The 72089-nt window shown below is 40.8% G+C and overlaps 1 protein-coding gene across 1 annotated transcript; it reads right to left on the bottom strand.

Moving 5' to 3' along the window:
- Positions 1-12455: 12455 nt before the first annotated feature.
- Positions 12456-71624, bottom strand: LOC131530214 (uncharacterized). The gene is made up of 8 exons (XM_058760368.1): positions 71603-71624; positions 66823-67146; positions 65421-65423; positions 16529-16858; positions 15416-15745; positions 15025-15087; positions 14808-14842; positions 12456-14048 (listed from the first exon to the last, which is right to left on the bottom strand). Exons 1-8 carry the CDS (start codon positions 71622-71624, stop codon positions 13791-13793), a joined length of 1365 nt encoding a protein of 454 aa, XP_058616351.1. The 3' UTR covers positions 12456-13790.
- Positions 71625-72089: the final 465 nt, after the last annotated feature.

The following is a 72089-nucleotide window of genomic DNA, read 5'->3' as shown; positions in this document are numbered from 1 at the left end:
GATACGGCCCACATCTGGCACATGTGGAATGATGATCTGGCCCACATGTAGCGTGGAATGATGGCACTTGGGCGGACCGCTCCTGTTTGCCAGATCTGGGCCACAAGCAAGCCATAGCAATGCCACATGTCAGCCAAGAGCAAAGAAATAAACCTGAGCCACAAAATCTTCATATATTATTTATAGAGTCCTCTCAGCTTGTCTAAGCTTGTTAACAAGCAAAATCACTGAAGGAAAGAAGAGAACAGAAAAAAGAGACAAACAGAAACTCAAGAACTACAACTGACTTCAGCCACAGCCTTACATGAAATCAACTGAAGATAAAATATATTAAATCTCTGAAGATCTCTACAGACAACTACACAAACATCATCACCAGCTTCACGCATTACTAACCAGACTGACTTTATTTATGTTAAAGGTCTACAGAAGTTCTTATTGAGAATTAACAGAGGTTTAAATCTAACGTTTGTTTCATTTGAAGTCACCATAATGGTGACTGGTGTTTCCATTAATTGGGCTCTTATTACAATTATTAACTCTTACCAGTGAAGCTGGTGATGCTGTTTGTGTAGTTGTCTGTAGAGATCTTCAGATCATCATTCCACATGTGCCAGATGTGGGCCGTATCTGGGCTGAAAATATGATGCTATCTGGGTGTATTGTTGTAATGGGCCATCAGCAGAAAAAGAGAAGGAAAAAAAAAAAAAACAGCCAACGGATGTAGAGTAGGATATGGATTGGTTTGCAAAAGGGAAGAGAAAGGCCATAGAAGTTGCACAGACCCAGGCAGGTCTTTCAAATCTAAATGCAGAAAATATGACGAAGCATATCTTGCTCTTGGCTTCACTGTTAATGTCGTTACACTACTGTATTTTAATGTTGGTCATTATGGTGGTACCTGGAGAGCCACATGTTTTCTGAGGTGGTACTTGGCATAAAAGTTTGATCGAAGGCGACCAATTTTATGCTTGTTGAACAGCTCAAGAAATCACCTGATTCCAGTAATCTCAAGACATGTTCGCCAGGGATCAACCATTTTGAGTGACGAATGGAGACCCTACAAGAGAGCTCTAACCACACTTGGCTACACTCACTACACTGTGAATCATAGCAGGTGGTTTGTTGACCCAGTTCATGGAGGCCACACCCAGAATATAGAACGAGCATGGTCAACATATAAAAACCAGGTCTGGAGGTTGAGAGGCAATAGGACAGAAAAGCTGTTAAAGGAACACTTGGAATGCATTGAGTGGACATACTGGCTTGGACACAACCACCGTGATGGTCCTCTAGGACGTTTGTTAAAAGATATTAAAAGACAATACAGAGTTTAATATTTTGGAGTATGCTCATGAATAAATTGCTAGTACCTGTGTGAGTGAGCATTTGTGTGCTAGATATTACTGTGGCTCAGTTTCTTATCTGTTTCATCACTGTGTGAAATTTAATTTTAGAATGTTATATTTTTCACAGTGCTTTATTCTTGCACACCCAGTTGTGCATTTTTGCATTGTGCAGTGTTTTCTGTACTCTATTTAAATGTTTCAGTGCTTATAATAAAAATGTTAGACCCAATCACTGTAGTTATTTTATGTTGTATATAGTTCTTGCAGTGTGGCATATTGGTGAGGGTCAACATGTTTTTCACTTTAAAATAATGGTCCAGATCACTAGTAGTTCCTGCGGACTGACAAGGTAACGCCGAGTCATTAGTGAGGGGTTAACATGTTTTCACTTTAAAATAATGGTCCAGATCACTAGTAGTTCATGCGGACTGACAAGGTAACGCCGAGTCATTAGTGAGGGGTTAACATGTTTTCACTTTAAAATAATGGTCCAGATCACTAGTAGTTCCTGCGGACTGACAAGGTAACGCCGAGTCATTAGTGAGGGGTTAACATGTTTTCACTTTAAAATAATGGTCCAGATCACTAGTAGTTCCTGCGGACTGACAAGGTAACGCTCGAGTCATTAGTGAGGGGTTAACATGTTGTTCACAAGTAATTTACAATAAACTTATTTAACATATTTTATATCTGACACATAGCCTACTGTACAGCCGTACATTTCTGTGAAGCACTAGTGATATTCTACCAGACATTGTAATCTGGAAGATGTGATTTTGTGCTTAACAATATAAATGCAGTCAATGTCTTCATTAAGGATGCAAATTGTTTTGACAAGAGAACATCGTTATTTGATGTTAATTTGTGTTTGATCAATAATTAATTGAACTGAATGGAGCTCATAATAGTGAACTTGTCACGGTGCACACAGCAGGGAGGGATGAGGAACACGGAGACGAGGGTAAACTTCCAAATAATAGTCTTTAATCAGGACAGGGCAAGACGAGGCAAGGTTGACACAGACAGGAACACCGGGGAATAACGAGTAGACCAGACAAACACTAACTGAACAGACAGGACCTTATATACACACACACACACACAAGACAATCACACACACCTGAACAGAATAAACTAATAATCACACTTAACAAGGACAGGAACATGACCAAATATGGAAACAAGAGGCGGAACACATGACAGACACAACAGAGGGCGTGACAGTACTCCCCCTCCCGGAGCGCCCCGCCTAACAGTTCCAACAGGGAGGAGGGTGGGCAGGCACTCTGGAGGCCCCTCAGGACAGACATGGACAGGAACACAGGACGGGACCTCCAGAGCGTAACAGAGAGGCCATGGCAGGGCTGGGAGCTCAGGCGGCCATGGCAGATGGTCTTCGTGGCCGTGGCCTCGGTCCCTCGGCCCGGCCACTCCACACAGAGCTCTACTACCCCCAAAATTTCCTAGGGAATCCAGGGGGTATCAGGAGCCCTCCAGGGCGTAACAGACAGGACACGACACTGGCCAGACTCACATACAGGACCGGATAGCCCTCCAGGCGTAACAGACAGGGACAGGACAGGGACAGGACAGGCCAGACACACAGACAGGACAGCCCACAGGAACAGCTCGGAAGCTGAGGCTTCTTCTGGGCATGACAGGGAGTCAGGGGCCCTGTCAAGGTCCTCAGCAACCGCCTCCGCTTCCACGACAGGGAGGCAGGCGGCTGGAATGGCCTCCATGGCCACAACAAGAAAAGCCGCCTGCCCCAAACGAGTCTCCGCGGACAAGACAAGGCAAGTTTAAAATGTTCCTGTGGGCAAGACAAGACAACACCGGCACTCCTGGCCGGAACGTGTGGACTTTCTCCACGGGGACCCGTTACTGGACTGGAGTCAGCGGCATCCGCGGGCTTGAGTCAGCGGCATCCGCGGGCTTGAGTCAGCGGCATCCGGCGGGCTTGAGTCAGCGGCATCCGCGGGCTTGAGTCAGCGGCATCCGCGGGCTTGAGTCAGCGGCATCCGCGGGCTTGAGTCAGCGGCATCCGCGGGCTTGAGTCAGCGGCATCCGGCGGGCTTGAGTCAGCGGCGGCGGCGGGCATTGAGTCAGCGGCATCCGGCGGGCTTGAGTCAGCGGCATCCGGCGGGCTTGAGTCAGCGGCATCCGGCGGGCTTGAGTCAGCGGCATCCGGCGGGCTTGAGTCAGCGGCATCCGGCGGGCTTGAGTCAGCGGCATCCGGCGGGCTTGAGTCAGCGGCATCCGGCGGGCTTGAGTCAGCGGCATCCGGCGGGCTTGAGTCAGCGGCATCCGCGGGCTTGAGTCAGCGGCATCCGGCGGGCTTGAGTCAGCGGCATCCGCGGGCTTGAGTCAGCGGCATCCGGCGGGCTTGAGTCAGCGGCATCCGCGGGCTTGAGTCAGCGGCATCCGGCGGGCTTGAGTCAGCGGCATCCGGCGGGCTTGAGTCAGCGGCATCCGCGGGCTTGAGTCAGCGGCATCCGCGGGCTTGAGTCAGCGGCATCCGCGGGCTTGAGTCAGCGGCATCCGGCGGGCTTGAGTCAGCGGCATCCGGCGGGCTTGAGTCAGCGGCATCCGCGGGCTTGAGTCAGCGGCATCCGGCGGGCTTGAGTCAGCGGCATCCGGCGGGCTTGAGTCAGCGGCATCCGCGGGCTTGAGTCAGCGGCATCCGCGGGCTTGAGTCAGCGGCATCCGCGGGCTTGAGTCAGCGGCATCCGGCGGGCTTGAGTCAGCGGCATCCGCGGGCTTGAGTCAGCGGCATCCGCGGGCTTGAGTCAGCGGCATCCGCGGGCTTGAGTCAGCGGCATCCGCGGGCTTGAGTCAGCGGCATCCGCGGGCTTGAGTCAGCGGCATCCGCGGGCTTGAGTCAGCGGCATCCGGCGGGCTTGAGTCAGCGGCATCCGCGGGCTTGAGTCAGCGGCATCCGCGGGCTTGAGTCAGCGGCATCCGCGGGCTTGAGTCAGCGGCATCCGGCGGGCTTGAGTCAGCGGCATCCGCGGGCTTGAGTCAGCGGCATCCGCGGGCTTGAGTCAGCGGCATCCGCGGGCTTGAGTCAGCGGCATCCGCGGGCTTGAGTCAGCGGCATCCGCGGGCTTGAGTCAGCGGCATCCGCGGGCTTGAGTCAGCGGCATCCGCGGGCTTGAGTCAGCGGCATCCGGCGGGCTTGAGTCAGCGGCATCCGCGGGCTTGAGTCAGCGGCATCCGCGGGCTTGAGTCAGCGGCATCCGCGGGCTTGAGTCAGCGGCATCCGGCGGGCTTGAGTCAGCGGCATCCGCGGGCTTGAGTCAGCGGCATCCGCGGGCTTGAGTCAGCGGCATCCGCGGGCTTGAGTCAGCGGCATCCGCGGGCTTGAGTCAGCGGCATCCGCGGGCTTGAGTCAGCGGCATCCGCGGGCTTGAGTCAGCGGCATCCGCGGGCTTGAGTCAGCGGCATCCGGCGGGCTTGAGTCAGCGGCATCCGCGGGCTTGAGTCAGCGGCATCCGCGGGCTTGAGTCAGCGGCATCCGCGGGCTTGAGTCAGCGGCATCCGCGGGCTTGAGTCAGCGGCATCCGCGGGCTTGAGTCAGCGGCATCCGGCGGGCTTGAGTCAGCGGCATCCGCGGGCTTGAGTCAGCGGCATCCGCGGGCTTGAGTCAGCGGCATCCGGCGGGCTTGAGTCAGCGGCATCCGCGGGCTTGAGTCAGCGGCATCCGCGGGCTTGAGTCAGCGGCATCCGCGGGCTTGAGTCAGCGGCATCCGCGGGCTTGAGTCAGCGGCATCCGCGGGCTTGAGTCAGCGGCATCCGCGGGCTTGAGTCAGCGGCATCCGGCGGGCTTGAGTCAGCGGCATCCGCGGGCTTGAGTCAGCGGCATCCGCGGGCTTGAGTCAGCGGCATCCGCGGGCTTGAGTCAGCGGCATCCGCGGGCTTGAGTCAGCGGCATCCGCGGGCTTGAGTCAGCGGCATCCGCGGGCTTGAGTCAGCGGCATCCGCGGGCTTGAGTCAGCGGCATCCGCGGGCTTGAGTCAGCGGCATCCGCGGGCTTGAGTCAGCGGCATCCGCGGGCTTGAGTCAGCGGCATCCGCGGGCTTGAGTCAGCGGCATCCGCGGGCTTGAGTCAGCGGCATCCGCGGGCTTGAGTCAGCGGCATCCGCGGGCTTGAGTCAGCGGCATCCGCGGGCTTGAGTCAGCGGCATCCGCGGGCTTGAGTCAGCGGCATCCGCGGGCTTGAGTCAGCGGCATCCGCGGGCTTGAGTCAGCGGCATCCGCGGGCTTGAGTCAGCGGCATCCGCGGGCTTGAGTCAGCGGCATCCGCGGGCTTGAGTCAGCGGCATCCGCGGGCTTGAGTCAGCGGCATCCGCGGGCTTGAGTCAGCGGCATCCGGCGGGCTTGAGTCAGCGGCATCCGCGGGCTTGAGTCAGCGGCATCCGCGGGCTTGAGTCAGCGGCATCCGCGGGCTTGAGTCAGCGGCATCCGCGGGCTTGAGTCAGCGGCATCCGGCGGGCTTGAGTCAGCGGCATCCGCGGGCTTGAGTCAGCGGCATCCGCGGGCTTGAGTCAGCGGCATCCGCGGGCTTGAGTCAGCGGCATCCGCGGGCTTGAGTCAGCGGCATCCGCGGGCTTGAGTCAGCGGCATCCGCGGGCTTGAGTCAGCGGCATCCGCGGGCTTGAGTCAGCGGCATCCGCGGGCTTGAGTCAGCGGCATCCGGCGGGCTTGAGTCAGCGGCATCCGCGGGCTTGAGTCAGCGGCATCCGCGGGCTTGAGTCAGCGGCATCCGCGGGCTTGAGTCAGCGGCATCCGCGGGCTTGAGTCAGCGGCATCCGCGGGCTTGAGTCAGCGGCATCCGGCGGGCTTGAGTCAGCGGCATCCGGCGGGCTTGAGTCAGCGGCATCCGCGGGCTTGAGTCAGCGGCATCCGGCGGGCTTGAGTCAGCGGCATCCGCGGGCTTGAGTCAGCGGCATCCGCGGGCTTGAGTCAGCGGCATCCGCGGGCTTGAGTCAGCGGCATCCGCGGGCTTGAGTCAGCGGCATCCGCGGGCTTGAGTCAGCGGCATCCGCGGGCTTGAGTCAGCAAGGACAGGAACATGACCAAATATGGAAACAAGAGGCGGGAACACATGACAGACACAACAGAGGACGTGACAGAACTAATCCAATCGTGAGCATCATTTCCTTATTTGTAAATGTAATAATAATAATAATTAAATTAAAAATTCATAAATTAGTTTCCACAAAGAACCTAATTGTTCATTTTATAGACTTTACTGTTGTGATTAGTAATTAATTGGTTATTCTTTATTAATTGGTCATAGTTCGTAAGTAGTTCTCAATGACGATATTTTTCTTTAGTAATTATCAAATACCTAATAAGGAACTACCTCTGTCCTAAATTACCTATTACTTATTGCTTAGTTAATCTTGCTTCTATATTAGTTAAGTGTATTAAGTTAAGTGTTAATGTAGAACTACTTATTACTTCCTGCATAGTTACTTGTTAACAACGGACCATTATTCTAAAGTGTTACCATGAATGACACTGATGTACAAGCACCAAACACTGATTGTAAGCCTAAACTTCAAAAAAACTATAAACTGGTTCTTCAAATCTGATTGGTTAATCACAATGTTGTTCCAGGGTCAACAAAGATGTTGATCCAGGAACATGTCACACTTGGTAAAATCAGGTTCTGCCAAAGGCAACAGTTTATTGTCCAGCATCAGTGTGTCAGCTCAGTACTACAGCAGTATCACATATTAGTGTAAAAATAACATTTCTCACTGTAGTAATAATTGTGTAACACACACCAAACATCTTTCCCTTTGCTGAAAAACACATTTAATTACACTGTTAGACATTTCAAAGGGTTTTTACAGTAACTTACTGGCAACACTGTTGCCAGTAAGCTACTGTAATTAAGACTTACAGTAGTAAACTGTATTTGATTTATCAGTATACTACTGTAATTCATTCGAATATAGATTTCATTAGATTTTATCATTTTTATATATAATTCATTTTATTTTTACTCTACATAGGTACTACTGGCATTCAATTAAAACAGACACAATTACAAAATATAAAATTCTTTATTTAAAACATTGCATGTATAACACTTAAAAATACAGTCTTCCGATGCTGAAACAGAGCATCTTCTCCATTTCTCCTGTCTTAGGACGTTTTGCAGTGCATTATGTTGTGTCCTCTGGATTCATCCTCAAAGAATCTTTAGGCAACAGAAACATAATGGGGAAAAAAAAGACAAACAGCCAAAGAATACATAGCTATCTGCAAAACCCAGGTGCTGCTCCAAAACGTGGCCACCATCTTTGCTCACCCTCCACTTTGACAGAAATGTCTTCTCTGAAAAACAAGTAGAAGAAATAGCACACTTTTAAAAGGCAACCTCATATAGAATACACAAATCTCTCAAAACCATAGTTGTTCTCTTGCCATGAATTATCAGTCTCAGGGTGGCTGGCCTGCTCATGTCTTTCTTGATGCTTCATTGCAGTTGCCTTTAAAACACAAATACAAAAAAAATGCAGTAAATCTTAAATTCCATTAAAAACTATAACAAACTAATTCTAAAACTAGAAAGGCAGCTAGCCATAAAACTAGTTTAACCTAGCTAACATACGATTTTATTTTCTCAGGCTACTAGCCAACATTAACTACTAACACCTGAACTTAATTTCACATTAGTTAACCTAATGTTAATATAAGATAAGCGTTGCTCGTTAAAAACAATTTTAATTCGGTAACTTAATTCAATAAGCTGACAAAAGTCATTTGAAACGACAGCGCAATTTACCATGGTAAAGTTTGTACCGCCATGTTGTGGAGTAAATGTTACTAATGTTAGGTAAACTGGTGTGCAAAAATCTGACACAAACGTACATATATTTTTACCTTGCTTGTGTCACGGTGTACACAGCAGGGAGGAATGAGGAACACGGAGACGAGGAGTAACTTCAAAAGAATAGTTTTTAATAATGACATCAGGGCAAGACAAGACACGGCTGACACACAGGAACACCGGGAAGTAACGAGTAGACCAGACAAACACTATCTGAACAGACAGGACCTTATATACACACACACAAGACAATCACAGATAAATACACACACCTGAACAGAATAAACTACAAATCAAACTCAACAAGGACAGGAACATGACCAAATAAGGACACAAGAGGCGGGAACACATGACACACACGACAGAGGACTGACAGCTTGCTGGTCTTTTTCTCTCGTAAAGTGTTTCGACACATAGCGTAGATGTTCTCCGGAGCTCTCCCACTCTCGCGGGTTCATCCCCGGGAAAAACCCGCAGCGCTGCCCGCTGCTTCCGTGTCTTTCTCGGACGCAAGTGGCGCGGCGAGGCGGGACTCGATAAAAAACAATGAACCCATTATATATGTATTATCTACAGTGGATGCGGACAGTAATGTGATGCCCCGGTATATTTCTGATGTACAGATGTACTCCAAGCGCTCGCGCTGTTTCTGACAGGAAGTACAAACGGATTTTCCAATCATTACAAGCGATGTAACACATCCAGTAGTCAGTCCCAAGCTGTTGCGGCGTTGTAGACACAGTGCAGGGCAAATTGTGTCAATCCAAATGTAAGAAATGAGGAAAATAAAACGACCTCAGTATAATGGCGCCAAAGAGACTGTTACAGTAGTATACAGCAATTTTAAAAAATACAGTAAGTCTCTGTATGTGGGGTCTGACATCACAGAAAATTCCCATGATGCAAAGGTTATTACAGTTATTTACAGTAAAGGGAATTTGCAGTATTATACTGGGTGATATACAGTAAATAACTGTGGAAATTACAGAAATGTCTAACAGTGTACAGTTAATTTCAACATTTACTCTCCTAGTTATCAACTTTTTAAAAATGTCTTTCCATACACAACATCATAACATAGCATCCATTCAAAACAAACAAAACAAAACAAAACAAAACAACAGACATAATCAATATTTTAAAAGTCCAGTCAAAAAATTCCTTTATATAATCAAGTATGCTAAAGGAAAAACCCTGCCAAGCATCAGTAGTAGAAGGCTTGGCCCCATTAATTCACACTGTTGTACATTCACAAGTCACTATTTGAAGAGTTCAGATGCAAAAGCCTCTAAATACCGTTTGAAATGTTCTTCTAAAATGAGCATTTTTATCAGGCTCCTATGTGTAAGTTTGGAAATTTTACATTAATGGCAATGAATAGGTTATTTTCATTGCTATTAAAGTGAAATAACCGAACAGAATCATAGGAGCCTGATAAAAATGCTTATTTTAGAAGAAAATTTCAAACACCACTTAGAGGCTTTTGCATCTGAACTCTTCATTTTCAGAAGCCTATGGATCCATTATGTTTTTCCACACATGTGCAGTGTAAACCAGTTCTGTATTATTGTCTTCTTCGCAGCCGTAAAACAACAAACAACATTCTATTTTGTATTAAGCTTATACAGAGACCAGAATCATCATTAAGAAGACATAAACCTGGGTTAGGATCCACTTGGAAAGATTAGCTCTGAGGAAACCAGCTGCATCGGATCCTAATGCATTGCTATGAAAAGCATGTTGGGAAATACAGATCCATTTAGTCCCAATACAAGATGGTTGATTTGTGTTTTACAAATTTAAGTGGACTCAACATTGTGTTTGTTTATTTTAGCATTATACCATCCGAAAGCAAAATCACATATCAGAACAGAATGTTTTAGGTCCAATTTGGCATTAATTCAACATTGTATATTCATGTGAATCTGTGAAGCCAGAAAGATGTAACTCCTTTCAAATTAAGGTAGTTAACAAACTTTTAATTTGAAAAAAAAAATAGAAGTAACCACTATTCTCCACAAGACTATTCTCCGTAATGCGTGAAATAATTAAGACAGAAGAAGCATCCATTTTACAAAGGAGAGAGCAGAGAGAAATAATGTATATTTAAAGCTTAAATATCCTGAAAGACAGTAGAAGAGGCAAGAAAAAAAAAAGTGTTTTGAGTGAAATCCGGTGGAAGAAATATCTTTTCATGCTTTTATTTCGAGAAACTCCAGAGAGTGTTATTATTGTCGGAAAGAAGAAAGTCATGTACACCTAGGGTTATTTGAGGGTGAGAAAAACATGGGCTAATTTTCATTTGTGGGTGAACTAACCCTATAAAAAGAATACATTTCTTATTTATATTTTTGAATTCACTATAGCGAGGAGATAATCATGGTGGACTGTGTACAGCTCACTCAGGGGAGGAGCTAAGCTAATAAGGCAGAGATTGTTACCAGATTCAAAGTGCTGGGTACCATCGCTCATTGACGTTAAGCCCCTTTAAACCCAGAACGCCTCCTGGTGGTGAAGCAGTGACAGGGACGCCTGTCTCCGTGGTACTCTCAAAGTGGCACAGCTAACCCTTCTTGAACAAACTGTATATATAAATAACAGTGCATTGTTTTTCTGTTTTACTTCAATTTAGAAATTTTAATTTTAAAATAAATCATACAACAAAATCAGAATGGAATCAAATCACAAAATCAATGCCAATATTATAAAACAAACACTGCAACATTACAAATCAACCATTTGCTATCTAGAGTATATGGAGTATATGCTATCCTAGTATAACTATTTGGACGTCTATTTTACATGGCAAGATGATTTTTCAAAGACTGACTTTGGGTGCCATCTCACCATTTAGAAAGCTTTTAGAAAGCTAAATGTCTGTACAGTCGTGAAGTAGAGCTGTAGTATCAAGGTCCTGCCCAAACCTCAGTAGACTCAGACGTCACCCCACTTTTATAGCATCAAATAACTACTAAACAACTAAATCAAAATGTATCTGAAAAATTAAGACTTAAAACATATATCAGTTTGATAAGAAAATGACAGAAACCAGCTTAGAAAAAAACAAAAAACAAAAACAACAAAAAAACATATTTGAAGTGTAATTAGATTTTTTGTTTTCACATATCAGGACATGTGTGGCATACCAGATTTCAATCAATAGCCTTGTCAAAATACAACATGTTCGCTAACATTAACTTAATGCATTCACTGCAATTACTGTGGTACAGTGGCCTTCTCCTCTGCTGGAAGCGCAGTACAGCGCGGTATCTTCAGTGGGGTGTTTGCAGTGCCTGTTGTGGAGACAAACAATGATGTTCTCAAACTTGTCAATAAAGCTCAAGAAGCAGAGTTCCAGATGCCAAAATAAGACTTTATTGAACACAGCAACAAAGCCGAGATGACGGCCGCCGCATCTGGTCTCTGTCCATCGAGGCATCCATTCTTATACCCATTTTTCTAACCAAAATTGGTAGTTCCGGTTTTTAATTGGCTATGTCTATCTGGTTTGCCACCATTTCTTATCAGCCCACCTGGACAGTTTTAATTGTTTGCCACTTTTACTCTCCTGGCCACTTCATTTTAATGGTGGAATTTGGCCAGATCAGCCACCTTTATTCTGCTGCCAATAAGGTGGTCACATGGAACATACACCAAACTTGTTTATCTGTCATGCTTTGGAAATCACCCAAAGTTCATAGAGTTATTTGAGTTCATTGATACAGTCCAATAGAGACCTCCAGTACTGCCCAATGGATAGGCCCTCAGACTTGCATTCTTAGCAAGTCTGGACATCTGGACATCAGTACTTGCAACATTAGGACATCCAGTATTGGAATAACTAAACATACTAATTAGTATATTGATTACTTTCATGACAATGCATCATATTTTAAGTAAGATAATGCCATATTGAGTAAATAGCATAATATAAAGTAAAATTACTCAATATGCCCAAATGAGAAAAGCAGCTAGTTAAAATGTCCATCGAACTGGTTAATGTTTGAGGAAAGTTTGCACTTCTCACAAAGAGCCCCTCATAACAGACAAGAGGCAGAGGTGTAGTCAGGACAACAATAACATTTATTTAAACACAAAGCTATGAAACCAAAAACAAACAAGCCAAAAGCCTAAGCATCGAAAAGAATTTTGAAAACATTAGTTTAGAATTGACAAAACAAGTGAGGCTTGCTGATTAAATAAGGTGTATATACTGTGAATCTTCACTTGCCTCATGATTCGATTACAATTCAGAGTTTAACAATTCAATTATACAACTCACCAAGAGACGTATTTAGAATTTTATCTGAACATTCAAGCACAATATGCCATGAAGACTGAATTTGGGGTCATGTTGTCATAGAGAGGAGGTTTTCTGTGTGTGCGCTTCAGGTTTGTGTCAGTCAGCACGAATAACACATTGAGATCTTTTCTGTGGCTCATTGTGCTAAATAGCTCTTTAACATTGAGCATGTCCTGCACTTTATTTTCTCATTCAAGCATGTTCCTTTCATAAAACCGAAACAAGTGGAGTGCTTTGCTTCCTAATGACATAGGCCTACGCACATTTTTTAATTAATATATAACAACAGTAGCTTACTTTATTTACTACAAAACAGTGATAGCCATATTTAATTACTTTTTTTTTTTTTAAATCAATTTTTATTTTTTTATCCAGAATCATTCACATCAGCATTTCACCTTCAAATTCTCATTTGTGCATATGGTCTGTGAAGAGTGCTTGCATCTTGCATTATATAATTGCTAAGAATCTTATTAAAACAGATTAGTGTGTTACGGGGTCTTACAGTTTAAATGCTAGTGATTAACCTTTAAATGTGTACATTGGGGCTATAGCGACCCGGAACATCATTCACTACCCTCCCAGTCATTCATTTTTTAAAGTTAGGCATCAACCTTCTTAGTATTCCTCAATATATTCATTGTAAACAATATAACAAGAAAAAAAAAAAAAAGAAAAAAAAAACTGTAAAAGAATGTCTGTTTTCTAATTAACTTTTTGTTTAAAAAAGACAAAAGTGTAAAGGATAGCGCAATAGTGTAAGTATATTTTTTCTCTGTAACAATAATTAAATATCTGATGATTCAATTAATGCAATTCACCTTTATTCCTCAAAATGGCAATGTTTGTTAGACAGTGATGATACAATGATTTACTTATAATTACCACAGGTATAAAGCAAGAGAATGTCATCAGCAAAACTTGAAACATCTTAAATGGCATTACTGTATGCTATCAACTATAAGTGTCACTGTCATTTTATGGTGGATGTGGTGAATAAGATGACAGCAATCAGAATATTGATTTTGAGGACACTGAAAATGATAGTTTTGAGAATATGGTTGAGATAGCGAATATGGCCCCGATGCTGAATGTACTGAGGAAATGTGCTCTTACAATGACAGTGATGCTAAAATCATCTGCTCAAACTGAACACCTCAAAGATTCAAAATGTGATGAAATGTTTTATTTTATCCTTTTGGTCTCTTTTGGCCTTTTGGTCTCAGTCTCGTCCCCCTTTAGCAGAACCTGTCTGCAAGGTCTTAGCAGAGGTTATTAAGGTCTGCCCCCTTTAGCAGCACCCATCCGCAGGGTCAGTGTCAGTGCGAACAGGCGATTTCTCTTCAGGAGCACTCTTCACCGCGGTGTCAGTGCGAACAGGGGATTTCTCTCCAGCAGCACCCTTCAGTTTTTTGTCAGAATGATCAGCGAGTTTCTCTCCAGCAGCACCCATATGTGGGGTCTCAGTATTATTAAGGTATGTCCGATCAGCAACAACCATCTGCATGAACAAGGAGTGAATAAGGAGTGATGCTTCTTCACCATTCTCCTGAAAGAAAGAGCACATATTCACAGAAGGTAAAACAAATGATTATGAAAAAATATATATTGATGATTCAGTTACACAAACACATAAGGAATAAGGAATGTTCTACAATAAGGAACATATCTCTAAACTCTTAGAATATTTATTACCTTTTAGTCTACTTCTTGTAAGATTGAGACATTTCAAATGATACAAGGCTGTGAATATCGTGAATATGTATGTAGAACATTACATTTTGCTATTGACCATTCTGAGTTAAGTGAGTGAAGGGAAGGATGGGTAAAGGGAAGGAAGTGGGGGAAAAGGGACAAATATATAGGTGAGAAAGATGATTTCCCACATCTTCTCTCAGTGAGATATGAAAACAGATGAACGTATCTCAGGAGAAAGTATCTGATGTTCTTCCAGCCTTACAAATTAGAATAACTTCAGTTTATATAAAGCAGCTCTCCAGAGTATTCATGTTTTTACTCACGGACATCTGATCTTGATGGACTGAACAGAATAAATCAACTGGAGAAGATTTCTACATCTTAGAAGGTGGAGCCCCAGAGCCACACCTACCTATTGGCATAATCGCCACAGAACAATGGTAGTTCAAAGCAAGTTGTTTCAAATTCCCAAAACAAACTTTGTTTTGGCCTAATTTTGTTCAAAATGACATCATACCAGTTAGTTATTCAATTTTGCTTAAAGTATAAGTCAACATGTTGTAAATTCATAGTGTAGGTGTTTACAGATTTTGTGCACATAGTATCTTACCTGATCCTGAACCTTGTGCAGTGTCCTTTTTTCTGCTTGAACAATAACAAAAATGTACTTTGGTCAATCAGAATAAAACTACATGCTTTTATGTATTTTTAAATATTTTTATTAATTTATTTATTTAATTGTTTGCTTGTTTGTCAGATCATCTGTATGCAATTCTTGCCTTTTTCCCCCCCTTGTGTAGCTCGCCTGTGGTGACAGTAAAACACACCAGCAGCTGCAACCAGCAGAACAGCTGCAACAACAGCAGCAGCAACAGTTGAATCTGGAACAGCTAAAGAGAGACAGTCATTATTAGATGGACTGATAAACAACGATACCAAAACCTTTGACTGATATTTAGTAGAAAGTTATATGACATTGATTTATTTGATAAAGGTGCCATCTGATGGGTTTGTAAGAAACAGCAGCTAAAACAGCAACAAGAAACAGCAGTGTTCAGAGTTATATATTGAAACAGTTCTGATCTCAGTTATATATTGAATCAAAGTTCACTTCTTCAAACAGACCACAATGAAAACATTTACTGGGTTGATTTAAATGTATCAGTTTTCTAAAATGGTTCAAGTGAAAAAACACTGAATGACTAAAATGATGCTCACCAGTGACACTAACACTGAATGTCTTTATGATGCTGAATCTGCTGCTGAAGATCTGTAGTTTATAAAGTCCAGAGTCTGTGGTTCTGGTGTCTGTGATGGTCAGAGATCCAGTCTGATGATCCAGCTTCAGTCTGTCTCTGAATCTCTCTTCACACTGAACATCTGTACAGATCTCACTCTGATCTCCAGTGATTACAGCGATGAGAGTGTCTTTAAAATACCACATCTTTAAATGATTTGTTTTTTTTACTCCATCCGAATGTAAAGTAATAGATTCTCCCTCCTTCACTGACTTTCTCTTTATTTTATCTTGTTCAACAGCAGGAACACCTGAAACACAACCAACAACTGCTGGAAGATCTTTGGGGGGTGGGGGGCATCATATAAGATTAAAGAACTGTTGATATATGTCACAATTCGCTGGAGCAAGGGAACGAGTAGACATGGAATTCTTCAAATAACGCAGTCTTTATTAATCCAAACACATAGAAACATAGGAAACACAGAATGCCGTTCAAGACCAGACGCTGGAGACAGTGAAACACAGGGCTTAAGTAAGAGAACTAAATGAGGAGTAAACTAGATAATTAATGAAACACGGACGGAGACTAATGAACTAATGATGAAGACAGGAACAGGAAGACTAAATAAGGGCACATGAGGGAGGAAAAACACAGGACACAGGGACACAAGTATGATAACATGAAAGTAATAAAAAAAGACATCTTGACTTTCTGTCTGAACAGCAACATTTATTCACATTTTGTGCTATTGAACTCATTTTAAACCAAATACTTTGTACTATGGACTCCTGGTGGGAGAAGGGAAAAAAAGATGGAATTAAATAGATGATTAGTAGAAAGTAACTGATAAAACTAATAACCAATGGGAAAAAGAAAAAAAAAAGTAAATCATACTGAATCAAATTTATATTCAAGCCTACAAATTCCACTTTAACAGTAAATCTATTTTTGATTAAATCATCTATATACTCTATGTAAATTAATATACAGGTAAGAAAAATCACCTCTAAATTTCACAACAAAATGATAACTAATAACACATGAACGATGTGATTTATATGTATGACAGTACCTTTCAAACATGACTCACCATGTACAATAACACTGAAGATATTTTCACTGTTGATGTTGCTGCTATTTATCAGTAGTTTATAAACTCCAGAGTCTGTGGTTCTGATGTTCACGATGGTCAGAGATCCAGTCTGATGATCCAGCTTCAGTCTGTCTCTGAATCTCTCAGTACCTTCATTACACTGAACATCTGTACAGATCTTACTGAGATCTCCAGTGATTTGAGCGATGCGAGTGTCATTGAAATACCATCTAATTTTGTCTTGTTGGTTTGTTTCAACACCAGTGTGTAGAGTGACTGAATCTCCCTCCATCAATAACACTCCATCTATATCAACACCAGATGCACCTGAAGAAGAAATGAATCACAGTGTTTAATCAATTCACCATTTCTTCCAAATGAATGCAGATTCCATTACATAAAACTGCTCTGTTTCTCTGCATTAATGGCAACACCATTGCTTTTGAGATGTTAAACACTTCCCCTTAAAGAAAGTACCATAATAATACACAAGTGAACCCAGATCAAAAGTTTACATACCCTTGATTCTTAATACTGTGTAACCATCTAAATGATCCAAATCTGTGTTTGTAATAATTGTTCATGAGGCCCTTGTTTGTCCTGAGCAGTGAAACACAGTTCCTCTTGAGGAACTCGAGCTGCATCCAAGAACGCTAGGGGAACACCTCCAGCGTGACCGCGCTATTGATACAAATGTAATCTGTCCAAAGGATGGGCGAGACGTCACGGGCGGGTGACGTAACGGCCAGGAGGCATAAAAGCACGTGCGGTGGAAACGGCGTCAGCTTTTGTCATTCAGCTACCGCTACTCTGTGTGTGTCTGTCGATCTGTGTTGTGAGTCTTATTTAGTGTTGTTTGTCACTTGAAATAACTTCACAATGTCTAAAGTGCAGAGAAACTAGCACTTGGGCGAGTGCAGATCGCATTACAGGCTGTGTGTTTTTCACTAACAGTCCGTGTGTGGTCTGCTTGAGAGCCCGCTTTGTGAGCATTTGTCGCTGCGTATGCTTACTCTCAGAGGGCTCTCTTTGAGGAGGGAGCTTTCACATGCGTTTCTTGCGTTGCCGGCCCGCTTTCGCCGAGGCAGAGCAGGGGATCGCAGATGGATCAGGTGGAGGGAATGAAGACGGGCGAGCCCCTATCTTCTTCTTTCCCATCAGATCCAGCACCCGCTCTCTGGGATCGGAAGCCCCGCGGGTTCTTCCCCCCAGAGAGAGAGGGCTAGACGCTCCGCCTGTCTTTCTCCGAGGAGGTAGACGTGAAGGGCATCTATGAGCTTTGTAAAATCGCAGTGTTTGCACGAGCATTGTTTGCACGAGCATTGTTTGGACGAGCATTATTTGCACAAGCTTATTATGAACGAGGTTGTCATTATAGCAGTGTCCCTGCATAGGGGCTGATCGTGCTTCTCCCCGCCGTATGATCTCGTGGTTCCGGTCCGGAAGATATCGTGGGGATTGCACATAGATCTGGCGGACGGGTTGGAGACGGGTTCGCCCTCTCTCCACCTGCAATCCCAAGATTTAGCGCTCTCGCTCAGGGCTGGAAGCCAGCAGTGCAGTTCTTCCCCCTTTGAGTGAGAGCTCACTGTTGCAGCGCGCGTTGCCGAGGCGACGCGTGCATTATGTCATTCTCGTTCGTTTCATGAATCCTTTCATATCAGACCGTGTTTACTTGTCTGGTTGTTTTTCTCCATTTAATTTTGAGGAATTAAATGATCTATTTCATCTAATTAGGAGAAGTTAGATGTGTATGTGTAGGAGCTTAAGAAAACTTGGGATTTTCTCGAGTGAGAGCACAATGTTTACTTCTCTTCCTCTGAGGAGGTTGATGTGGTCAGCAGGGGCTGCTGGGTGGAGCAGCCCCAACCGTGTTCCAGCTCCTCATATAGTCACTTCTCGTACTCCCCAGTATGTTGGAGTCAGAGTGGCGCACCCGGGCCGAGGCCTTCTAGCAGAAGGCGGATCTGTCACTCTCGTTGGATAGTCTTTGGCTAAAACATCCTGCTGCCTATGGCCCAGGACTTCTGAGGGCCGGCCCCTCTGGGGAAGAGCGGCATGCACTGTGCCCGTCTCTCCTCAGTGTCCTCAGGAGATCGGTCTGCCAACCCTGCCACGTACAGTGTTCCAGGGCGCAGCGATCTCCAGCGAGCATACATCTCAGTTTCTTCCGCCCGGAAACATAGCGGAGATGAGATGCTCTCCACCCCTTCGGGGGTCTCTAGAGCAGCTAGTTTGGCTTTCTCCTGCTGGTGTGCCGTTCCAGGATACCGAACTAGCCGCTCTGATTATACCAGAGGCCAGTCTCCAGAGACTGGTTCCCTTAGTAGGCACCTGGCGGTGTGGGAGCCCCTGCCAAGCGTGTCTCATTGGGTCCTGCGTTGCAGGCTCTGGTTCTACCAGTCTAGTCTTCCTAGAAGATGACGCGAGTCTGAGGACAGTCGCTTCAATAGGAGACTTCAGCTGAGGCAGTCCTGGTGCCCATGGCCCAGAACTTATGAGGGCAGGCCCCTCTGGGGAAGAGCGGCGTACACCGCGGTACACGGTGCCCGTCTCTCCTCAGTGCCCTCAGGAGATCTGTCTGCCAACCCTGCCACGTACGGTGTTCCAGGGCACAGCGATCTCCAGCGAGCACACATCTCAGTTTCTTCCGCCCGGAAATGTAGCGGAGCTGAGATGCTCGCCACCCCCTTCAGGACTCTCTAGAGCAGCTAGTTTGGCCGTCTCCTGCCGGCGTGCTGTTCCAGGACACCGAGCTAGCCGCCCTGGTTATACCAGAGGCCAGTCTTGAGAGACTGGTTCCCTTAGTAGACTATTTGGCAGCGTGAAAACTACTGCCAAATGTGTCTCCATGGGACCTGCATACTGTAGAAAGAGGCTACAGAATCCAGTTTGGTTCTCCTCCGCCTCGTTTCAACAGGGTGAATCCCACTCTGGTGGGCCCCGAGCAGGTTCTGGTAATGGAACGAGAAGTAGAGTACTCTCTTGAGAAAGGAGGCCATCGAGGTGGTCCCTCCTCAAGAAAGAGATTCCGGGTTCTACAGCCGGTACTTCATAGTTCCCAAGAAGGATGGAGGGTTGGCGTCCCATTTTAGATCTGAATCAGTTGAACCACTCAGTCAGCAGACTGAAGTTCAAGATGCTCAACAGGTCGTGTCTCAGATCAGGTCCGAGGACGTGTTTGTCACGATCGATCTAAAAGACGCATACTTCCATATCTCCATCCTTTCCACTCACAGGGAGTTCCTGAGGTTTGCTTTCGAGGGCGAAGCTCACCAATATCGGGTTCTTCCCTTCGGCCTAGCACTCACCACGCACTTTACAAAGTGTGTGGATGCCGCTTTAGCTCCGTTGCGGCTACAAGGCATCCGCATATCCACTTTGGTTGATTCTCGCTCAATCAGAGCAGATGGCGGCTGAACATCGAGATGTTGTTCTTGCTCACATGAAAGTGTTGGGGTTAAGACTGAATGCCAAGAAGAGTGTGCTTTCTCCATTACAGAGAACCACTTATCTTGGTGTGGTGTGGTGTGGTGTGGGACTCGACCACGATGCAGGCACGTGTGTCCCCTGCTCCGATCGAGTCGATTCTCATGGCAGTCAGGAGAGTGAAAGAAGGCCAGTCACTCAACAGTGGTGGATCAAGACCAAGGGGTTCTCCCCAAGGGGAAACCCGCTTCACATGATCAAGGTCACGTGGTGGTGCCTACGTGCCTTAGACATGTGGAGACATCCTTGGTTCTTGTCTCAGGGCCCAGTGCTGGGAGCGCTGTGTCGCTGCGTATGCTAGCGACGGACGTGTCCATCACCCTGCCCGCAGTCTGTGCAGTACTCGCCGTCTCATGTGGCACATAAACTGCCCGGAGATGCTGGTGGTGTTTCACAGAAACACTTTCTCCCAGACCTAAGAGATCGCCGGTGTTGGTGCGATAGCACCGAAAACACAGCGGTGGTCTCTTACATCAATCACCGAGCAGATCTGTGTTCACGCCCCCTGTACAGGCTGGCGTACCAGATCCTTGGGTGGTCCCAGGACAAACTCCTCTCGCTGAGAGCAGTTCACATGACTGGGCATCTCAGTGTGGGAGCAGACAGCTCCAATGGGGCTGGATGCCATGGTACAGACGTGGCAGAGGCTTCGTCTGTACATTTTTCCCCGATCGCTCTGCTCCCGGGAGTTCTGGCGAGAGTGCGCTGGGACAAGGTCAGTCTACTTCTGGTAGCACCGTTCTGGCCGGGCCGAGTATGGTCCGAGTATGATTTCTCTCCTCGACGGCTCTCCATGGGAGATTCCCGTCAGGAGGGATCTCCTCTCACAAGCGGGGGTCTGTCACCCCCGCCAGGAGCTTTGGAAGCCCATAGCTTCCGGTCTCCCAACCGAGGTTGTTGAGACCTTCCTCCAATCCAGAGCTCCCTCAATGAGGAAACTATACGCCTTGAAGTGGAACTTTTCACTTCTTGGTGCAGAGACTGCCAGCTCGACCCAGTCAACTGCCCGATTGGTACAGTTCTGGAGTTCGTTAACCCACTCCACCCTGAGGGTTTACGTGGCGGCTATACCGGCCTACCGCGCCCTTCTCGGTGGCCTTTCAGTGGGTAGGCACCCCCTAGTTACATGTTTTCTCCACAACACAAGGGACTTGTACATCCTGAAATGAAGTGTCACTTCATGGTGCAGAGGTTGCCAGCTCAACCCAGCCAACTGCCCGTTTGGTACAGTTCTGGAGTTTGTGCGGGCCTGTTCCTCCACAGGGTTAACCCACTCCACCCTGAGGGTTTACGTGGCGGCTATACCGGCCTACCGCGCCCTTCTCTGTGACCTTCAGTGGGTAGACACCCCCTAGTACATGTTTCCTCCAGAGGCTGAGGCCTCCGGCCAGAGAGCGTTTGCTATGTGGTGGATCAGGATGCTACTCTGCTCTCCCCTCTTGGAGATCAAGACTCACTCTTCAGAAGTTGGCCTTCGGGACGCAGGCCCCGCTCACCTAGCCACCTGTGGCCTTTTTTCTCTCGCCCTAGCTGTGCTCCATCCACACTAGGCAGGGATTTGTCAGTCTGGCGGCGTAGGGATCTCGTTCCCCTAGCGTTCTTGGACAAAGCTCGAGTTCCTGAAGAGGAACATCTTAGGTTACGTATGTAACCCCAGTTCCTCGAGGGAACGAGATGCTGCGTCTCAAGGCCATACTTCTGGCATCCCTACGAGCGGTTGCTTCATTCCTGACCGTTCCTTCATTCCTGGCCGTTACGTCACCCGCCCGTGACGTCTCGCCCATCCTTTGGACAGATTACATTTGTATCAGAGCGCGGTCACGCTGGAGGCGTTCACCTAGCGTTCTTGGACGCAGTCTCTCGTTCCCTCAAGGAACTGGGGTTACATACGTAACCTAAGATGTTTTCCAGCGTCTCCTCTTCATATTTGAACCTTTCCAGTGACTGTATGATTTGGAGATCCATCTTCATACTGATCAAAAATGAAGGACTCACAGACAAATATTATAGGTAAAAACATGCAGTAATACTAAAGAAAATAAATAAATGTGAATGATTACTTATTTTGTCTAAGGGGAAACATTTAAATAAATATTTAAGTAAATATTTTATGTAGCTTCTGAACTAAAGGTCAGTACTAATTTGACAGTAAAGTCCTGTCAGCAATGTTTTCAGGCATTTACTGTAATTCTGCCAATTCTACCACTGCAATAAAGTTTTCCACTATTTATAATACTAAATACTATTATACTGCTTTTAAATGTTATATTATTTAAAAATATAATTAGCAACTCTAGTAAATGTAATAAATAATGCAAAATTGGTTCAAAATGAAAATGATCTCATTATTCATTAACCCTGATGCTGTCCCAGGTGTGTTCAACTTCCTTTTATTCAGCAGAAGACAAACATTTTTAGAAGGAAAAGTGTGGGGTAGAGGGCATGAGGTATCAGTATATTATAGATTGCTAATGGATAAAATAGATCAGAATTTTCATTCTGATCTTAGAAGAATATGGAGCAATGATCTGAATCTCTCACTTAGTGATGAAGATTGGAGCAGAATATGTAGAAATTGTAAAACAGTGTCAAGGAATCTGGGAGTACGACTTATTCAATTCAAAATATTGAATCGATTTTTATTGGACTCCAAGCAGGTTATCTAGACTTGGACTGAAGGACTCTGCCAAGTGCTGGAGATGTGAGAGGGAGGATGGAGACCTGATGCATGCTCTGTGGTCTTGCTCGGAAACACAAAAATTGTGGTTAATGGTTCATAACTATATTCAGGTGGTGTCAGAATGTTGCTTTCCGTTCTCTCCAGGTATTTATGTGCCTGGAGACCTGTCTTTTTTAAGCCCTGAAGTAAAGACTGCTGAATGGATTCAAATAAGTTTTATGATTGGGAGACAAATTATTATGAGAAGTTGGCGGTCACCAGGCTCGCCATCTTTTCAAGAATGGGTTACAGATTTGAGGAAAGTTGCAGCATATGAAAAAATGGCATAGAGACTACTTGAAAAAAATGAGGTGTATAAGAGAAAGTGGGGCAAATATTTGGCATTTATTGAAGGTACAACATAATGACCTGCTGGTTGTCAGACTGTGTCTCCGTATCTAGTGTTTTTCCCCTCCTCCTGTGGCCTTATATGGAAGTTCATGTCCTAGTTTGTCATTATGAGTTAATTAGTCCCCAGCCGTGTGTTATTGTTCCCCACCTGTTTCTGTTCTCCTCCCTTGATTTCTGTGTGTTTATAAGTCCTGTGTTCCCTCTCCTCAGTGTTCTGTCTTATTTTGTCAATGTGTTTGTAAGTTCCTCGTTCGCTGAAGTCTCTCATTAAAGATAGCATTATTCCTCGTCTCCTCGCCTCTCTCCTTGACAACACTAACGTGACACTGGTGAGATGCAATATAAGAGTGGTAATGTTTATGGTGATTAATTTTTTGATTTTTATTTAGATTTTTGGAGTCATTTCTTACAGATGTATGTTAGCAATCTTCATTATAGTAACTGACACAGGTTGGGGTGGGGAATGGGGGAGGGGTTTGTTAAAATGTACATCTGTAAAATGGAATATTTTGTAAATCTGAAAAAGAAAATAAAAAGATGTGAATCAATTTCTTTTTTTTTTTTTTTTTTTTTTTTCACGTTAAGTATATGTAGGGTTTGATACATAAATATAATTTTAATTTAGCTCAAAGGGAATCATTTATGATTTTATAGGTAATTTGAACAGAATCACTGTTTTGCGGCTGATCACTGAGTCTTCCGCGATTCACTGAACGAGCCGTATAACATCAACTCTGCACTGGATATTAAAATCCAAAATATAGTGAAAACACTATTAATAAGCACAGTAACAAGATTGGCAGATTAAGACATTAACTTGTAAGCACAAAACACAAGATACTTCTCTTTTGAATATAAATAAGACTTTATTTATATAAACCTAAGACAAACTAATCTAACATGAACACACGCATTCACACGTTGCAGAAAGAGAGAAAGGATGAGTTTAGAGAATGAGAATGTGAAATCCCAAGTTTATAGCAATATGTGCTATCGCATAGACCTGAACAACCATCAATCACTTAATTAACCCTCGCATTGAGTTTCTCAATGAGGCTAAAATTTATATTAAATGCACCAGTTCAGTTAGGATCTGAGTTGTTTTACTTGCGTTGCCTTGTTACAGGGATTCCTTTCTGTCGTCGTTGCAGGAAAGGGGTTTTCGAGTTGGTGATTGGCTGGAAGTTCAGTAGTCTTTGAAGTGATGTCTTGGGAAGTCAATGGTTGGGCGTTGGCTGAGGATGGTCTTGGAGTCCGTTGCTGGTTGAAGTTTGAAGCGGGTGCAGTCGGAGCTGGACTTTGCGGCAAACTTAACTTTTGAACACGAGACTCAACGGAAAGAAAAGAAACTAAAGTAAAAGAATAAAATGAGTAACGAGACTAGGTGGTTTTTCTTCTCATCGTGGTGTTAAGTAGCAACTGGCCTGTAGGCCAGAGCACGCTCAAGAGCGCTAAAACAGCGTCAAAACGCAGTGGCGAGAAGAGAGGAGAAGGGAAGAAGGCGATTTGATGGTGTCCTGAGGTTTTAAACTCGGCTTTTGGACACATCCCATCTGGTGTCTTGACCAATTAGATAGGCTATTATCTTAGCTAGGGTTGTTCCTTCCATCATAAATCAGCATGTTATCTGGTCACATGGTCTGACTTTTCACACTCTTGCAAAGTATAATTTCGGATGTGATTTCTATAACCAGAATATGATACATTTGACAAAGAATCAGTTGGAAGAAACGTTTCAAGCTAGAATTGTCAAGCTCATACATACCAAACATGAATAAACCTTAAAGTCATTCAATAGTTATTAAAAGACATACATAATATGTGCTTAAAACATGATAGTCTAATGTGTGGTTACATACATAATATAGTGTTATGTCTAGCAATGTCCTTTTAGGATGGTTTTATGTGCATATGAAAAGAAAGTCTCTGTATAGTTCTGTGGAGACCAAAAGACATGTTCTTTGGACAGAGGAATTTCAGTCTGGTTCTTTGTCTTCTATGTGTGGGGGAAAAGTCAATCTAAAGAAGCTTGTGATTTCTCTTGTGGAACACATGTGATGGCCATCTCTTTGACCATTAATCTTGATTATTTACCCCAAATTTGACGATCTCCTTCCTCGTTGGACTTATCAATAAGTGTTCTTTTGTCTTAAATGTTGCAAGCTGTTCTGGAAGAGGCTTGTTGGTTAGGCTTGCTCCAGAAATCGGAGATAGGAATCTTTACGATGTTGTCCTGTTCTCCTGGAATTTCAGCTCCTCATGTTTCGATGTTCTGAATGAATCTTAGTTTTGTCTGACTTGTTCTGACGCTACATACCCCCCTTGATTGGCGATGTGTCGAGTTGGAGACATCGGCAAGCACTGGATAAACAGAGGCAGAAGAAGCAGACACAAACACAGCAAACAACAAGACAACACCTCCATGACAGTTACTGTACTGGTGCAGGGCATCAGGTTATTCGGGTACAGGCGGTTATATTTAATTGGTCAATCTAGTTCGGTAAACTGAATAGTTTAGTTCAATTTTGGAAATTGTTGTTCTAATTTAGTTTAGTACGTTGATTCTTCAATCAAATTTTGTGATTAGATTTGTTTGTTTCTTCTAAGTTGTCTTAACTTAAGAGTGTTCACCTTTAGTTTCTGGTGACATCATTTGTAGTAAAATGACTTGACCTATCGTGCATGGATATTAGGTGTAGTGAGTCAATCCTAATATCAGACCTTTGACCCTTGAAGGGTGTCTAGGTTTTCACCTACTAAAGAAAGAGGGGAAGGAAAAGGATAGGTAAAGAAGAACAAAACAAAACAAAGCTGCTGTGGGTTTTCCTAGCATGGTTTGCAACTACTGTTGAGCTAGGATGTCATGTGCAGCTAGGAAGTCATGTACCTTAACTTAGTGTCAGATGTTCTAACTATGGTGAGGGTAGCTGCATGTTCCTTCATGGTGGTGTATGTAACTTTATGTTACGCTAAAATTTGGATATTCTACTTGTGGGAAGAATATGTTTGTTAAATGTGTTATCAGTGGATGTGGTACCTCTGGGTGTAGGTAATGTTGTGTGTGTTACTGGTATAGTGTAGGTGTGGTCAGATCTGTTTCAGTCTGTGTTGTCTCCCCCCTTTTCGGGTATGTCAGTGAAGACGGGCTCTCTGCATCCTTGGCTTGGATGAGGCGTGTCCATGATCTAATGGGGTCAGTCCAGAAAGGCAGGAAGTTCTTTAGCAGACAGTCGGAGGTAGTTTGGCATGGCTGTGTGAAGCTGGGATGCAAACTTCTTCTCCTATGTTGCATTCCTCTTGTGCTGCCTTCTGGATGTGACAGACTTTCTGACCTTCTGTGCTTTGGTGGTTGCTGTTGCACAGACAGGAATGTGGTTCTTGGAGTTGGAGTTCATTTACCAGTTTGTTAGTGAGTGATGGGTGACTGAGGTGATGTTCTCTGGTACCTCAGTTTTCATCAACAGTTGGCCGTGAGAGACGTGCTCGTTCGGGGTGGTTGTTGAACAGGTGCTTGTCATCTCTGATATGGTGGTGTACCATGTGATCACCGGCCTTCCGTTCTGTCGCTGGTCACAGCGAGCATGACTCAATTTTGTAGTCATCTGTGTTCAGCTTATCTTGAAGGAACTCTTTCAGTCGTCTCATGACTTGTTCCATGTCTTCTGATGGTAAGCTGTCTTGTTCTTGTGCATACTCAGCGCTGTGCACGTCTGAGTGGTGCTGAGGTGGGTTTCGTTGTTGCTTACCCACACGAGTTGCTCTTGGATGAGTCAGGCGATTACTTTTGGATGTCTGATCTTTTGGGTTTCTTGAGAAGCGTGGCTTGTCCCATGGATTTTTCCAGCGGTTGGGCTGATAGCTGTCGTGGACATAGGGGTCACGTTCTCCGTGCTCTTGATGGAAAACTCTGGCATTGTGATGCAACTGGGTGTCGTCCAGTGCAAGGCTAGAGTCTTTGGTGACAGAGTTCAAGAGTGTGGAGGTTTTGTTACCTTTCTTTGAGGCCATCTTCTGCTTGTTGTAGGCCTTCTGTGTTAGGTCACGCAACTGTTGGATGGTCATGGAGCGTGGACAGGCCATGACGCCTAGATGGTGACTGACTCCAGGGTGCAGATTTTTTAGGAAGAGGCTTTTGAAGTTCACATCCTCTTCAAGGTCAGGTTCGTTGTGTGCACCAAAGTAAGCTTGTCGGAGTCGGTTGTAGTAAGCTTGTGGAGTCTCTTGTCGACCTTGTTTGGTTTCCAAGGCAGTTAACAGTCCATGTTCGGACTCTGGGTCTGTAAATTCTTTAATCAGGACCTCACAAAGTAGCTGGTAGTCTGACTTTGTTCGACTGGGCTGTCGATCTAGGAAGTTTCGTACCTCGGGACTGGACGTTGCTCTAAGGAGGTACAACCTGTCTCTGTCAGTCACATGAGGTCTCATTTCTAGATAAAAGTCGATATCTTGCAGATGAGCCTCGATGGTGTGGCCCTCTGTGGAGTTCGGGTTGAACTTGCTGATGTTTTTAGACAGCTTGTCGAGGTCTTTGACGGTCATCCCAAGTGCAGCTCCAAGGTCTGCTTGGAAGGGAGGTTTATCTTTGTTGACAGGAAAGAGTTCTGTGGCGAAGGCAGGTGAGGTTTTGGGTTGTGGCCCTTCGCTTCTTTCGTTGCGTACCAGTTCTTGGACGTGGGACTCGGCTCTGCTCAGCAGTGGTGAGGCTGAGAAATGTTTCTCTTGCCTTGGCTCTTGTTTCTGCTCATAAGCATGTTTGAGTTCTTTTCTGACCATATGGAGCTCATGGTTGGTATCGTCTAGTTGTTGGGTCAGATTGTCCATTTCAGTTTTGTACCTTTCAAGGTGGTCTTTCAAGCTACTGATTTCAGCATTCTTGTTACTGATGTCATTCTTGGCTTTCTCTAGTAGCTGTTCAGAATACTGGAGTCTGTTTACCAGGTCTTTCTGGGCAGCTTTTGCATGTTGTTGGTCAAGCTTAGCTGCTGTCAGGGCTGCTTGGAGCTCCTTAACTTGTTCCGTTGTTTCCTGCTCCCTCTCGTTGGGTGCTTTGGGTTGATCTTGAACTTTCACTTCCAGCTTGTCTATGCGTTGAGCACATGTCAGCTCCTCTTGAAGATGGGTGATGTGCTTGTCGTTGAGCTTCAGCTGGGTCGTGAAGGCATAGCTTAGGAGCTGGTGATTTTGACTAGCTCCTCGTGGTTGGTGTTCTGGCTCGAATCTTGTGTCAGAAATCTTCTCAGAATTAGGATTATTATTAAAAATAATAACAGTTCAAGGGTCTTGGGGTGAGGCTGTCTGTCGTGCCTCTCAGCCAAGTGTTCCCATCTTCCCTTGGGCAAGGGGCTGCAGTCTGCGGCATGTTAGCACGCTGGGGAGAAGAGAGACTGACACAGATCTGTGTGGAGTAGAAACCTATGTGTGGTGGGACAACTAAGTGTTGTGTCAGTGATTTTGAACCACTAGTGTAGTGTGGTGATGACTGTGTTGGTCTCAGGGTATCTAGGTAGACTAGAGATGTGAAGACTTCGTCACTTCTAATGAGGAAGAGGAAAAGAGAGAAAAGGTGAAAAACAAATTCAATTAAAGAATCAATTCCTTTTTTTTCAAATGAGGAAAATTCTTTTTTTTTTCAATTAAATGTTATCAAGGAGGCAAACAATATTATTAAATCTCTGTTTTAGACAAACGAATATAATAATAATTATGATATCTCTTTCTTAGTCTGACAGGATTGACAACATACACCTTACAGTTGGACCGCTCACCAGGGAGGCTGCGAGGCAACGGTTGCCCAAAACTTCTCTCTATTAAATTGATCTCAGCGTTAGATGAGATGTTAAAATTTGGATTGCGTTTTCAAATGTGGGAGGCTAGGAAGAACGAAAGAGTGTTTGATTACAATCAAATTCTTAAAGATGATTCGCCTTTTGCCAGGATTGTGTATTTCATTCACTTAGAATCGATTGATGGTTCTTACAGGTCCCTACAAATGTGAAAAGTGAAGAGGAAAGAAAGCAGAAGGAAGGAGACAGTAGATTAAGTGGATCGGGTCCACTAGCAAGTTGTTATGCCCGACTACGAGTGGGCGTTATTTTCAGTTGCTGCACAACTAATAACAAATAAATAAATTTCGGTGAAAGAGATTTGTCTCTCTAATTTATTTGAACTCGTAGTGAGGGATAACAATGTCTCCTATTAAGGCTCAGGTTTGTCGTTCCCAAGCTAGGATACACAGAGGAAAGAAAATGGTAAGACAAAGTAAACTTGAAAAGTAATAAATGGGTAAAATAAGCAAAAAATGAAATTAAATAAAGGATGAACTCTTTAGTTTTAGTAACTAAAAATAGTGGCTAAGTCTATAACCAAAACAGGAAGAAAGAGGGGTAAAACGCAATAAAGTAATGAGTATAAGTCTAAATAGAATCTATTGATATGGGTAATAAATCAATTAGGTAGAATAAGTTTAAAACTTTCAAAGTTCAAGGCTTATTTGTACCTAAAATGATTAGGCCCAAACGAGAATACTAGGAGTAATGATCATATGAAATGATCTGAAGAGAAATTTGAATGATTCCAAATAAATTTAATGTTTTAATCAAATTTGAATTTGACACAATTAATAATTGTGAACTAGTATTTCCCTCTCTAGTAAAATGCAAATAAGTGGTAAGAAGTGAGAAATTAGATAAATAAGAAAGAGAAAGACCAACAAGTGTATTAGTTTAGATGTTTAAAGGGTTAAACCACTTTAGCTTTTCAAACACACACACTGTATTCAACCACTGGATACTAATGCTAACTTCTAACCTTTGAGGCTAATGGCTTTAGCATAGGCTTCAATGTAAACACAACCGTTTCGTTAGCTTAGCAACAGTATGGAGTTTGTTTACAATAGCTTCGATGTGCTGCGCGTGCGCAGTTCAGAGTTGCTCCGGAAGTAGGTTAAGACTTCCGTGTCACGATCGTAACTGTGGCAACCAAAACAAACTCTAGTGGACTAGCACGTGAATGTTGCACTGCAATTACAGTTAAGCATGTTACATGAAATGTCGGCGCATTTCAACACTGTACAAATAACAACACCGCTTTTAGTTGGTTCTGCGATGTGGCGCTTAAACTCAGTTCGTTCAGAGTTTGATTAAACTTTATTCGAATCGCCGCTTCGTGCTGCATTCGAGGAAAACAGGGATCAGATCATAAAAGCCTGTGCCAGTTTCTCTGGACACATAAACAACAGGTTTGCTTCGCTGTTGGCACAAAGTTAACTTTAACTTTATCAAGCTTATAGCATAGATGATCTGACAATGGAACACGCACTGAAAATCAAACTATGAATAATAAGGCTTTGATCAAATAGAATTGAGGAACACGCTCAAAACTAATTTTATCCACCGATTTATTTCCTTTTAATTATTGCAGTTTCGCTCCGTTCTACTAACAGTAACTGAGATTCAGGAGTATAGCTATTGAATGACCTGGAACTCGCAAGACATCAATTCAGCTATAAAACAAGGCATTACAGAAAAGAGGAACACGCTCAATTTCAACCTTATTGTACAATCTCAGATAACTTTAAGTTCACTTACTGCAGTTGAACAATGGAGAGACGGACTCAGGTTACAGCCTTCTCTGCGTTCATTCATTCATTCAAGCAGGCGCGCGCTGCTGACGTCACACACACACACCCTAGTCTCGCTCAGAAGCGTCTCATCTTTCATCCACAGCAATGGAAAAGATTAAATAACTTGGTTTATGCTTACAATTTAGATTAATCTGCCCGCATTCTCCACCATTATTATGTAGGGTTTGATACATAAATATAATTTTAATTTAGCTCAAAGGGAATCATTTATGATTTTATAGGTAATTTGAACAGAATCACTGTTTTGCGGCTGATCACTGAGTCTTCCGCGATTCACTGAACGAGCTGTATAACATCAACTCTGCACTGGATATTAAAATCCAAAATATAGTGAAAACACTATTAATAAGCACAGTAACAAGATTGGCAGATTAAGACATTAACTTGTAAGCACAAAACACAAGATACTTCTCTTTTGAATATAAATAAGACTTTATTTATATAAACCCAAGACATAAACTAATCTAACATGAACACACGCATTCACACATTCACACGTTGCAGAAAGAGAGAAAGGATGAGTTTAGAGAATGAGAATGTGAAATCCCAAGTTTATAGCAATATGTGCTATCGCATAGACCTGAACAACCATCAATCACTTAATTAACCCTCGCATTGAGTTTCTCAATGAGGCTAAAATTTATATTAAATGCACCAGTTCAGTTAGGATCTGGAGTTGTTTTACTTGCGTTGCCTTGTGTTACAGGGATTCCCTTCTGTCGTCGTCGTTGCAGGAAAGGGTTTTCCGAGTTGGTGATTGGCTGGAAGTTCAGTAGTCTTTGAAGTGATGTCTTGGGAGCCAATGGTTGGGCGTTGGCTGAGGATGGTCTTGGAGTCCGTTGCTGGTTGAAGTTTGAAGCGGGTGCAGTCGGAGCTGGACTTTGCGGCAAACTTAACTTTTGAACACGAGACTCAACGGAAAGAAAAGAAACTAAAGTAAAAGAATAAAATGAGTAACGAGACTAGGTGGTTTTTCTTCTCATCGTGGTGTTAAGTAGCAACTGGCCTGTAGGCCAGAGCACGCTCAAAGAGCGCTAAAACAGCGTCAAAACGCAGTGGCGAGAAGAAGAGAGGAGAAGGGAAGAAGGGGCGATTTGATGGTGTCCTGAGGTTTTAAACTCGGCTTTTTGGACACATCCCATCTGGTGTCTTGACCAATTAGATAGGCTATTATCTTAGCTAGGGTTAATCTCAAAATTTGATCCTCATTCAGGATTTCTTCACAGGAAGACTGGAAATGACAAGAAATTAAATGAGTGAAAGTGAAGTACAGAGTAACATGCAGAACAGGTTGAGATTGAATTATCAGCTGCTATTCCAAATACTTTCCAGTTCAAACATTGTTTATAAAATGCTAAACTTGCATTTCCAGTGGTCTCCAATTGCATCTGTCACGTGATCTTGTCAACAATGTTTTACGAGATCACCCAAAAATGATAATTCTATCATTAATTATTCACCCTCATGTTGTTCAAAACCCGTAAGACCTTCGTTCATCTTCAGAACACAAATTAAGATATTTCTGATGAAACCCGAGAGCTCTCTGACCCACGGTGGTGCTGATGCTGCACTTTGTTTACTGGCAAATGAACGCACACGCATGCGTTGTGGTACTCTTGTTAATGGTGGCAGACTCTCCCAGGAGAGAAGAAATCATTGAATAAAGTTATTTTTGTTTTCTTTGCGCACAAAAAGTATTCTCATAGCTTCATAAAATTACAGTTGAACCACTGATGTCGCATGGACCATTTTAACGATGTTCTTTTACTACGTTTCTGTGCCTTGATCAGGGGCGCGGGAAGTGGGGGTGCTGCAGCACCCCCTGTTTTTTTTCGGTGGGCAACTGTTTAATTGTTGGGAATATAAAAAAAAAAAAATAATCGGAGTGTCTATTTAAGTGCAAATAGCCATGTTGTTGGAAGAGACTATTTACACAAACTCAAATTTAAACAAAAATTTGAACAAAGCATAATGTATAATAAATATTATTTATTATTTATTATTATTATTTATTATTTATTATTATTATTATTATTTATTATACATATTATTATGTATAATAAATACATAACTTCAATAACAGACAGAGACAGATTATTAACAATTCAAACAGTGTTTATTTAAACTTCAAATGGTTTTAGCACTGCAAAACATAAAATGCACCAATCATGTTTTTAAATAAAAAGAACGCTGAAAGAAACAAACATAAAAAAATAAACATTTAGAACATGTAAAATAAATACAATAAAACAAAACAAAACCATTTTAAATTATACATGTCCAAAAAATATTGCAATTCTATAAAGAATTGCTTTGTCACATTTGTGCCTGATGGCCGCTCACACATCAGTAGTGTAGTGTTTATTCGGTAGGGCGTGCGCCCATTTAACACCCTGCAGTACTTTCAAAAACTTGTAGTAATTTTCACAACATGTCTTCCAGTCAACTGGATTTAATTTGGAAAAACTTTCAGGGGTGTATCAGCTGAATGTTCTTGAGCTTGAATTGAACCGAATTTTTATTAATAAAACAACCAAATAAATATAAATTAATAAATATAAATAATAAATCAACACACCTTTATACAAATCCAAAGCAACTTTAAGATAGATACAAGTGGAAATATAACTGTTATGTTGACCTAGTTTCTTAGTTCCCCTGATTGGTTTATTAGCTTCACACCTGTTTCTGTTTCCCCTTGATTACGTTGAGTATTTAAAGCCTGTGTTCTCCCCTCATCCTTTGTTTGCTATTATTTCACCTATGTGTTTTTATTTTATTTTTATTAAAATACTCTGGTTTAGTGGACATTCCTTCGTCGTGCGCTTTATTTAGCAAGCACACGTAACAATAACACACAAGACCTTTTTTGTAATCCATATTAAGAAAGCCTACTAGAACTAGAACTTTCAAGATCCAACTCGTATTCTTGTGAAGCATAAGGACTCTGAATCAAAGGTAAATTGAAATGTAATATGTTATTCATTCTGCTAATACACTCTGAATCAAAAATGGTGGCACACTGTATTACACCAAACATCCTTGGATATCATGGTGTCCTTCATGTGCTGTGAAAGAACCAGTTTTTGTCTGGGCTGTGCATGCTTCAGAAGACCCCCATTTGTGCTGCTACATTTGCAAAAATAGCAATCATCCAAAAATGAAGAAATATACTTATTTTTTATATATAAAAATAAATAAATCAGAAAATGATGATTTTCATCTCGCATAACACTAAAACCCATCAATTGAATCAATGTGAATTCTACTTACTTCACTTTAGGCCCGTAGTATTGCAGCCATCTTGTTGACTTTGACATCCCAGCACTCCACGCTGCCTTTACTCTGAAAACAAAAACATATGCAAGTATGAGTTTATTAAATTAAAAAACTTGAGGAGCAAATATCAGCCTGAAATGGTAAATAACGTTAGCAAAACAGCCATTATAACTGCTCCTCGAGCCGCTTTGTTTAACTTACCGGGGCTTCGGCTGCATTAGTGAACTTAATTAGCATCACAAGGATATGCTAGATGAAACTTACGAAGCGGATCATAACTAACGATTAACACAAAGTTTAAAACTATTGTAATATAGTGATTGGGTGGGTTTGTCTTACCTGTTGCTTTAGTTTCTGTGGCGCGAGTGTGGGTTAGATCTGTCAGCCGTCTTCCTGGTTTAAAAGACAAAAATCACCAGACTTGTTGGTCTGTGTCCGACTGAGAAAGAAAACCACAAAAAATTTTTATTTTTTTTCACACTGACAAACTGTGATATAAAACACTGCATATTTAACACTTGCCATTGATAACTTTTATGTAACGGAGTGTTAGTTCCTCTTTGCATTAGCGTTGCTGAGCTGGTTAAAATAATAAGACACGAAAATAAATCATAAACGTTCAAAAGTGCGTTAAATAGGAATAAAGAAACGTGGAATGCTTACCTTTTCCTTTTCGTGACTCTTTGAGTGAAGCTTAGCTCAGCTGTGATTGGACGGGCTGACGTCACGCGACTGATTAGAAAACGGCTGTGGTTTTTTAATCTTTTTAGGAAACACACTTAAAATATATATTTTGCCATAAGAAAAAGTTATTACATTAAAAAAAGGCTTAATGTAGGCCTAATACGAAAGATTTATGTACACTGAATTTCTTTCTTTTTTTTTTTTTTAAGATAAGTGGTTGCAAACAATTTATTTGAGCTACATTTAAATAAAAAAAAATTGAAAGTTAGTCAACTAAATTTGTGTATTTAAATGTAGCTAAAATAAATTGATTGCAACCACTTTCCTTAAAAACATGTAGTCAATTCAATGAATCATTTTCCCAGTGAAATATAGTAAATATTATAAATATTAAATATATTTACTATTGTTTATTTCTTGATTAGCTTTTAATTAGTTATAATAACCTACAGCCCTATACTCTATGAAAATATTTTCTCCAAAAACATTATTTAAAAGAAAATAAAAAAGTAAAAGAAAAAGGTTGTTTCAAGTCTGTTCAATGCAGTCAGGTTTGAACGGGAAACCTGATATATGGTGTTAAATCAAAAGGAACGGTTTAAATAAAGTGAACAGCATCAAAAAATGTTCCAGTGAGCAGTGTTCTTTATCATTCCTGTACTAACATGACTCTTAAAAGAGAAACAAATCTGTTGTACAGTGAAGTGATGGAACATTCTGTGAAATTATGACCCTGGTGGCTTTCAAGTGTGAGGATGGGGTATCTTCTGCATCCACCACAAACAGATTCTGTGTTTTAGCTAAAGAGCGTGCGTGTAGGAATTTTTTTTTAGAGATGTTCAGCTAAATATATCCTGAACATTTGTCTCATAATGTATTTGCTGTCCATCCACAATCACTCAAATGTAAAGGTGTAATTATTAGGCCTAAATACAAACTGTATGTCATTCCACTTCCAAACAACATTGAAAGAGACTAAAAACGTATTCCTGGGGAACTACTTCTGCAGCTTTGTACAGATATCAATGCCAATTGTTATTTTTCAGCTTTATTTCTCCATAAAATTGATAATGATATGTTATAATAATGCAGTGATATAATATTAATGCAGAGTGAGTGAACTTCAGTTTTTGGCCTTGCAATATAGACAGTTTACTTGACTGTACACTTTATAATGCATAATAATATGTGACCCTGGACCACAAAACCAGTCTTTAAGTGTCAATTTTTCAAAATTGAGATTGCTACATCAATATTTGGCCGAAATACAACTATTTGAAAATTTGGAATCTGAGGGTGCAAAAAAAAAAAAAAATCAAAATATTGAGAAAATTGCCTTTAAAGATATCCAAATGAAGTTCTTAATGCATATTACAAATCAGAAATGAAGTTTTGATATATTTACGGTAAGAAATTTACAAAATATCTTCATGGAACATGATCTTTACTTAATATCAACAAATAGAGAAGGCCGTAGCGCCAAACATTCGTCCGAAAGTCCAGTAGATCAACAATACACAGGTGCACAGATCCAAAAAATATAGATTAATAGACCAAAAAAGATCCGCACTCATCCTAATAGCCCAAAAAGGCTTATTTATTACTCCGAGGTCAAAAAAGGTTTTTTTTTTACCTCTGAGTAATAAATGATAAGCCTTTTTGGGCTATTTGGATGAGTGCAAATCTTTTTTGGTCTATTAATCTTTACTTAATAGCCTAATGATTTTTGGCATAAAAGAAAAATTGATCATTTTGACCCATACCATGTATTTTTGGCTATTGCTACAGATATACCCCAGCGACTTAAGACTGGTTTTGTGGTCCAGGGTCACATATAATTATTTATTTGCTTTAGTTATTTGTTTTATTACTTTCTGAAAGCAATGTATGTCCAAGTAATGAAGTGAATTCCAAGCATGAAGAAGTAAATTTAAAAATTACTCAAAAATGTGACTTAAAACCAGAGGTGGGTAGAGTACCCAAAAACTGTACTCAAGTAAAAGTACTTGAAGAAATATTTACTCAAGTAAAAGTAAAAGTAATAGTCTGAATAGTTACTTGAGTAAGAGTAAAAAAGTATTGGATAAAAAAAAACTACTCAAGTAGTTAGTTACTAGTTACTTTTGATCATATACTGAATATAGTTTATTTTTATATATATTTAGATAAAATTTATATATATCAATTTTATATATATATTTTGGAAATTTCTTACTGTAAATATATTCAAACCTAATTTTTGATTAGTAATATGCATTGCTGATAACTTCATTTGGACAATTTTAAACTCAATTTTCTCAGTATTTATATTTTTTTGAACAAATTGACACTTATGACTGGTTTTGTGGTCCAGGGTCACATATACATATACACTGCCGTTCAAAATACTTTTAATGTTTTAAAAAAAAAAAGTTTTATGTAATTTATTTCAGTGATGCAAATCAGAATTTTTATCAGCCTGATTTATTATCAGTGCTGTTCTTTTTTAACGTTCTATTAATAAAATAATCCTAAACAAAATGTCACAGGTTCCAAAAAATATTAAGCAGCAAAACTGTTCCCTGTTGAAAAAAAAAACAGTATATGCTGGTAAGGTATGTTTTGAAGCATGGGATGCTGGTTTGAGCTGATTTAAGCTGGTCCTTTGCTGGTTTATTCTGGTCCAACCAGCTTAAGACCAGCACATGACCAGCTAAGGACCATCTTAAACCAGCAAAGGACCAGCATAAACCAGCATCCCAGCTTCAAAACATACCTAACCACCATATACTGTTTTTTTTTTCAACAACAGTGGTAATAAATCAGTATATTTTAATGATTTCTAAAGGATCATACGACTCTGAAAACTGGAGTAACAGCTGATAAAAATTCTGATTTGCATCACTGAAATAGATTAAATTATGTATTATAAATGTATATATGTACTGTATATAATCTCAGCACACGCGGTGTTCGTCTAATAAAGATCTTCATAGCTAGCAAACAATAGCCTTTGCTTTCAACTGACTGTTGATCCAAAGCCACGTCTTCAACACTCTTGATGTTACAACCGCTTTAGATGGCTCAGCACGTGCGGCAGGGAACTGAACGAATCATTCAAACTGATCGGCGAACCGATTCACTGGTTTGCCAACTGGTCTGATCAAGCCTTCGAACAGAATTGACTCAAAAGAATGAATCATTCGTGAACGGGCATCGATCATTGCCCAGAAAAAAAGTAGACGGCGCTTTTGGAATAAATTGAAGGATTTTTAACTTTAAAAATGTATCGCATTAAGATAAAGTAACGAGAGGAGCGTTGCCCACAGTAATGGAGTAAAAGTACCGTTTTTTCACTAAAAATGTACTTGAGTAAGAGTAAAAGTACCCATTTTTAAATATACTCAAAGTATTAGTTACCCGAAAAATGTAACGAAGTAAATGCAACTCGTTACTACCCACCTCTGCTTAAAACATACTACAACTTCAGGTTATTTAATAATATACTTTGAAAGTTTACTTTCAATGCATTGTTACAATAATCAATTTCAGCACACAGTTAAAAAATATTCATAAAATATGTTTAAATAAAGTGCAAATAAATATACTTATAAAAAATAAACTGAACTTTCAATTAAAGTACTTTTTTTTTTTTTTTTTTTGAAAATATACTAAATTACAATTATTTTAAAGTGTGTTAAAAGTTGTATTGTGAAAATAGGCAAAAGCATGATGCTAATATACTTTTTATATATTTAAAGATAGTATATTTTTGTTAGTATATTTAAAAATGTACTATTAAAGCAGGGAATATATTACAAATACAATAAAGTATACTTTTTTTTTTTTTTTTTCTTTTCACTAGGGACAATGGGGGAGGAAATGTCAACTGAGACAAACAAAAGTCAACTGAATAAATGGCCCAATGACTAATTTTTTGTCAGTACTGAACATGCCTAATGGTAAAAAAAAATAAAACAGGTAATAAATAAAACAGAATACAAACCCATGATAAAAATACACGGGGTGCTTGGGGTGTACAGTAGCATAGAGCAGCAATTACGACCTGTCATTAGAAAAGAAAACAAAAGAAACACCATGAATCTCATGAACTGATGTCCCTTTAAAACATGACTCACATCTGACACATCCTAAATCTTTACATCAGTCAAGACTTTTTAACTTATTTAAGACCGTCACTTGCCAAAAATGGTCATTTTTACACAATTTTGTGTGCTTTTGTCTGTGTAAGTGTGAGAGAGAACTCGGTGTGCTACTGACGCGCTGTCTGAAATAATAATAATAATAATAAAGCGGCATTCTCTGCGCTTGCATGACGTGTGTTTACAGACAGCGTGCCAGTAACGTTACCGAATTAACTTCTCGTGTGTGTGTGTGGCAATTCAATCTGCAAGCGAAGCCGCAGAGAAGGCCACAAGGTGGCTTTGGATTAAGAGGGCTGATCCGTGGACTGCTACTGGGACGCAAGTCGGGGCTTGATCAACCCCGGCTGGGTCGCCTGGGCGAGGGTGTATGATGTTGCGAGACCCGAAACACCCAATGATCCCAGGGTACATCACTGAGGATGCGTCCCAGGGCATCCATGAGATGTTTCTTGCATAGTTAATGTCTGGCTCAGCCAGTGACTCCTAGAAATAGACTAGGTGACAACCAAGAACAGTTTTGGTCGACTACTGGAGAGACAGTTGACGGCACGGAAAGACGGCACCTGGGACAGTATGGGTTAGCAACCCAGCCTGTGTCTTTCGTGAGAGAGAACCCAAACAAGCTACGGAAAGCCCTATAGAGAGATACCCCCAGGAGATCCTGAGAGGGGGGGTGGATGAGATCTCCAATCGGACGGATCAAAGGTTAACAACTTATGCAAACGGACAAACGATGAATGTGACATGCATTTGCGGAAAGCTGTGCAAGAATCATCGGGGCCTAAAAATCCATCAGGCCAGAATGAAATGTTTGGAGTGGGAGAGTGAGGTGCAATGCACAGGTCTTGAACCTGGTGAGACGCAGGAGGAGCCCGGCCAGGAGGCAACCCACAGAGCCCAGTCCCTCCACGTACCAGAGCCTCCAAATCCCAGCAGAGTAGTTCAGCAGCGGATTAAGTGGCCCCCAGCCAGCAAACGGAGTGAGTGACTGCAGTTTGACGAGGATGTGTCCAACATCATCCAAGTCACAGCCAAAGGAGATGCTGACAGCCGACTCCAAACGATGACTACCATCATCTTTAGCTATGCCTTAGAAAGATTCGGCCAGGTAGAGAAAGGAAAAACCAAGTCTTCCTCCTACACCATGAACCGTAGGGCTACCAAGATACATCACCTGCGTCAGGAGCTTTGCATCCTCAAGAAACAGTACAAGAAAGCTAGTGATGAGGAGAAGCAACCATTAGCAGAGCTGCAAAACATCTTGCGGAAGAAGCTGATGATCCTACGCAGAGCAGAGTGACACCGGAGACGGGGGAGAGAGAGAGCCAGGAGGCGAGCAGCTTTTATCGCCAATCCTTTTGGCTTTACAAAACAACTGCTCGGGGACAAGCGCAGCGGTCGACTTGAGTGCTCAAGAGAGGAGGTGAATAGCTTCCTCCAGGATACAGTGAGCGATTCCCTGAGAGAGCAAGAGCTGGAGCCCAACAATGCTCTCATTAGCCCCGCCCCCCCAACAACGGAGTTCAACTTGAGGGGGCCAAGTCTGAAGGAGGTTGAGGAGATCATCAAGGCAGCTCGCTCAGCATCTACTCCAGGCCCCAGTGGCATACCTTATTTGGTTTATAAGCGCTGCCCAGAGCTTCTCCGGCACCTGTGGAAGATCTTGAAGGTGATTTGGCGAAGAGGAAGAGTCGCTGACCAGTGGAGGTGTGCTGAGGGAGTGTGGATTCCTAAAGAGGAGAACTCGAAAAACATCAACCAGTTTCGAACCATCTCACTATTGAGTGTTGAAGGGAAGGTGTTTTTCAGCATTGTCTCACGAAGACTGACAGAGTTTCTCCTCAAGAACAACTACATCGACCCCTCAGTGCAGAAGGGGGGGATTCCTGGAGCTCCCGGCTGCTTGGAACACACTGGTGTAGTTACACAACTCATCAGAGAGGCACATGAGAACAGAGGCGATCTAGTTGTCTTGTGGTTGGACCTGGCAAACGCTTATGGTTGGACCTGGCAAACGCTTATGGTTGGACCTGGCAAACGCTAAACATCTTGCAGGCAGATTTCTATCGGGTCCGGTTCTTGGTACAAGCTGTCTATGATGTCCTGCCAAGCCCAGCGAACCTCCATGTCTGGGGGAAGAGCGAGACACCTTCCTGCCGCCTTTGCTCTGGAAGAGGCTCTTTAGAACATCTCCTCAGCAGCTGCCCAAAGGCTCTGGCTGATGGTCGCTACCGTTGGCGCCATGACCAGGTGCTTAAGTCAATTGCGGAGAGCTTAGCCTTAGCCATTAGCACTAGCAAGCACCATCATGCTCCAAAAAAGGCAGTCCCCTTCATCAAAGCTGGAGAGAAACCCCGGGCGTGCCCACAATTAACAACAGGCCTCCTCCACAAAGCCTCGGACTGGCAGCTGCAGGTCGACCTGGGAAAACAGCTGAGGTTTCCTCAGCACATTGCAACAACAAGCCTCCGCCCAGACATGATAGTTACCTCAGAGGTTTCAAAACGGCTGATCATGCTGGAACTTACGGCTCCCTGGGAAGAGCGGATTGAGGAAGCAAATGAGAGGAAACGTGTAAAGTACCAGGAACTGGTGGAGGAGTACAGGGAGAGAGGCTGGAGAACCTTCTATGAGCCTATAGAAGTCGGCTGTAGAGGCTTTGCAGGACGTTCATTCTGCAAAGTTCTCAGTCGTTTGGGCGTTACAGGGGTGGCTAAGAAGCGGGCAATTCAATCTGCAAGCGAAGCCGCAGAGAAGGCCACAAGGTGGCTTTGGATTAAGAGGGCTGATCCGTGGACTGCTACTGGGACGCAAGTCGGGGCTTGATCAACCCCGGCTGGGTCGCCTGGGCGAGGGTGTATGATGTTGCGAGACCCGAAACACCCAATGATCCCAGGGTACATCACTGAGGATGCGTCCCAGGGCATCCATGAGATGTTTCTTGCGTTGTGTGTGTGTGTGTTTAACATAAACAAGACAATAAAAAGTCTAAACCTACCTCGTTTGTCAGAAAAGGCGTGTTATCCTTGAAGAATTCTGCGATGTCATATCTTCACCTCGTATCTTAATCTCTTTTAAATAAAAAAAAAAAAAATCGTATGGTGTCTTCTTTTCTTGACAATTACTCTGCCAGCTCCTGTAGAAGGCATAAAGCGCTCTAAACACAGTTGTACCTCAGATTTAACGTTCTTACAGCTGCTTAACATCACCTAAGTAACTTTAAGATGCCGATGCTTTACGACACGCTCAGTAACAAATACACTGCAACAACAATTAAAAAGTTAATCAACTTTTAATTATAAAACTAAAAGTGAGAACACTGTAACAAGTAACTTACCTCCACGTCGTCGAGTAAGATGTGACGGTGTGCTGAAAATGTTGAATATGACGGCTCCGACATTCATTTGCCAAACAAGCTAGACAGCAACTAAGTTAAAGTTACAGTTTATGTTACATTTAACAAAAACTAATTTACCACGGAAGTGTAAGAACAGTTCCTCAAACCCGAAATCCGACTTTTAAATGAAAATTTGACCGATACTATCTCCGATACTATCTTTTTGCGCCGATAATCTATGGGATTAGATTTCGGTCACATTTCTGCGCGTGCAAAAAGGCATTTCGCACACGCGTGAACTAAGTTTTGAGGAGAAATGTGCGTCTCACAGATAAGAAAATATTTTGAGCGAACAAAAATTTATTTTGCATTTAAAATAAGTATTTGGATGTGCGCAGAGCGTTCCCTTTCGCATGTAGCGTTTCACTTTCTTGCTCCTCTCATACCAGCCCTGCGCGCTCTCAAGTGCAGACGGTTCGCGTGCTCAACACAGACCAGCGTTACAATATGCCATAATTCCAGCCAATCAGAGATGAGGCTGCTAAATTCTGATTGGCTGGCTGGACAACCAATCACAAGACTCCCTGCATCACCGACGGCGGAAGAGGAAAAATACATGGTGGAAGAGATATTTGTTTAATGGCTTGAAAACTTCAATTTAAGTTTAAATGTCAACCACTCGATGACCACACGTAAGTAGCTTATTTTTAATAAAAATAAAATCATACTATTACTGTACATAATAGTATGTCCCAGTGTTTCCTAAACCTCAAGTGGTAGTTCTAACGTTACTTCTAACTTCTTTCTGAACTGCAAGTTTTGTAACTTAATTAACATTAGTCGAATATGAATGTGACCGAGCTGGGGTCTCAAATGTTGTACGTTTTCAGAAATGAAGATGGACAGACTTTTCCCCTTTTAATTAGATAAGTGTGTAAAAACGGTACATCACTCGAATCAGAATAAAAAGAGCCATCAAACAAACGTAGAAATGCACTGCAATAACGTTAAAATAATAATCAATCTACTTCATATCCTTGGAATTATTTAAACAAAAAAAAATTCACAGCAGAGATGTTCTGTAAAACAACTATCGTACTAAAAAAATAAAGACTGCATTTTTTATTTAGGATGGATAGTATGCACATTGGAATGGGATGCAGGTTTATTCTGCCTCACTGCAATTTTTTTTAAATCTAATTATGCAAGTAATTATATAGTAGAAGTTGTGTGGGTCACACACCCAAGATTTTCACTTACAGTTATGTCTGCATATATTATGTTTGCATTGTTACCCACATGTCTTTCTTTTTCTTTTTTGCAGTGAGGGGAACAAGCCTGCATCCCAATGTGCACACTAGCCATCCTAAATAAAAAATGCAGTCTTTATTTTTTTAGTACGATAGTTGTTTTACAGAACATCTCTGCTGTGAATTTTTTTTTGTTTAAATAATTCCAAGGATATGAAGTAGATTGATTATTATTTTAACGTTATTGCAGTGCATTTCTACGTTTGTTTGATGGCTCTTTTTATTCTGATTCGAGTGATGTACCATTTTTACACACTTATCTAATTAAAAGGGGAAAAGTCTGTCCATCTTCATTGCTGAAAACGTACAACATTTGAGACCCCAGCTCGGTCACATTCATATTCGACTAATGTTAATTAAGTTACATAACTTGCAGTTCAGAAAGAAGTTAGAAGTAACGTTAGAACTACCACTTGAGGTTTAGGAAACACTGGGACATACTATTATGTACAGTAATAGTATGATTTTATTTTTATTAAAAATAAGCTACTTACGTGTGGTCGTCGAGTGGTTGACATTTAAACTTAAATTGAAGTTTTCAAGCCATTAAACAAATATCTCTTCCACCATGTATTTTTCCTCTTCCGCCGTCGGTGATGCAGGGAGTCTTGTGATTGGTTGTCCAGCCAGCCAATCAGAATTTAGCAGCCTCATCTCTGATTGGCTGGAATTATGGCATATTGTAACGCTGGTTTGTGTTGAGCACGCGAACCGTCTGCACTTGAGAGCGCACAGGGCTGGTATGAGAGGAGCAAGAAAGTGAAACGTTGCACATGCTAAAGGGAACGTCTGCGCACATCCAAATACTTATTTTAAATGCAAAATAAATTTTTGTTCGCTCAAAATATTTTCTTATCTGCGAGACGCACATTTCTCCTCAAAACTTAGTTCACGCGTGTGCGAAATGCCTTTTTGCACGCTCAAAATGTGATCTTGTGCGGGCAGAAATGTGACCGAAATCTAATCCCATAATAATCGACTGAGCTTCTAGTTCCCACAATGCAAAGCGTAATTTAAAAATACGGAAAAACACCTGTAAAAACCAAATGGGAAAACGCCTTCAAATTATTACGGTATATTGCACTGTATTTTTACAGACTTTTTTTTTTTTTTTACAGTGTATGGCCTAATCCTGGCTTAGTCTAAACTCTGTCTGTGAAACCGATTAAGAGATTAAGAGATTTAATAAAGAGATTAAGAGACAGGCTGAAGTTGAACAATCAAACTGGATCTCTGACCATCACATCACAACAGAACATGCTGGACTCTATGAACAACAGATAAGGGGAGTGAAACTGCCATCGGAAACATTCAGTGTTTCTGTCTATGGTGAGTAGAGATCATTTGTCCAGCCTGTTATATATTCTTGTTTTGTAGTTTGAGGTACAGATCATACAAAAACTCACTCAACACTAAATAATGAAAATAAAATTGTTGTTTAGATTTATCCATATTTCTGTTTATCCTCTCATGTTTTCAGCTCATCTGCCTGTTCCTGTCGTAAGAAGAGACTGTTCATATTCATCATCAGTGTTCATTGGTGTGCTCAGTGTTGGATGTGAGTCATGTGACTCTCTCCTGGTACAAAGGAAATGCACGTCCTGATTTTGCTGAGTTAGATGTGTTCCTAGGTCAACATATTTTGTTGACCCTGGAACAACATTTTACTCCAAAAATGTAGTCTTGACCATATCCCTACACCTAACATTAACCATGAGTAATCCCTAAAATCAGAGGAAATGATAGATGAATGACACTGATGTACAAGCACCAAACGCTGATTGTAAGCCTAAACTTCACAAAAACTATAAACTGGTTCTTCAAATCTGATTGGTTAATCACAATGTTGTGCCAGGGTCAACAAAGATGTTGATCCAGGAACATGGGCCCATTTCAATAAGGAGGTTCAACCAACTCTGAGTTTAAACTTGAACTCTGAGTTGACTTACCGTGAGATGGGAAACTCAGAGTTTTCGATTTCAGAACAGTTGAATTGTGTTAGTTTATTCAACTCTGAGTAGGTTGACTCTGAGTTTAGCACGTGCACCACAACTATGAAAAGTCATGATCAGTGGAGCTCCGAAATTACGATTCACCATGGCAACAGCTCCCGCCAAAAAGACGTTCGCGTACTTCCGAGTCAATGCGTAACTTTGATTCTTAATAAATGTCAATAACTGTTATAATATCAGAGGTGAAAACTGTAAATTATTGAACTAATATTCATTTTGATGGAATCCCATGGCCAAAAAAACAAAAACAAAAGAAAAATACAGAAAAAAGAAACAAGAACATGGCAGCAGCTAAAAATGAAGTATAAAAACACAATTCAATCAAGGTGAAGCTTTAAGCATGAAAGGTTCATGGGTGTAGGTCTATGTAATGTAAATGACTTTACAAACATTTGACATTAAATATCATTCAGTGTCTATTTCAATGCGCTGCAGCTTTTTCCACATAGTCTAACACTCTTTTCACATAATTAAATAATCTCTAATCCAACCAGTTACATTTCTTAATTAGAGTAATAAAATGAATACTGACTTGTCGACAGCAAGAAGGCAGAGGCTCCCAAAAAGGGGGGAGAACCTGCACCAGCAGCACTGACAGATGAAGAAGAGATGATCAAGTATTGTAAGAATTCTAAAATCCAAAAGTAAAAAGAATAACTTTTGCTTTTGTATTTGTAGGAAATAAAGATTTATCAGATTAGCCTCATTTAAACCGATTTTTACACCACTGATTTACAATCCTGTGAAACTCCTCTCTGATGGATTTGCGCCCAGGAAAAAAATATCAGAATGAGTGTGAGAGGGATGCACACTTTCCTTAAAATCTGCATACAGCGGACTTATACACTGAAAAACATTTTTTTTTTTTTGTGGTCGCAAACAACTTATTTTAGCTACATTTAATTAAAAACAAAATAATATTGAAAGTCAGTCAACTCAATTTGTTTATTTAAATGTAGCTAAAATAAATTGATTGCAACCACTTACCTTAAAAATATTTAGTAAATTCAATTAATCTTTTTTTTCTCTCTCTTTTTTTTTCAGTGTAATGTGCTCTGCATCATTAAAGTGCCGTTTTTAAAAAAAATATATATTTTGCAAATGATCTATCAATGGGGCAATCAATTAAAAATATTCTTCTTTCAGTTTGCATTAAGATTATCTTTCTTACCCTATGGCGGACAATTTTATACTTGTTTTACGTAAAATGCACTTAAAAGGAAAATCCCCCAGGAAACAAGACTAAATATCTTAGACAGTTTTCACCTATAAAATGCATATTAAGAATTTTTAGATATTTGTACTTGAAATAAGGCAAAAATACTGGAGAAAATTCCGGCTTCCAAGGAACAAGATCCTTGAATTACTTCAGATTGTGAAACCACACCTTCAGAGGGCCGCAAGAAGAAACTATGCCTTAAGTCCAGCGGTGCAGTTGTTAGCTACACTGCGTTTTTATGCTGTTGGAAGTTTTATGGAGGTGGTGGGTGATGGCCTAGGTCTCAGCAAGTCTTCGGTTAGCAAAACTGTGACAGCAGTAACACCTTTGCTGTTACAGCTTATGAAGAACATCCTGATTTTCCCCAAAACTTTATTTTTTACAGTTTGGATACTGTATTTTTTTTGTTTAAATGAATTTGAATTTGACGTGTGTTAATAAATATTTTGTTTATTTGCCTATATGGTTTCCCCCTGCAGACTTAATTTGCAAACAAGAAGTAGGCTATATTTGTTTTTAAAAGCCTATGAAAATATTCCATTTTCTACTTCTGTGAACACAACACAAAACCACTTATTTATATCATTGTTGTTCATTTATTTGGGTAAATTCATTGAATATATATTGAGTAATATTTTAAATAGGTCTATCCTATTTTAATGTATGAATTTTACACTTTCTTAGCGCTTAACATGCACTGTATATGTTGAACAGTACAGATAGCATTCACTATAAGTGAAAACCTCTATGTTATGAGAAATTTGTCTTTGGGAATGTTTTAAAACAGATACTCACTTGAAAACTTGCCTTTTCTTCACACAAACGAAACTAAGGCTGCGTTCCAACCGTCATAAACAATACTTTCGTAGGGCACTTCGAAGGGAGAATAAATGCAAAGGTCACGCTGTTATATCGTTTCAAATTGAATTTGTAATAAAAAATAATAACATCAAATCTGAGCACCACGACATTAAGTCTTCCAAATCACTCAAATTGGTTGGAGAAATCTTAGAAACGAATAGGGCATAGGGTCATTAACTGTGAATAGAACACACCCCAGCCATGGCGAAATCAATGACGTCGACACAGAAAACTAACAAGGAAACTATGAGCTAACCACAGCTCGAGATCTGTAGTTCCAACCATGCAGGTGTGCGATGCATTATGCGAACGTTTGTTTGAACTATGGTTTCAAGAAACACCGAATCGTTGAACTATGCTGGTAATGACGGAACTTGCGACCATAGTTGGCTAACGATGCTTTTGGGAAACGCACCCCAGGTTAGATTCACAGAGTAAGTTACCACAGTAATTGACTCTGAGTATAAGTTACCTCTCTTTTAGAAATGGGCTTGACTTACCCTGCTTTCCAGGGTTTGACAAACCTCCCATTTTGAAATGGAAAACCCAGAGTTTCCCTCATTTCAGGGTTAACATACTCAGAGTTTTCACTTAACCTCCTTTCTGAAATGGGCCCCATGTCGCACTTGGTAAAATCAGGTTCTGCCAATGGCAACAGTTTATTGATGATAGGACAACAATATTCAATATTTATTTAAACACAAAGCTATGAAACCAAAAACAAACAAACAAGCCAAAAGCCAAAGCATCAGTGTCAATATTTTGAAAACACTAGTTTAGAGTTGACAAAAAAAGTGAGGCTTGCTGGTTAAATAAGGTGTATATACTGTGAATCTTCACTTGCCTCATGATTTGATTACAGTTCAGAGTTTAACAATTCAATTATAAAACTCACCAAGACACGTATTTTGAATTTTATCTGAACATTCAAGCACAATATGCCATGAAGACTGAATTTGGGATCATGTTGTCATAGACAGGAGGATTTCTGTGTGTGCGCTTCAGGTGTGTGTCAGTCAGCGCAATTAATGCATTGAGATCATTTCTGTGGCTTATTGCGCTTAATAACTCTTTAACATTGAGCACGTCCCACACTTTATTTTCTCATTCATGCATGCTCCTTTCATAAAACCGAAACAAGTGGAGTAAATGCTTTGCTTCCTAATGACATATACAATGTTTTTTTAGTAATACAACAGCAGCCTAATTGATTTATTCCAAAAACATTGATGGCCATATTTAAAGGGATAGTTCACCCAAAAATAAAAATTTGATGTTTATCTGCTTACCCCCAGGGCATCCAAGATGTAGGTGACTTTGTTTCTTCAGTAGAACACAAACAAAGATTTTTAACTCAAACCACTGTAGTCTGTTAGTCATATAATGGCAGTCAATGGGCACAGAATCTTTGAGAGAAAAAAAAAACCCGCACAGACAAATTCAAATTAAACCTTGCAGCTCGTGACGATGCACTGATGTCTAAGACACGAAACGAGAAACTGAACAGTATTTATATCATTTTTTACCTCTGATACAGGCAATGTCCAACTCTCCTGAGCTCATCCACAACATCCGGCACGTGACGCGTCAACGGCTCTGGAACATATCATACGTATCGCAGCACATAGAAACAGTCGCTAATGATCTATGTGCCAGAGCAGGTTGACGTGTCAAGATGTTGTGACAGTCGGACATTGAGGTTTATCAGAGGTAAAAAATGATATAAATACTGTTCAGTTTCTCACACAAACCGATCGTTTCGTGTCTTAGGACATCAATGTATCGTCACGAGCCGCAAGGTTTAATTTGAATTTGTCTGTGCATGTTTTGTTTTTTTTTCTCTCAAAGATTCTGTGCCCATTGACTGCCATTATATGACTAACAGACTACAAGGGTTTGAGTTAAAAATCTCCGTTTGTGTTCTACTGAAGAAACAAAGTTACCTACATCTTGGATGCCCTGGGGGTAAGCAGATAAACATCAAATTTTCATTTTTGGGTGAACTATCCCTTTAATAATAATAATAATTATTATTATTATTATTATTTTAAATCGATTATTTTGTTTTTATCCAGAATCATTCACATCAGCATCGTCTTCAAATTCTCATTTGTGCATATGGTCTGTGAAGAGTGCTTGCATCTTACATTATGACATTGCTAAGAATCTTATTAAAACAGATTAGTGTGTGATTAACCCTTAAACGCATACCTCGGGTCTTTAGCGACCCGGGACATCATTCACTACCCCCCCACTCATTCATTTTTTTAAAGTTAGACATCAACCTTCTTAGTATTCCTCAGTCTATTCATTGTAAACAATATAACAAGAAATTTTTTTTTAAATAAAACTATAAAAGAATGTCTGTTTTCTAATAAAATTTTTGTTTAAAAAAGACAAAAGTGTAAAGGATAGTGCAATAGTGTAAGCATTTTTTTTTTCTCTCTATTTTCGCTATGTTTGAAACACAATGATGACATGATGATTTACATATAATCACCGCAGGGATAAAACAAGAGAATATCATCAGCAAAACTTGAAATGGCTTAAATGGCTTTACTACAGAACAATTACTGTGTGCAATGAACTATAAGTGTCACTGTCATTTTATGGTGGATGTGGTGAATAAGATGACAGCAATCACAATATTGATTTTGAAGACATTGAAATGAATAGTTTTGAGAATATGGTTGAGATAGCGAATATGGCCCAGATGCTGAATGTACTGAGGAAATACGCTCTTACAATGACAGTGATGCTAAAATCATCTGCTCAAACTGAACGCCTCAAAGATTCAACGAAATAAGTTTTATTTTATCCTTTTAGTCTCAGCCTGATTAACGCGTGTTTAGCAGTTCCCGTCCGCGAGGTCTTAGAGTTATTAAGGTCTGCTCCTTTAGCTGCTCCCATCCGCAGGGTCTCAGCCTGATCAGTGATTGCCCCTCCAGCAGGACCCTTCAGTGTGTTGTTAGTTTCTTCAGTGACTTTCTGTCCATTCTGTCCATAAGGACTCTTCAGTGTGTTGTTAGTTTCTTCAGTGACTTTCTGTTCATTCTGTCCATCAGGACCCTTTAGTGTGTTGTTAGTTTCTTCAGTGACTTTCTGTTCATTCTGTCCATCAGGACCCTTTAGTGTGTTGTTAGTTTCTTCAGTGGATTTCTGTCCATTTAAACTATCTAAAATGATAACAGATTGGAGATTAAAATAATAGCAGATTTGTCTAATTTTAAATGAATACTAAAAACTGAGATGACAATTCACTTCAGCCAGAAATATACTTCTGCTTTGGTAGAATATATATTCAGCGACATCTTCAAAAGACTTTTGAATTTTGGTGAACTTTATTCTCTATATAGTGTTGATATGGCAGTAGTAAATACTGTAAATTTGTATTTGTACAGTACTTGGTTATGCTAGCATGTGTGGAAATATTTAAACCGTGTGTTACAACTTACCCCGTGTTAGTTTGTGCCCTGCGCTCCCCTAAACATTTTATTAAGTTATTCATTCCCTGGGAATCAATCAGGGGCGGCGCTAGGGGTGTGTGCGCATCAAGATTGAGTTTTCTAGGACACACACATTTAGAAATTACTAGATTATATGAACAGATATCATTTAGCATGGTCTGTGGCAGACTTTACTTAGTGTCAGGGCAACAAAATTCAATAAACGAGAAGTTAATATTTAAATAGTGAAGAAAATATTGTCTTTTTTCGCAAAAACGGTTCTAAACAAAGCCATGTTGTGCGTCTCTGCACCCAACAGTGTTTCATTACTGAAAGAATTTACCTTTTTAGAATGCCTTGAATCAGAGATTCACTGATCCATTCATAAAAACAGTTTCTTTGTTCCTGAAAGAATCAGCAGTTTTTAATGAATAGATTAAATAAATGACTCAGTGGCTCAGTCATTAAGACAGTGGCTTGCTGCCACCTACTGGTAATTTTAGTCTCATTTTTAAAAGTATCATTCTATTTTTTTTCTATCATTACATATTTTTGTGTTTATATTTAAAACATTAATTTCATAATATTATTTATGCAATTTGTAAATGCAAATTATAATTAATTACACTTGTCACTTTAAAAAAAAAAAAATTAAGCCACTTAGCCAATGTAACTTTTCAGCATAGCCTGTTTTATTTGACTTGTATCCCGTGTATTCTGATACATAAAATAATGTCTCTGGGCTAAGGCCCGTATATCCACTCACCCTAGAACCGCCCCTGGAATCAAACCCATTAATTCAGCATTCTAGCACTTTGCTCTACTGATTGAGAATGCATTGTAAAAAATGGAGCTTTAATAATTTGAATTTGATGGATTATCAACTAATTATGTACCTTCCTTTGTAGGTGCGTTCAGATGTAGTATATAAGGTTTTATTAACATCAAAGTGCATACAGCACCAAGTTTGACAGCTGAGGCAAATTCTGTAAACACTGCTTTGAAAAATAATGTTTTTTTCTTTCTTGTGCTTGCAGGTTCATTCAGATCTTTGTGGCACCAAATGCATTGAAAGTCACAGGTCAGCTGGAATTCTGGAAAGAGGGTGCAAAGAAAAAGGATCTGCCTGAATCCCATCCTGCTGTTTCTCATCGGAGAGCTTGTCAACTTTGAATGTCAAAATTACTGAAATTTAACACAACACAAACAAATTTTTACTGTTACTATTATTTGATTTTTATTAACAATACCAGTCAAAAGTTTTTGAACGGTCCGATTTTTAATGTTTTTAAAGAAGCCTCTTCTGCTCACCAAACCTGCATTTATTTAATCCAAAGTACAGCAAAAACACTACAATTTTGAAATATTTTTACTATTTAAAATAAATGTTTTCTATTTGAATATATTTTAAAATGTAATTTATTCCTGTCATCAAAGCTGAATTTTTAACATCATTACTCCAGTCTTCAGTGTCACATGATCCTTCAGAAATCATTCTAATATTCTGATTTGCTGCTCAAAAAAACTATTATTATTATTATTATTATTATTATTATTATTATTATTATTATTATGTTGAAAACAGCTGAATCTAATTTTTTCAGGTTTCCTTGATTAATAGAAAGTTCAGAACAGCATTTATCTGAAATAGAAATATTTTGTAACATTATAGATGTCTTTATCTTCACTTTTGATCAATTTACACCATCCTTGTTAAATAAAAGTAGTAATTTGTATAATCCCCCCCAACCCCCATTTTGTAATGTTACAAAATCTTTTATTTCAGATAAATGTTGATCTTTGGATCTTTCTATTCATCAAAGAATCCTGAAAAAATGTACTCAACTGTTATGATGATGATGATGATGATGATAATAATAATAATAATAATAATAATAAATGTTTATCAGTATATTAGAATGATTTCTGAAGGATCATGTGACACTGGAGACTGGAGTAATGATGCTAAAAATTTTGCTTTGATCACAGGAATAAATTACATTTTAAAATATATTCAAATAGAAAGCTGTTATTTTAAATAGTAAAAATATTTCACATTATTACTGCTTTTGCAGTAAATAAATGCAGGCTTGGTGAGCAGAAGAGAATTCTTTAAACTTTTGACTGTTAGTGTACTTACTTGTTTTTGCATTTTAGTATATGTATGTTTTGCCATAATACAAAGTGCCCAGGGGACTGTTGTGATGCCCTTTGTTCAGCTAGTTCACCCTACACTGTAAATAATTGCTGTAAAATTTACAGTAAGTTACTGACAATTTTGGTTGCCAGTAAGACTGTAAATTTACAAGATTACTGTAAATCAATAATTACAATTGTACTGTAAAAAAATACAGCAAATACTCTTGCATGCTGTAAAATTGTTGTGATGGTGTAAACATTTGGTAAACTTATTTCATTTGATTCTACTAAGAAGGAACATTTCTTAATATAAAACTGCAAACACTTAATTTGTAACAGTAAAGTTACTAAAAACATGACTTGAACTCAAATCGTTGCAGTTTATCATCAGCTATAGCACACATGCATGTGGTAAAGCACTTAACAAAGAGATCATCACTGTATCAGCAACTCTACAGTTACTGTCTTTAAATAAAGCAGCAGAACATCAGTGTTTGTGGCTCATCATTGACTGAAGCACAGGCTCTACTCTCCACCGCAATGGTGATCCACAAAACTAAATAAAACTAACCGATCTCTCTTGTGCAAAATAATACGGTTCAGATAAATATTTACTTTCCTTATAGATAACACCTGCTGTTAACAAGCAGAATCACTGAATGAAAGAGAAACAAGAACTACATCTGACTTCAGCCACAGCCTTAGATGAACTCAACTGAAATACAAGATATCATTAAATCTCTCAAGATCTGATTAAACAACTCCACAAACAGCATTACCAGCTTCACACATTACAATTTTACTTTATTTCTGTCATATGTCTATGAAAATCATTTGAGAATTAACAGAAGTTTAGTTGTTTTACTGAAAACGTTTCGTTTGACCTCACCATTGTGGCGGTCAGGGTTTGCTTTAGTTGGGCTCTTGACCATCAAATTTTAATCTTAACTTTTTTCTGGCTGCAGTAACTGTGTTTGTGGAGCACATTTGTTATAGCAAGAAAACCCAGAAAAATTTGTGATTGCGTGCTTTTGATTGATTATATAATCATCACTGATCTCACTCAGAGACTGATCTTTAAAGACATGGTGTGGATATCTTTTTTTTGTGTGTGTTGTTTACAGCTGCTATATGACCCTGAATGAGACGACAAACTGCTACTGAAAAATTTAAAAAAATGTCTTATGCACAAAACTTTTAGTACTACGGCAGCAATTAGACACATACAGACATCAAGAATCAGCGTATGAATCTCAACAACGGTGACAATCAACAAAATAAATAAACAGATCAACTCTGAACATCACAAAACATGCTACTATAATTCAATACAAAAAAAATAAAAAATAAAAGCACATAGTAAGAATTAAAGACGATAAGTGGACAATTCAGCAGCATAATTTATTCATGACACAATGCATGCTGGGATTCATGGGTGAGTTTTGTACTGTGCTGGTACCCAGCATGAATCGCAGCATTAAGCTTTTGATTGTCACCGTTGTTGAGATTCATACACTGATTCTTGATGTCTGTGTGTGTCTAATTGCTGCCGTAGTACTAAAAGTTTTGTGCATAAGACATTTATAAAATTTTTCAGTAGCAGTTTGTCATCTCATTCAGGGTCATATAGCAGCTGTAAACAACACCAAATTAACAAACAAAAAAAATCCACACCATGTCTTTAAAGATCAGCCTCTGAATGAGATCAGTGAATCAAGCCACTAGATAATGATTACATCATTATCAATAGTCAATCAAAAGCACATAACCACACATTTTTCTGGCTTTCGTGCTATAACAAATGTGCTTAACACAGTTACAGCAGCCAGAAAAAAGCTAAGATTAAATTTTGATGGTCAAGAGCCCAACTAAAGCAAACCCTGACCGCCACAATGGTGAGGTCAAACTAAACGTTTTCAATAAAACAAAAAAACTTCTGTTAATTCTCAAATAATTTTTATAGACATATGACAGAAATAAAGTAAAATTGTAATGTGTGAAGCTGGTAATGCTGTTTGTGGAGTTGTTTAATCAGATCTTGAGAGATTTAATGATGTCTTGTATTTCAGTTGAGTTCATCTACACTGTAATGAATTGCTGTAAAAATTACAGCACTATTTTACAGCAGCTGACTGTTTTTTTAATAATACAGCATATTGCTGTAAACCGCAATGCATTCTGGGGTCGCGTGGCGGTTTGACTCAAATTTACAGAAAATTGCTGTCAATTTAAAATCTTCAGCGCCATCTTGGGATCTTCAACGGTCGAGATTCTGGGAGCGGCAAGAAGAGTGATTCACAACTTTGGTAAGTGACTTTTATTTTTTAATTTTTCATGTTTAGTAACTGTCATAGACTAGTATATGAAGGTATATACATTTGCGGTTAATATTGGTAACGTTAACCCCGGATTCACGCTTCCTCCGTCCGCTGTGCTCGAAGGAGACTTGCGCGGGGTTTCAGCAGCGCGGTCGCGGTAGGATGTCATAGCATCTATGGGTAGAACTGAACATAGAGTTCCTAAATTATGAATTACATGATTCAGTGACACCAGTGGGTAACATTATTCACGAGAACTTCGTGTTGATCAGCACACTTCGTCGTGATTATTTTATGGTGTAAAATTTGCACAGGTAGCTTAGTCATCTGTTAACTCGGCCGCAGAAACGAAATGCGTTGCTAAAGCCTCGCGGTCAGCCCGCTCACGGAGCGTCGCTGAATGGGAGAATGGTGCTGTTCCAAGCGTTTGACCAGCGAGGAGTGGATTTGTGGGCCTTTGTTAACTTCAGGTAATGTGAACACTTTAACATCTGTTTGATATCAAGTCTGCCTTGTATAGTTAATGTATTACTATAACTCAACCGAATATTTATTTACGTTTAAATACGGTATTTACAGATATCTGTGTTTATGTCTTTCGGCTGTCAAACTTGTATTTTTGCAGAGGGCACCTTATCAGTGCTGTGACACTTGAACAAATGAACTGAGCATGCGCAACGCCGACCTATAAACAAACGAGTTGACTTGTAGTTGTAGAATATTTTTCTGGAGTTTTGCTTCTGGGTTCTTGCTCGAATCTGTTGTTGACTTGCGTTTGTGCAGTTCAGTTGGGAAGTTGAGAGGGCAGTTCCAGTTAGCAATAAAGATAATTTACTTATAGGTGGCTGTCGCATTCGTTGGCTTGTCGGCTGTAGAACGGTGATTTATAGCGGTAATTTAGTCTTTGATTTTAGTGTGATTTTATTTTATTTTTTTATTAATGTTCTTTTTTTGCGTCAGTTGGAATTTATACCTGATATAGTGCCAATTTTCTCCCCTTTATAGAGGTGCGCCACAGCAGCTGACCTTACCATACCTGGGAGCCCACGACTAATTGTGCTTGGTAAGTGTACTCTCTTAATTGACCAGAACTTGGACTTGACCAGAAAAGAAAATCTTGTATATGTAACTACTTTAACTGTGTACTTTGTACCTCTGTACTTTGTTTGTTTGTTTGTTTTTTCTGGTTTCTGTCTATATTAAGGATTTTTCTTATGTTGTGTTCCTCCATTTAAATTTCAGTGGAGTATTTTTGCTGTCTTGTTGGCTTTATGCTTGCTGCGGTACTCTGTGTTACCAGTATTACATTACACTGATGTTCTGCCCCCATTGTCGTTTTTTTTTGCCTTTTTATATAGAATTGTTTTGTTTTTTTTGTTCAGTTGGACATTTGCTCTAATTTGCTTATTGTTTGTTTGTAATGCCTCTTGTTAACTTTGGTTTAAAAGAATGAGTTCATGTACTCTTACATATTAAAATATATTTTAAATGTAAAAAGCTGAAAGATAAAAATGGTATAGTTAAAAATGACTTGTAACATGTGGTTGTTTTAGGAGACACTTTGACGAGTGGACACTGGATGCTGACTATTGAAGGCGAGGTTGTGTGTGAGGGCATTCAGCCCAGCTTCCTGTCTGGCCTTGCCACTCTGTTCGCATCGCACTATATATTCAATCTTGAGTACCAGGAGGAGGCAGCATGTACCTTGGAGTTCATTCAAAGGTAATGGTTGAATTCTAACAACTTCAGTACCAGTATTTTACATATGTTGATATGTTATATCAGAACTTTCATTTTATCTATGTAGATATGTTATGTGTTATATCTGTTGAGGCCTTTAACACAATGCTTCTCAAGACCATCAGGACTCTTCAGTGTGTTGTTAGTTTCTTCAGTGACTTTCTGTCCATTCTGTCCATCAGGACTCTTCAGTGTGTTGTTAGTTTCTTCAGTGGATTTCTGTCCATTCTGTCCATAAGGACTCGTAAGTGTGTTGTTGGTTTCTTCAGTGACTTTCTGTTCATTCTGTCCATCAGGACTCTTCAGTGTGTTGTTAGTTTCTTCAATGGCTTTCTGTCCATTCTGTCCATAAGGACTCTTCAGTGTGTTGTTAGTTTCTTCAGTGACTTTCTGTCCATTCTGTCCATAAGGACTCTTCAGTGTGTTGTTAGTTTCTTCAATGACTTTCTGTCCATTCTGTCCATCAGGACTCTTCAGTGTGTTGTTAGTTTCTTCAGTGATTTTCTGTCCATCAGGACTCTTCAGTGTGTTTTAGTTTCTTCAGTGGATTTCTGTCCATTCTGTCCATAAGGACTCTTCAGTGTGTTGTTAGTTTCTTCAGTGACTTTCTGTTCATTCTGTCCATAAGGACTCGTCAGTGTGTTGTTAGTTTCTTCAGTGGATTTCTGTCCATTCTGTCCATAAGGACTCTTCAGTGTGTTGTTAGTTTCAACAGCAGATTTCTGAACATCAGGACTCTTCAGTGTGTTGTTAGTTTCTTCAGTGACTTTCTGTTCATTCTGTCCATAAGGACTCGTCAGTGTGTTGTTAGTTTCTTCAGTGACTTTCTGTCCATTCTGTCCATCAGGACCCTTCAGTGTGTTGTTAGTTTCTTCAATGGCTTTCTGTTCATTCTGTCCATCAGGACTCTTCAGTGTGTTGTTGGTTTCTTCAATGGCTTTCTGTCCATTCTGTCCATCAGGACTCTTCAGTGTGTTGTTAGTTTCTTCAATGGCTTTCTGTCCATTCTGTCCATAAGGACTCTTCAGTGTGTTGTTAGTTTCTTCAGTGACTTTCTGTCCATTCTGTCCATAAGGACTATTCAGTGTGTTGTTAGTTTCTTCAATGACTTTCTGTCCAATCTGTCCATCAGGACTCTTCAGTGTGTTGTTAGTTTCTTCAGTGACTTTCTGTCCATCAGGACTCTTCAGTGTGTTTTTAGTTTCTTCAGTGGATTTCTGTCCATTCTGTCCATAAGGACTCTTCAGTGTGTTGTTAGTTTCTTCAGTGACTTTCTGTCCATTCTGTCCATCAGGACCCTTCAGTGTGTTGTTAGTTTCTTCAATGGCTATCTGTTCATTCTGTCCATCAGGACTCTTCAGTGTGTTGTTGGTTTCTTCAATGACTTTCTGTCCAATCTGTCCATCAGGACTCTTCAGTGTGTTGTTAGTTTCTTCAGTGACTTTCTGTCCATCAGGACTCTTCAGTGTGTTTTAGTTTCTTCAGTGGATTTCTGTCCATTCTGTCCATAAGGACTCTTCAGTGTGTTGTTAGTTTCTTCAGTGACTTTCTGTCCATTCTGTCCATCAGGACCCTTCAGTGTGTTGTTAGTTTCTTCAATGGCTATCTGTTCATTCTGTCCATCAGGACTCTTCAGTGTGTTGTTGGTTTCTTCAATGGATTTCTGTCCATTCTGTCCATCAGGACTCTTCAGTGTGTTGTTAGTTTCTTCAATGGCTTTCTGTCCATTCTGTCCATAAGGACTCTTCAGTGTGTTGTTAGTTTCTTCAGTGACTTTCTGTTCATTCTGTCCATAAGGACTCTTCAGTGTGTTGTTAGTGTCTTCAGTGACTTTCTGTCCATCAGGACTCTTCAGTGTGTTTTTAGTTTCTTCAGTGGATTTCTGTCCATTCTGTCCATAAGGACTCTTCAGTGTGTTGTTAGTTTCTTCAGTGACTTTCTGTTCATTCTGTCCATAAGGACTCTTCAGTGTGTTGTTAGTTTCTTCAGTGGATTTCTGTCCATTCTGTCCATAAGGACTCTTCAGTGTGTTGTTAGTTTCTTCAGTGGATTTCTGTCCATTCTGTCCATAAGGACTCTTCGGTGTGTTGTTAGTTTCTTCAGTGGATTTCTGTCCATTCTGTCCATAAGGACTCTTCAGTGTGTTGTTAGTTTCTTCAGTGACTTTCTGTTCATTCTGTCCATAAGGACTCTTCAGTGTGTTGTTAGTTTCTTCAGTGACTTTCTGTCCATTCTGTCCATCAGGACTCTTCAGTGTGTTCTTAGTTTCTTCAGTAACTTTCTGTCCATCAGGACTCTTCAGTGTGTTTTAGTTTCTTCAGTGGATTTCTGTCCATTCTGTCCATAAGGACTCTTCAGTGTGTTGTTAGTTTCTTCAGTGACTTTCTGTTCATTTTGTCCATCAGGACTCTTCAGTGTGTTGTTAGTTTCTTCAGTGACTTTCTGTTCATTCTGTCCATAAGGACTCGTCAGTGTGTTGTTAGTTTCTTCAGTGGATTTCTGTCCATTCTGTCCATAAGGACTCTTCAGTGTGTTGTTAGTTTCTTCAGTGGATTTCTGTCCATTCTGTCCATCAGGACTCTTCAGTGTGTTGTTAGTTTCTTCAGTGGATTTCTGTCCATTCTGTCCATCAGGACTCTTCAGTGTGTTGTTAGTTTCTTCAGTGGATTTCTGTCCATAAGGACCCTTCAGTGTGTTGTTAGTTTCTTCAGTGACTTTCTGTCCATTCTGTCCATAAGGACTCTTCAGTGTGTTGTTAGTTTCTTCAGTGACTTTCTGTCCATCAGGACTCTTCAGTGTGTTTTTAGTTTCTTCAGTGGATTTCTGTCCATTCTGTCCATAAGAACTCTTCAGTGTGTTGTTAGTTTCTTCAGTGGATTTCTGTCCATTCTGTCCATAAGGACTCTTCAGTGTGTTGTTAGTTTCTTCAGTGGATTTCTGTCCATTCTGTCCATAAGGACTCTTCAGTGTGTTGTTAGTTTCAACAGCATATTTCTGAACATCAGGACTCTTCAGTGTGTTGTTAGTTTCTTCAGTGACTTTCTGTTCATTCTGTCCATAAGGACTCTTCAGTGTGTTGTTAGTTTCTTCAGTGGATTTCTGTCCATTCTGTTCATAAGGACTCTTCAGTGTGTTGTTAGTTTCTTCAGTGGATTTCTGTCCATTCTGTTCATAAGGACTCTTCAGTGTGTTGTTAGTTTCTTCAGTGGATTTCTGTCCATTCTGTCCATAAGGACTCTTCAGTGTGTTGTTAGTTTCTTCAGTGGATTTCTGTCCATTCTGTCCATAAGGACTCTTCAGTGTGTTGTTAGTTTCTTCAGTGGATTTCTGTCCATTCTGTCCATAAGGACTCTTCAGTGTGTTGTTAGTTTCTTCAGCATATTTCTGAACATCAGGACTCTTCAGTGTGTTGTTAGTTTCTTCAGTGACTTTCTGTTCATTCTGTCCATAAGGACTCTTCAGTGTGTTGTTAGTTTCTTCAGTGGATTTCTGTCCATTCTGTTCATAAGGACTCTTCAGTGTGTTGTTAGTTTCTTCAGTGGATTTCTGTCCATTCTGTTCATAAGGACTCTTCAGTGTGTTGTTAGTTTCTTCAGTGGATTTCTGTCCATTCTGTCCATAAGGACTCTTCAGTGTGTTGTTAGTTTCTTCAGTGGATTTCTGTCCATTCTGTCCATAAGGACTCTTCAGTGTGTTGTTAGTTTCTTCAGTGGATTTCTGTCCATTCTGTCCATAAGGACTCTTCAGTGTGTTGTTAGTTTCTTCAGTGACTTTCTGTTCATTCTGTCCATAAGGACTCGTCAGTGTGTTGTTAGTTTCTTCAGTGGATTTCTGTCCATTCTGTCCATAAGGACTCTTCAGTGTGTTGTTAGTTTCTTCAGTGGATTTCTGTCCATTCTGTCCATAAGGACTCTTCAGTGTGTTGTTAGTTTCTTCAATGACTTTCTGTTCATTCTGTTCATCAGGACTCTTCAGTGTGTTGTTAGTTTCTTCAGTGGATTTCTCTCCATTCTGTCCATCAGGACTCGTCAGTGTGTTGTTAGTTTCTTCAGTGACTTTCTGTTCATTCTGTCCATCAGGACTCTTCAGTGTGTTGTTGGTTTCTTCAGTGGATTTCTCTCCATCAGCACCAATAAGGGGCAATCCTTCTACACCCTCCTCCTGAAAGAAAGAACAAAGATTCACAGAAGGTAAAAATTATTGTGAAAAAAAAAAAAAAAAAAACGATGATTCAGTTATAGTAAAACATAACTAAACTCTTAGAATATTTATTACCTTTTAGTCCACTTCTTGTGAGATTTAAACATTTCAAATTATATATGGCTATGAATATTGTGAATATTTATGTAGAACATTATATTTTGCTATTGACCATTCCAAGTTAAGTGAGAGTAGGGAAGGAAGTCGGGGAAACGGAACAAATATATAGGTGAGAAAGAGGCTTTCCCACATCTTCTCTCAGTGAGATGTGAAAACAGATGTCCGTATCTCAGGAGAAAGTATCTGAGTTTATTCCAGCCTTACACATTAGAATAACTTCTTCAGTTTCTAAAACGCAGCTCTCCAGAGTATTCATGTTTTTACTCACGGACATCTGATCTTGATGGACTGAACAGAATAAATCAACTGGACAAACTCCAACAAAACTAACTTTGTTTTGGCCTAATTTTGTTCAAAATTACAAAATACCAGTTAGTTATTCAATTTTGCTTGAAGTATATCGGAGCCTTAACAGTTCTCAAAGAAGTCAATATTTTGTAAATTCATAGTGTAGGTGTTTACAGATATTGTGCACATAGTATCTTACCAGATCCTGAACCTTGTGCTGTCTTCTTTCTCCTGATTGAACAATAACAAAAATGTACTTTGGTCAATCAGAATAAAACTGCATGCTTTTACGTATTTTTAATGGTCTTTATTTATTTATTTAATTGTTTGTTTGTTTGTCAGATCATCTGTATGCAGTTCTTGCCTTTTTTCCCCCCTTGTGTAGCTCGCCTGTGGTGACAATAAATCACAACAGCAGCTACAACAAGCAGAACAGCAACAACAACAACAACAGCAGCAGCAGCAGCAGCAACAACAGTTGAATCTGGAACAGCTAAAGAGAGACAGTCATTATTAGATGGACTGATAAACAACGATACCAAAACCTTTGACTGATATTTAGTAGAAAGTTGTATGACATTGATTTATTTGATAAAGGTGTCATCTGGTGGGTTTGTAAGGAACAGCAGCTAAAACAGCAACAAGAAACAGCAGTGTTCGGAGTTATATATTGAAACAGCTCTGATCTCAGTTATATATTGAATCAAAGTTCACTTCTTCAAACAGACCACAACGAAAACATTTACTGGGTTGATTTAAATGTATCAGTTTTTTAAAATGGTTCAAGTGAAAAAGTACTGAATGACTAAAATGATACTCACCAGTGACACTAACACTGAATGACTTTATGATGCTGAATCTGCTGCTGTTGATCTGTAGTTTATAAAGTCCAGAGTCTGTGGTTCTGGTGTCTGTGATGGTCAGAGATCCAGTCTGATGATCCAGATTCAGTCTGTCTCTGAATCTCTCTTCACACTGATCATCTGTACAGATCTCACTCTGATCTCCAGTGATTACAGTGATGAGAGTGTCTTTAAAATACCACATCTTTAAATTATTTGTTTTTTTTACTCCATCCGAATGTAAAGTAATAGATTCTCCCTTCTTCACTGACTGTCTCTTCATTTTATCTTGTTCAGCAGCAGGAACACCTGAAACACAAACCAACAACTGCTGGAAGATCTTAGGGGGGTGGGGGGCATCATATAAGATTAAAGAACTGTGGATATATGTCACGATTCGCTGGAGCAAGGGAACGAATAGACGAGGAATTCTTCAAATAACACATTAATAATCTTTATTAATCCAAACACATAGAAATGTAGGAAACACAGAATGCCGTTCAAGACCAGACGCTGGAGACAGGGAAACACAGGGCTTAAGTAAGATAACTAAATGAGGAGTAAACTAGATAATTAATGAAACACAGACAGAGACTAATGAACTAATAATGAAGACAGGAACAGGAAGACTAAATAAGGGCACATGTGGGAGGAAAAACGTCTCGGTTACGTACGTAACCCTCGTTCCCTGATGGAGGGAACGTAGACGTAATGTCGTTAGGGGATTTACTTGGGAACCCCAATCATCTCTGACTTAAGAGAAAACGCCAATGAATATTGGCTAGTGGATTTTGCATACCTGCGCCACTCCCCGTGCACACGGGTATAAATAGGCGGCAGGTGCATCCACTCATTAGGTTTTACGCTGAGGAGCCGAGAACGAGTCCCTGGCAACCAGCGATGGTTCGAGATTGTGGCATGGGGACATAACGTCTCTGTTCCCTCCATCAGGGAATGAGGGTTACGTACGTAACCGAGACGTTCCCTATCTGTCGGTCACTATGAGTTATGTCGTGACGACATAGGGGTCCTATGGAAAGCGTCACAACCTGAACCCGTCACAACCTTGTGGCATGCAGATGCTGACAAGCGGCGCGTGACAGACAAATGCCATGCGAAGGTCGCAACCTTCCCATTGCCCCAGCGCAAATTCGCTAACCTTGGTGCCCGCAGGGACCACCTGGTTACTTCGCTGCTGGAGATAGCCAAGCCGCTGTTCCTTTCCCCACGAAAGTCGGAAGGATTTCGACCTTCAATGAAAGATAGCTTCAAGTCTTTCCTATTTGTTGTTACAGCTTGGCAGTAACGACGGGAAGCGAGCCTTCCAGAGAAGGCGCTACGGAGGCCACATCCTGCCGAAGGGAGGTAACATGTGGAGACACTGATATGGACTGACCCAGGCCTGGGGCAGTACTACATACGACTGGACCCTGGGGCAGATCCTACCTAGGGGTAGGGAGGAGAGCTGCCAGCAGGGCCTGACAGAGGGGTCTGTCAAAAGGGAAGACACGGGTTTACCGTGAGGGAAACCTTGCTGTGGTAGAATACACATATGGGATTACCCGAAGGGAATCAAGCCATATGGACACCTAGCCCAGTACAGGGGCTGACCGGAGACCCGGGCAAGCTAACACAAGTACTGGGCCTGGCGTCAGACTGCTCCACCCAGTCTGACTGCCGGGGGTGCTGGAGGAACTCCACCAGGGAACTTCCACATGCCGGGACACTTTTTCTAGGGGCACCCCGGCCCGTAGAAAGGCAAGGTCCATCCAGGGGCTGAAGGAGCGGCGACACTCCCGTGTGATGTTCACACGAAGTGTACCGCAACACCATGCCCACCTCGGGACTCGGGAGTGCAACCAGTGCTGAAGTGGTCTCATATGAAGCAATCCGAGCGGCGTGACTGCGGCTGCGGATGCCATATGCCCCAGGAGCCTCTGAAACTGTTTCAGCGGAACCACAGTCCTGCCTCTGAAGGAACTCAGGCAGTTCAGCACTGACTGGGCGCGGTCCTCCGAGAGGCGCGCCGTCATACTCACCGAGTCTAACTCCACACCAAGAAAAGAGATTCTCTGCACAGGGGAGTGCTTGCTCTTTTCCCAGTTGACCCGAAGCCCCAACTGGCTGAGGTGCCGGAGCACCCTGTCCCTGTGATCGCACAATTGTTCTCGCAACTGGGCCAGAATGAGCCAATCGTCGAGATAATTGAGGATCCTGATGCCCACTTCCCTTAGAGGGGCAAGGGCGCCCTCTACGACCTTCGTGAAGACACGGGGAGACAGGGAGAGCCTGAAGGGGAGGACCCTGTACTGCCATGCCCGACCCTCGAATGCAAACCGTAGGAACGGTCTGTGTCACGGAAGGATCGAAACATGAAAGTAAGCATCCTTCAGGTCGATCGCTGCAAACCAATCCAGGGGCTGGACGCATTTTATAATGCGCCTGTGCGTCAGCATCTTGAACGGGAGCCTGTGTAGGTCCCGGTTCAGGACTCGCAGGTCCAGGATTGGTCGAAGACCACCGCCTTTCTTGGGTACGATGAAGTAAGGGCTGTAAAACCCTTGCCTCATCTTGGCTGGAGGGACCGGCTCGATTGCACCCTTTGCCAGGAGGACAGCAATCTCCTCGCGCAAGACAGGAGCGTTCCGAGCTACCACTGAGGTCTCGAGAACGCCACTGAACTTGGGAGGCCGCCTGGCGAACTGAATCGCGTAGCCGAGTCGAATCGTGCGTGTGAGCCAACGAGACGGGCTGGGCAGCATGAGCCATGCCTCCAGACGCCGTGCAAGTGGCTCCAACGGCATGATCGACGTACCTGTGGTGGTGCAGCGAAGGGGAGTAGAGCGGGGTGGTACAGAAGGCTGTGCGTTCTGAGGCATCCTCGCAAAACTCCCTGGGTCCCAGAGGGGACTGGCTAGAGGTGCGTGGGGAGGCACTGTGTCCCCGAACCGCACTCTCTTGGCCGCTGGCCGCAGTGAGGAGGCAACGCGTCGCACTCTGTCGGCCCATGGACCTGAAAACCCAGAGGGGAAGGAAATTGCTCTTTCTGTGATTTTGTGGGTGTCGCCGGCCCTTGGGCCAGCGGCGGAACAGAAACAAAACGAAACACAGGATTCTCCACCCGGCCCTCCTCCGCTATCCTCGTCGTCTCCTGGGAAAGAGCAAACTCCAACACCTCCCGGTTGCCCGCGTCAGGGCCGCCTCGTCGACTTCCGTGACTTGGGGGCCGGCTGGGACGCGGGGGACGCCGCACTCCTGAGAGAGGCTCGACGTGCCGGCCTAGGTGCCGATTCAGCACGGGGCGGAGCGGCTCTGGAGGACGCAGGAGGGCGCCCACGGCGACGAGCAGACGGAGGCCTGGCCCCGGGGGCAGCGATTGACGGTGCGTCACACCGGGGCAGGATGTGCTGGATCGCCTCTGTCTGCTTCTGCACTGCAGAGAATTGCTGGGCAAAGCGCTCGACAGTGTCGCCAAACAGCCCAGACTGGGAGATGGGGGTGTCGAGAAAGCGTACTTTGTCGACATCCTTCATCTCTGCCAGGTTGAGCCAGAGATGGCGTTCTTGGACCACCATGGCAGACATCGCCCTCGTGCATTTGTTTGAGTGCCTTGGCTTGGTGGACCTGCAGGATAGCCATGGCATGCAGGGCAGAGGTTGCCTGGCCCGCCGCACTAAAAGCTTTGGCCGCGAATGTGGCCGTCAGCTTACAGGCTTTGGACGGGAGACGCGGACGATTCCTCCAAGTGGCGGCGTTTCGCGGGCACAAGTGCACCGCGACCGCTCTCTCCACCTGGGGAATGCCCGTGTACCCCCTGGCAGCCCCGCCGTCGAGGGTAGTAAGGACGGAGGAGACGGACGAGCGGCTTCCGGCCGTGAAAGGGGCCATCCACGACTTCGTCAGCTCGTCATGCACCTCCGGGAAAAAAGGAACCGGAGCAGGGCGCTGTTGTGAGCCGCACCTCGCTCCGAGAAACCAATCATCCAGCCGAGAGGGCTCGGGACTGGGCAGTCTGTTGACCTCCAGCCCGACTCTATGTAAATTAATATACAGATAAGAAAAATCACCTCTAAATTTCACAAAAAAATGATAACTACCACATGAACGATGCGATTTATATGTATGACAGTACCTTTCAAACATGACTCACCATGTACAATAACATTAAAGATATTTTCACTGTCGAAGTTATTTATCAGTAGTTTATAAACTCCAGAGTCTGTGGTTCTGATGTTCATGATGGTCAGAGATCCAGTCTGATGATCCAGCTTCAGTCTGTCTCTGAATCTCTCAACACCATCTTTACACTGAACATCTGTACAGATCTTACTGAGATCTCCAGTGATTTGAGCGATGCGAGTGTCATTAAAATACCATTTAATACTGTCTTGTTGGTTTGTTTCAACACCAGTGTGTAGAGTGACTGAATCTCCCTCCATCAATAACACTCCATCTATATCATCACCAGATGCACCTGAAGAAGAAATGAATCACAGTTTTTAATCAATTCACCATTTCTTCCAAATAAATGCAGATTCCATGACATAAAACTGCTCTGTTTCTCTGCATTAATGGCAACACCATTGCTTTTGAGATGTTAAACACTTCCCCTTAAAGAAAGTACCATAATAATACACAAATGAACCCAGATCAAAAGTTTACATACCCTTGATTCTTAATACTGTGTCACCATCTAAATGATCAAAATCTGTGTTTGTAATAATTGTTCATGAGGCGCTTGTTTGTCCTGAGCAGTGAAACAGTTTTCCAGCGTCTCCTTCATATTTGAACACTTTCCAGTGACTGTCTGATTTGGAGATCCATCTTCATACTGAACAAAAATGAAGGACTCACAGACAAATATTATAGGTAAAAACATGCAGTAATACTAAAGAAAATAAATACATTTGAATGATTACTTATTTTGTCTAAGGGGAAACATTTAAATAAATATTTAAGTAAATATTTTCTGTACTAAAGGTCAGTACTAATTTGACAGTAAAGTCCTGTCAGCAATGTTTTCAGGCATTTACTGTAATTCTGCCAATTCTACCACTGCAATAAAGTTTTCCACTATTTATAATACTAAATACTATTATACTGCTTTTAAATGTTATATTATTTAAAAAATATAATTAGCAACTCTAGTAAATGTAATAAATAATGCAAAATTGGTTCAAAATGAAAATGATCTCATTATTCATTAACCCTGATGCTGTCCCAGGTGTGTTCAACTTCCTTTTATTCAGCAGAACACAAACATTTTTAGAAGGAAAAGTGTGGGGTAGAGGGCATGAGGTATCAGTATATTATAGACTGTTAATGGATAAAATAGATCAGAATTTTCATTCTGATCTTAGAAGAATATGGAGCAATGATCTGAATCTCTCACTTAGTGATGAAGATTGGAGCAGAATATGTAGAAATTGTAAAAAAGTGTCAAGGAATCTGGGAGTACGACTTATTCAATTCAAAATATTGAATCGTTTTTTATTGGACTCCAAGCAGGTTATCTAGGCTTGGACTGAAGGACTCTGCCAAGTGCTGGAGATGTGAGAGGGAGGATGGAGACCTGATGCATGCTCTGTGGTCTTGCTCGGAAACACAAAAATTTGGTTAATGGTTCATAACTATATTCAGGGGGTGTCAGAATGTTGCTTTCCGTTCTCTCCAGGTATTTATGTGCTTGGAGACCTGTCTTTTTTAAGCCCTGAAGTAGAGACTGCTGAATGGATTCAAATAAGTTTTATGATTGGGAGACAAATTATTATGAGAAGTTGGCGGTCACCAGGCTCGCCATCTTTTCAAGAATGGGTTACAGAATTGGGGAAAGTTGCAGCGTATGAAAAAATGGCATATAGACTACTTGAAAAAAATGAGGTGTATAAGAGAAAGTGGGGCAAATATTTGGCATTTATTGAAGGTACAACATAATGACCTGCTGGTGAGACGCAATATAAGAGTGGTGATGTTTATGCCGATTATTTTTTTGATTTTTATTTAGATTTTGGAGTTAATTCTTACAGATGTATGTTAGCAATCTTCATTATAATAACTGACAAAGGTTGGGGTGGGGAATGGGGGAGGGGTTTGTTAAAATGTACATCTGTAAAATGTAATATATTTTGTAAATCTGAAAAAGAAAATAAAAAGGTGTGAATCAATGTTTTTTTTTTTTTTTTTTTAATTTCACGTTAAGTATACTACAAAGGCATTTTCATATTTATGTACTTAATAAAATGTCCTGTAATTGTAATTTTAGTATACTAAACTGGTATACTTCATGTCTGCTAAATTGGAACAACTAATTTTGTACTTAATGCACTTTAATTGTGCAGAAGTAGTGCTGACATACAGTTAAAGATATATTTAGTATATTTTACTATGCTAAAGTGGAACTATTGCAAAGATACTTCTGGTACACTTTAAATATTTTGCATTTAAAGTCCGATATTATTCAAAGATCATACAATCCTCATCAAAAGTGGCATTAAAACACATTTTAGACTTAATATTAAGAAAAGTGCATTTTGCACAAGTAGCATGCCAAGTAAAATTTAATCATGATTTTATCAGTAAGTCTCGAGCAATGTGTCAGTAAATATGTTAATAGATTTGAACTACTTAGTATGAAATAAATGTATTTTAAATATTACCTTTTTACTAGGTTATACTTAAAAAATAAATAAATAATAATAATAATTCAAAGAAAATATATTTTCTAGCGAAACAGAAAATGAACTATTTCATAGATTAATGCAATTAGAAATTTAAACAAAGGAAATAAATGAGGGTTTATGTTTGTTACAGTTGAGATACAAGACTAGCTCTAAAATTGGAATTAACAGCAGAGGCTTGAGATAAAATGTGTAAGAAATAAATATACAAGAGCATTTTAAGGACAAAAACCTGACGAATGTCATGAACATTGCTGGTTTGGTATTGCAGACCTGGCAGCCCTGTTCATTGCTGGTACCTTCTGTCGAGTTATTTCTCTGTCACTTACGTTTGTAAATAAAATAAAATGATGGTAGTCCCAGCATAGACATCATATCAGTATAGATAGGAGCAATATCTATACTGCCGAAGCAATATAATTTGCTGTGTCTATATGAAGCACTGTAATTGGGCTTACAGACCCTTACGAAACAAAAATATGGGAATATACTTCAAAATATAATGTGGTATATTACAAAGTACATTTCCATACATTGGAAACTAGCGCTTACAGTTTTGAATATATGGCTATATATTGATGCATACAAATATATTTAGAAAAGACGCTCAGGTGCTACTCAAGGAAACACTGGTTCAATTCTAGAACGCACCTCAATGATTGAGCCGTCAGGTGTGATCAATGACAGGACGCCACTCAACACCAGTGGGCGTGTCTTCCCATTTGAAATACGCAAAGATTAAAATGGAAACTGATTCTAATGAATCCACAAACCATAATAAAACTCATCCTGTCACATACACATATATACACACATTGAGTTGCAGCAGATTTCTAGTTCCCAGCATGCTTTGCTTCTGACTGTTAAAGGAGAGTTAAAATGTTAAAATTAACCTGTTTAATCTCAGATTTTTTCCCAGACATGAAAATATCAAAATAATGTGTCATTAGTAAAGCTTTGAAATAATCAATTATTATTATTATTTTTTTTTAAGTGTGTAAAAAATTGTGTTTTATGGTCAGTCACAATTGTGACCGGTGGGATAATGTGTGTACTGAATTAACATATTTCTTGACAGAACAATACAACCATCAACATATTTCAAAATTGTTACTTTTTTGTAAAATATAACATCACATTTTTGTATTAGTGCTACCAGTATTACATCAATATTGTACATTTGTTGTAACATCTGAATTTTTAATTTAGTGCAATATTTTGTCATTGCAACATTTTAGTGTAATTTTCACTAACAACTGCAGTTTGATTTATTGTTTACCTAAGTTCACTCTTATCCCATCAACATGTTTACTCACTCTATGACCACACTCAACAAAACTGAATAGTTTATATGTGAATTCATATATTAATACTAGACACCCTAAAGATAATGTGTACCAAAAATCTTTGTCATATCTTCATATTAACATACTTTGCTAGACTTTTGTTTTGGTACTTTGATGAGGCCATCATCTTCTCAAGGTGCAAACAGGAATAAACTGCTCTGGTCATGTGACAATTTGCACTAATCATGTGAAACTGCACATATTTAATTTAGTTTTTACAGCTTTATTAATGAAAACCTTTTTACGGTCGGTCACTATTGTGACTGATGGGATTAAATGGGATATTTCATGTGTTTTTGCTCAATATTAAAATAGGGAGAGATCTGTTAGTGTTTAATGTTGTATTGTTTTGAAATGTAAAAGTGTGGAAGATATCCTGTGGTTAGGATGACGATTGGCCAAACACCATTAAATTATATGTTACTTTATTTAAAAAAATAAAAATAAAAATGGCTGTGTACTTTTCAGCACAGTGATAGTCCATTAACTAAGATTTAGTATGAGCAGGTGTGCTTATGCTATTGTAAAATACCTATATTTTAAAATACGAAAGGTATATCATAAATGATAAATACAATAAATATGTATTTCCATATGTGTGTGCATACTGCATGAATAAAAATATGTTTATATATTTTTTGCACATGCAGTACCATATTTTATGTATATATAATAAAGTGTATTACTGAATATAAAATTAAATATTGTGATATATGAGTAAATATTGTCACGTGTTTTCCAATATATGGAAAGCGGCAATTCCTTATGTATTATTCAATATATTGTAATATATTTACTCAATATTATTCTGTATAGTTTCTAAAATACCGTTATGTCGTGTCATGTAGCCTATTAGGAAATATATTTTCTTTGCGTGAGGGGAATACAGTCACTACGGAAGACAAACCAATGGGCTGCTGTCTCTGCATGATGTCTAGTCACTAACACTGTAGCCCGTTATACCAAACCAGCCTGACGCTGACGTAAATCCTTCTATTGTGCCCCACGCAGCATGTTTGGTAGAAAACACTGTTTTAACCGCAAATTTCGGTTAGAGATCAAAATACTGCAAGAGAGATATAAACCAATGTCTTACCATGGTGCAGCAAATGCCAGAATAATAAGGGCGAAATAAAGAGAAGCTTCATTTTCACCAGGTTTTCTAAAAAAAAAAAAAAAAAAAAAGCAGATTTTGAAATATAATAGTGCTATATGTTGTTCCTCTTCAGTAAACCCGAAGCCATTGTGTGTTCTTCTATTATTATTATTGTTTTACGGCGGTTGGCATCCAGCACAAACCGCTGCGTCACGAGTGAAAAGTGAAAATGTGATTTGTGATGCTCCCTACGCACTGCAGCGCGATGATGTAGACGCTTGTCATCGCCTTCGTTTCC

Source organism: Onychostoma macrolepis, chromosome 22 (assembly GCF_012432095.1).
Source record: "Onychostoma macrolepis isolate SWU-2019 chromosome 22, ASM1243209v1, whole genome shotgun sequence".
NCBI lineage: Eukaryota > Metazoa > Chordata > Actinopteri > Cypriniformes > Cyprinidae > Onychostoma > Onychostoma macrolepis.
Note: the sequence above shows the minus strand (reverse complement) of the source record. Positions and strands in the feature narration are given on the sequence as shown.

Excerpts from the sequence above, each read along its gene's own strand:
- LOC131530214 (XM_058760368.1), bottom strand. The coding sequence starts at position 71,624 with ATGCAGAGACAGCAGCCCATTG. Across the intron at positions 67,147-71,602 it reads GCAGAGACAGCAGCCCATTG|GTGCATCTGGTGATGATATA; the intron begins GTTTGTCTTCCG and ends TTTCTTCTTCAG. Across the intron at positions 15,088-15,415 it reads ATTCAGTGTTAGTGTCACTG|CTGTTCCAGATTCAACTGTT; the intron begins GTGAGCATCATT and ends GTCTCTCTTTAG.